Source organism: Castanea sativa, chromosome 1, assembly GCF_040712315.1.
Source record: "Castanea sativa cultivar Marrone di Chiusa Pesio chromosome 1, ASM4071231v1".
NCBI lineage: Eukaryota > Viridiplantae > Streptophyta > Magnoliopsida > Fagales > Fagaceae > Castanea > Castanea sativa.
This window is the reverse complement of record NC_134013.1, coordinates 26,516,801-26,588,889: the sequence shown is the minus strand read 5'-3', so window position 1 is coordinate 26,588,889 and position 72,089 is coordinate 26,516,801. Positions and strand designations below refer to the sequence as shown.

At 34.7% G+C, this 72,089-nt stretch overlaps 3 protein-coding genes across 3 annotated transcripts; all 3 read right to left on the bottom strand.

Annotated features, from left to right (window-relative positions):
• Positions 1-12,824: 12,824 nt before the first annotated feature.
• On the bottom strand, positions 12,825-15,481 carry LOC142621741 (heavy metal-associated isoprenylated plant protein 30-like). Its single transcript, XM_075795093.1, has 3 exons — positions 15,184-15,481; positions 13,895-13,970; positions 12,825-13,379 (listed from the first exon to the last, which is right to left on the bottom strand). The coding sequence occupies exons 1-3, from the start codon at positions 15,331-15,333 to the stop codon at positions 13,057-13,059; spliced, it is 549 nt and encodes a 182-aa protein (XP_075651208.1). The 5' UTR covers positions 15,334-15,481; the 3' UTR covers positions 12,825-13,056.
• Positions 15,482-30,377: 14,896 nt separating this feature from the next.
• Positions 30,378-32,792, bottom strand: LOC142622281 (uncharacterized). The gene is made up of 6 exons (XM_075795726.1): positions 32,730-32,792; positions 32,037-32,166; positions 31,724-31,893; positions 31,199-31,490; positions 30,779-30,945; positions 30,378-30,660 (listed from the first exon to the last, which is right to left on the bottom strand). The coding sequence occupies exons 1-6, from the start codon at positions 32,761-32,763 to the stop codon at positions 30,503-30,505; spliced, it is 951 nt and encodes a 316-aa protein (XP_075651841.1). The 5' UTR covers positions 32,764-32,792; the 3' UTR covers positions 30,378-30,502.
• Positions 32,793-40,682: 7,890 nt separating this feature from the next.
• On the bottom strand, positions 40,683-45,246 carry LOC142615839 (uncharacterized). Its single transcript, XM_075788967.1, has 6 exons — positions 45,181-45,246; positions 43,962-44,091; positions 43,658-43,827; positions 42,529-42,820; positions 41,205-41,371; positions 40,683-40,987 (listed from the first exon to the last, which is right to left on the bottom strand). The coding sequence occupies exons 1-6, from the start codon at positions 45,209-45,211 to the stop codon at positions 40,830-40,832; spliced, it is 948 nt and encodes a 315-aa protein (XP_075645082.1). The 5' UTR covers positions 45,212-45,246; the 3' UTR covers positions 40,683-40,829.
• Between the last annotated feature and the right edge of the window lie 26,843 nt (positions 45,247-72,089).

Here is a 72,089-nt window from a genome sequence, read left to right as displayed (position 1 = left end):
TTAGTTAGGCCCAATCCAAATACCAACCTGACTACTCAAATTTTTTTTTTTAAACAATTACTCGAGTTGCAACTTAAAAGGATCCGAGTTTTGCAAATTTTTTTTTTTTTGGTTGTTGATGGGAATCGAGTTTTGTAGCTTGAGAATGAATGCTGCCACACATTTCTCAAGGATTTTTATATTAAGGATTATCCATTAGTTCTTGAGTCTTGGCTCTATATATGTGATGCACTTGTGCACCTATAAACTTATCAAATTTTGACACCTTTTTTCTTAGGTTGCGTTTATTAATTAGCAAGGTATAACAAGTTTTTATTTTTATTTTTTTTATAAATTTTTTCATTCTTTATAGGTGTTTGGAGCAACGTAACATTCTGGTCAAACTAAAGGATGCTTTTGAGAATACAAAAAAAAATGTTGTAAAATAATTTAGTTTCAAACAAAATAGATCAAAACCACCATTGCAACAACCCATCGACCAACCCCATCCTAGGTAACTGATCATTGACCTACCCCAACCCTTGAAAACTAACCCATCCTCATCCCACTATCATTACTCATCAAACCCAAGCACGTCCTATATCTTTCTCAAAACCCCACTTCTCTCTCCCAATTGGATCTTTTACTATGCCATTGTCAATTTGTGATTAGATTATAATACTTATACATGAAACCACCATTGATGTACATCAATGAAAAAAAAAAAAAAAACTTCTACTATGCCTATTACAATAAAGCTTACAAGTTTTAACCTCTTTGATTAGGTCTTCCTCTCTCATTGATTTGCAACAAAAATTTACTAGGAATTATTTTTTGAAAGAAAAAAATCGTTTATTTCGTAATTTATTTCTTAAGTCTTGACCATGTGATTTTTTATTCCCTTTTCAAGTCCATTGTTTATTTTCTATCACTCTTGGGTTGAATTAATCATTGTTGATTAAAAAAAAATGATCTGACTAATACTTATATGGCCGACCTGCACCATAGTTATCAATAACGTGTTGCTTGGGTACGTACTTATTGCTAGTTATTAGTGTATAAGTTGGAATGAATTGAAGTTTCAGATTTTTGTTGGCAAACCATGAACTTGGATTTGTTTGAGTATGGATCAAGCATAAGCCTATAACACGTATGCTTTTATTGTAAAATACAGTATAGATTAAAGGGAAGGAAAAAAAAAATACTTAATTTGAGGTAATGCAAAGAGCTTGGTAGCTCAATAATATTATCTGGTGTTTTTAATAGAAACTTCCAAGATTTGAACCCCATCCTTTGTTTAAAATATATCAATGTTTTTATAAGAAAATATATCAAAAAATTAATTTGAGGTGAGAAGTGATGAAAGCAGTGGTGGAGCCAGGAATTTATCTTTGGGAGGTTATATATAATTTTTTTTTTTTTTTTTGTGTGTATGAAATCTAAAATAGTAATGTATATTATTTCATAATTCAATATGCGCTATAAATAACAATTAAATACATGCTAATTTTTTTTGAAGTGCTAAATACATGTTAATATAGTAGTATATACTATATATTTTAATCAAACTAATCAAGTACATTTATAAATTATAATGCCATATGGTATATAATATATTGATTATTATAATAACAAATAATATATTATATGGAAAATAAAAAAAAGAAAGCAAATGAAAAGTAAAGTAAAGAAATCAAAAGAAAGCAAATGAAAAGTAAAGTAATACAGGTGCATTGTACAGGGTTGAGGGGCCTACGGAAGTTTCAAACTTATCTTTTACTCTTTCTTATCTAGTCTAGTCACACAGAACTTTACTTTTATATTGTAGACACAAAACTAGGGAAGTAGTGGGAAAAGGAAAGAAGAAGAAGAAGAAGAAGAAGAAGAAGAAGGCAAATGCCAAAAGAGACAGAGAGAGCAAGAGAGAGCGTCACTTGTGAGAACATTGTAAGAAAAATTTTGTGCAATTGTGTGGGGACTTGGAGGTGCGGTGAATCAACAAAGCTACTGACTTTTCAATTTTTCTATTGCAGTGGTACAAGTAAGCCCTAGATGTGTTGGGATGAAAATAAGAATTTTTTTTACCTTTTATTTTTTGAGGTAATTGTTAAAATACCTATGTGTTCATTTTAAAGATGTTGAATGTTTAATTATTGTAATTTTTTTACATATATATTTATGGGTTGTATTTTATTTTACAATATTTTTACAATATATTGATGTTACCAACCTTTTATTAGTTTTCATCTAAACCCACCATTAATATCACTTTTTCCATTTACCAATAATCACTCACTATATCGGCAATTTGTAATATTTTTTGTAAAATTGTTTGTATCTCTAACATTATTATTCTATTTAAATGAAGGTTTTGTTTATTTTTATATTTTCTTAAATATATATATGTATATCATCGGGTATGAGGGGCCAAAATGATAAGGTTCTTTTAAAAATTTTCAAATCATTTAGGATAATTCCAAAAAAAAAAAAAATTCCTTAATTTTTTTGAAAATTTTGGGGGGGGGGGGGGGAAGGTCCCCTCGATCCTATTGATGATCCGCCACTGTGATGAAGGCAATTGATGATAATGCCTCCACTACCCTATATGTAAGTCTAGAAATCTGACACATTCATATTGAGTATTTGATCATACAAATTAAAAAAAAAAATTGGAATTTACATTTACATATTTCAGAAGGAAACATCAAATAGCACAAGTTGTAGTTACAAATTGAAATTGGGAAAACCTTCTTCTTCTTCTTTTTTATTTATTTTATGAATGAAACTAAAAAAGAAAATGATAATTTATTTGTTTTCCTTGATGTATCGCAGCCCATTAACTAATCAACCAATTGTGGGGGGTAAAAGCTATTGAATAAATGTTTGGGTTTTGGGCCTGATCGGTTGGTACCAGTCTGTTTTGATCAGGGCCTCTAGGCCCACAAGTTAATCCGCACTATAGTAGCCTGAGGAGGAGTGTCTCCTCAGACAGATCTAGCAATGACCTTGGGACTTGCTAAATGGGTTAGAGGCAGAATTCTGGAAGAACTGATGCGTAAGAGGGTGATCCAAACACCCTTTAGAAGCAGAGACATGTGAGAAATATCTAAGGAAAAAGCTGCTACCATCACATTCAAGGCCCTGCATCTACCTCCCTGGCCGCATTAATGGGGAAATGACCTCTGAATAGTAGGATTCAACCTCCCTGCTATTATTTGAAGACTTCAAGAAGGTGGTGGATGGGACAAGTATCCAAGGGAAAGATTTGTATGACACGTGGATGAACCAGTGAAAAAAAAGTATATAAGGAAACGAGAGAGGAAAGAGAAGGGGGATCTACACTTTCTGCTGAGAAAAATAGGAGCTAAAAATTGTAAACTTTGGCATAGAAAGAGAATATCTATACAAATCGTTCTCGACTTACGTCCGAGGAGGTCTCTTTGTCATATTTGTTTACCATTTACATAGATTGTGGCATTCTAGCCTGTTAATCGAACTTCCAACATCCCAAACCTAGGTTTCAAATCCATACTCTACAAATTTCATTGTATAAGGCTCATTGGGCCTGAGCCTAACACTTGTTTTTAGGTCCGGGTACAATTGTGCACTTACACCAATATTGTATTAATATCTTCTTTTCATATTTTGTGGATGCTGCACGCACCCAATGAGTTGATTCCCCAGGGCTCTCTAGATTTGAATTCTGATGAGTGTTGAGTGATGGAGACAAGGAAAATAAATGCAAAGCATCGCATATATATGTATATGGTGATTGTTGTGACATCGAGCAGGGGAATGCCTGATCCCATATTTTATGCTTAACTATATATTGCTAGCCATGAAAGGAAATATAATAATGCTAAAGATACTACTATTTTTCTGTTTAGAGCTTACAAATTAACGAATTACTAATTACTAAACGAATTTAAATATTTATTTATTAGGTATATGTCACTAATTACATTCATAGATAAATTAGTTTGTAAATTTTATATAATATAAAAATAGTAGTATTGCCAATGAGATTGGTTCAGTTGGTAAGGCTCATACACTTCATCTAATCCACCTAGATTTGAGTCATGTTGCCAACAATTCTTCATTGGTGGGCATTCATAAGGGTTGGCATGCAAATCTTAACCTAAGTGCATTGCCCGAGGGTTGGCATAGCTTAACTAACCTTTCATTTTTTGTTAAACTATATATATATATATATATATATATATATATATATATATATATATATATGAAAGTTCACTTGGTGTGTAAAACACTAGTAAATGTTTAGACCCCAAATTTCAAAAAAACCAACACGAGCTTATATTCAAATAATGTATGTGCGGAATAATAAATATAAGCTATACCCAAACAAGTGAACTACTCTAAGCCATAATTTAATCACAACATAGTAGTAATTAAAAGCAAAGAGTATGGGTTAAGGAGATGTAAACATAAGATAACACCGGCACGTGTTATCGAAGAGAAAACCGAAGAACTCAACGACAAACCTATTTGCCACACTCCAAGCAGTAGAGTGATCTACTAGAAAATCAGTTGGGATACACGAATAGCAATAGACCCTACAAGCCTAATCTACCTGATGCACCTAAGCCCTCCAAGCTTCTTGCTCCAACAAGGTTAAGTCTAACCGTATCTTCTCTAACTTTCCGGATCCCGCAATAAGTCCATTGCATCAATCAAATGAATTGATCCTTTCTGAACTACTTGTCTACTTCCCAAGCACCAAATAATTCTGCCACTGATATGGGTATGGTGAGATAAGGATTTAGCTAAAGATCCTCTCAATGATATGTCAATGGAGAGGGTGAGAGTAGAGGAATTTGGAGAATCAAATGTGTAAGATTGTGGATGAGTCAATCTTTTTTTTCTCTAGGGTTTCATTCTCAAAATTCTCTTTAGAAGCTCTCTACATTTTGTGGGTATAAGGGTATTTATAGAATGGTATTTATAGTAGGGTATGTGAGGAATGTGAAAAGTTGTTTTTTTGCAAAACAGGGGGTTCTGGCTACTCACTTGTGACAATCAACATGAGGGCACCCTTGAAGTGATATAGATATGCTTGATATGCAGTGCATGATCTGAAACGAGTGTTGTCATAAACTCCAATTGAAGATCGAGTCTTCTTTGACTTAAGGGAGTAGCTACTGAGATCAATTACCGATTCTTTTCCCTTCCTGCTACCTCCTTTAATAGCTGACTTTTTGAAGGGAGACATCTTCAAGCAAAGATCATGTAATAACAAAGAGCAAGATGAAAAACAAATGGAAACAAGCTTGATTAGCAATGAGTTAGTACCAAAACATAGACTTTGAATTAAAACCTTAAAATGAAATTTAAAGAGCAATTCAAAAGAAAATTGATATGTGAAGATGCTAAACATCACATCATGATAGAATCATTGGCATTATTCACTCAACATGTCAAAGGGTGTGTGTGTGTGCATCATATGCAAAAGTGTGCATCTAGGGCATGAAAACATGCAAGGGGAAATTTATGAAACACATAATCGATTGATGTTTCAAACAAAGAGAAACATGATTATCCCCACAATCTTTGTACTCATTAGAGTCCAAAAATACACACAAAAACATCTAAGAGACATTTTATCATGAATATGGTATGCATAACACAACACAAATCATAGCATAATGCATGAATATGAAGAGCAAACATGTAAAACAAGCATTATATTATGAAACCCAACAAAACCCATATATCAAACTCAACAAAAACACCAAAAGCCCATATTCAACAATCATATCTCAACATCTCAATATAAACAACAAATCTAAGAAAACTAGGGCTTAAACTTGAAATAGAGTGAAAATAAGTGAAAACCCATACATTTTCTTGAAGATTGAGTGAGGATTGAAGAAGAAAATGGAAGTTTTGTGAGTGAAAATGCCGGTTTTAGGAGAGGGGAAGGCAAAGAAGACAAAGGGTTATGCACGTGATGCGAGGGAAACTTATAAGTTTTTGAAAACTATCTGAGATTTAACCCTATTTGGGCAAAACACATGTTTTTCGTGACTCATACGACCTGCAAGCAAGTCGCCAAAAACCTTTGTACAAAATTTTAAAAATTATGTCTAAGTCTTTTTCGCGACTAAGACATCCACTTGCCAGTGAGTCACGAACCTCTTTAATTAACCTCGCGATTGGACTTCCACTCGCGAAGTAGTCACGAAAATGAGTCGTGAAAATGATAAAAAAAACCCAGAACTTTTAAAAAATTTTCTCAGTGTTTTTCACAACTGGAGATCTCACTTGCTAGGGAGTCACAAAACCTTTTGAGTAAGCTCGCAACTGGCACAACTTACGAGTGAGTCGCCAAAAAGCAGAGTTGAAATTTTTTTGGATTTTTGAAATTTTTCAAAGCAAAAACACTTTCTAAAAAAAAACTAAAATACTCAAAAATATTTTTGTGCTTGATCAACATATGATTGAGTATGTGCAACACATTTAATCAAGTACAATCACACAAATGAATAAGACATTCATTGAACATAGACATGTGTGATGTGTGTGGGTATCTAAAGTGAGATAGTCCTTAGTCTAACATGAAGATTCAATGATCAATTCAACCAAGGCATATCCAATTAGTACTAAGTAAAGTGACCAATCTCAATTATAGAAATAACCATATATGACCTCCCACATAAACTTGATTACATAACTTTGAAAATTTTCATTTTGGCTTCTTTCAATTCATTACATTTCATTTTGAGATCGATGTCTGAAATTTTTGATATTTCAATTTGAGGCTTTTTGGGCATCATACATTTTCAAAATAAGCCGCTTTTCCTTTTTCCTAGTCAAATACTAGTATATGCGACGACTGTTGCAGCTTATTATCTCTTTTCAAAATTTGACATTGGTTGAGCTATAAAACAAAAAAAACATAAAAGAGTGAGAAAATATATAGGCATAAGTCTATGCATGTCTCAAGATCTACAAAACTATTGACTAATCATTTATAATAAGTTTGAAGATCTATTTACAACAATCACATAGATGTCAAGATTTTTCCTACAATGATATAAGTGCATAGAGAACAAGCTAAGCTCGTAAATGCACAAAGCCATTTGTATGGATGTACAAGGCTAAACATGTGTGTAACAAAATACAATAATGCAGATCGAACTTTTTAGATTTTCTACTTTTTATGTGTTTTTGGATTTTTGACACAAAGCAAGTAAAGATTGATCAAAAAGAAGAAAAAAACATTCAAAGCTTTTTAAATAACAAAAACAACAAAAACATGCTAGAATGAAAATATAAGCAAACAACCAACAATGTCACAACATATCGAAAGAATTGATGCATGGACATGTTCAAATACTTATGCATGAGTACCCTTCTTCACCCACACGACACATGCGTTTGGGGTGATATCCTTAGAGGATTGGGTACTTGACTTGTGATTCTCAAACTTTAGGGTGAAGTTTGCCAAACACAAAGTGATGGTGTCTATCATCTTCATCACCTCACCAATACCGGGATCTACTTCTTGGCCTTTAGATTGCTTGGGGTTCCAATTCCTCTTTCCTTGCTTTCTTTGCCTTTGAGGACCCGCATTCTTCAAGGCTTAAAGCTTGTGGCAATTTGACCTAGTATGTCCTCGAATTCCACAGTGGTGGCAAAAGTGTTGAGTTTGAGGACCTCTTTAGAGACTTCCCTTTTGCCTTGGGTTTGGCCACAAATGGATTTAGAGGCTTTGTCAAAACCTTTTGAGCAATCACATTTGACTTTTTCTCAACCTTCACATTCTCAACAGGTGGTGTTGTTACCATTGATTCCTTGGCTTTAACAAACTTCATCTCCTTAGACACATTAGTGCTCGAGCTACTTTCTCCGGTGTATCCCAAACCACTTCTATCAGAAAGGGCTTTTGATATGCAAGCACCTCATCAAGTTTCTTTGAAGCAACTCGCTTCACTTTGGCATTAGCTTGAATAACCTCAAGCTCAAGAAACTTGATCCTAGAATAGACATTTAGCTCTTCATTCAGCGCTTGAAGTTCACATTTTGTCTCTTTATACCTCACAAGTAGCTCTTGTAATCTTATTCAGCTTTCTTCATTTTCTAATGGCTGCCTTAGCCACTCTAGCATACTCTCCGGCTAAAGAAGAGAATTATAGGATTCTTGCAATCCCTTTGCTCCTTCATAGCTGCATTCTTCATCTTCATCATCGGATTCCTCTCTAACCCCCCATTGACTCCACTTCAGTGTGCTCACCGAGCTCTTCCACTAGAGTGCTCAAATCTTTTGAAGAGTCCACGGGTGCAATAGTCATAAATGCGTTGTAGTTTCCTTCTCCGTCACAACTTTCTTCCGAATCTGAATTGGAGCTATCTGAGTCACTAAGGATAGTAGCAAAGACTTTATCATTTGTCTTCAAATAAGTGGGGCATTCTTTTTTCACATGGCCATGCCCTTTGCACTCCTAGCACGTGACTGCTTGAGATGAAGAAGATTCTTTGGAGTCCTTCTTGAAGTCCCTCTTATCCATTTTGAAATTTGAGAATTTACCTTTCTCAAAAGTCTTCCCATCCTTCTTGAATTTTTAGAGCTTACGAAAGTTCTTTGCAAGGTACGCTACCTCCTTTTCAACCCCATCGTCATCTAAGGAATCTTGAGCTTCGACTCTCTCATTGATTGTCTTAAAAGTAGGAGATTTGCTCTTCCTTTGTGATGGTAGAGATGGCTCATAAGTTTGAAGAGAACCGATGAGTTTTTGAATCTTTATCTCATTAAGGTCTTTGTTCTCTTCAATTGCAGTGACCTTGGCACGAAAACTCTCCGGCAATGATCGTAGGATCTTCCTAACAACCTTGGAGTCCTCCTTCTTTTCACCCAAGTTGAATTTGCTAATCACCACTTCATTCAACTTCCCATATAAGGAGTCAAACGATTCATCTTCGCTCATCTTTAGTTCTTCAAAGCGAGTGGTGAGCATTTGTAGCTTGGTGCCTTCATAAGTGGTCTCCAAGATTTGCCATGCTTCCTTGGCAATTGTCACATGGGAGATCCTGTGGAATTTATTGGGTGAGACACCACAAAATATAGCATTTAAAGTTTTACTATTAACATTGGCCGTTGCAAGGGCTGTCTTATCCCAAGTAGATTTAGCAACCTCCGGCCTAGTCTAATCATTCTCAACAGCATCCCATACGCTTTCATCAATAGAGCACAAGAATGCACGCATACGCACTTTCCAAAAGGCGTAATTACTTCCATCAAAAAAGGGAGATGCATTTAGGGATTGAGACCTATCCATCCTAGGGTCAAGGATCACACTTAGGATATAGAAATTTGACAAAGTGTACCCGCTCTGATACTAATTGAAAGTTCACTTGGTGTGTGAAACACTAGTGAATGTTTAGACCCTCAATTTCAAAATAACCAACACAAGCTTATATTCAAACAATGTATGTGTGGAATAATAAATATAAGCTATACCCAAACAAGTAAACTACTCTAAGCCATAATTTAATCACAACACAGTAGTAATTAAAAGCAAAGAGTAAGGGTTAGAGAGATGTAAACACAAGATAACACCGGCACGTGTTATCGAAGAGGAAACCGAAGAACTCGGCGAAAAACCTCTCCGCCGCCCTCTAAGCAGTAAAGTGATCCACTATAAAATCAGTTGGGATACATGAATAGGAATAGAACCTCCAAGCCTGATGTAACACCCCATAATTTTATTACTTATTTAATTCTTATACGTAAATTAAAAAGGAGGCCCACAATTAAATGGATTTAATTGATTTGGGCCTAAGATATTAAAAATAATATGAAGCCCAAGTGAGGTGGCATAAGTAAATATATGAGCCTTGATAAGCTTTAAAAAAAAAAGGGGAAAACCCTATCCTTTATCTGAGTTATACCGTGTGTGTGTGTGTGTGTGTGTGTCTATATATATATATATATATATATATATATATATATATATATATATATATATATATATATATAAATAGGAGACCTCCTCTCTTTTAGCGGCACCAAGCAATCTTCTTGTTTTTAGTCTTTTCTACGGCTGTGTGTGGGAGAATCAAGTCAGCCCTTCTCATTACTTGGATTCTTTTATTTATGTGATACCTAGCAAGTGTCTATATAGCTTAAGGGCTATTGACATCTCACACACCTAGGATAGAGAATGTTTATGTATATTAGTCTATGTGCTGCATAGATTACAGGTGGTTAGGCGTGGACTTAGGGAATTAGTTTGTCACCATGCTAATGAGAAAAAGCTGCTTAGGGTTTACAATATGATTGTACTATCTATCTAAGTTCACAATCTGTCATTCACGCACTTGCCAATGTTCAAAAACTTGTCTAAATCCTAGTCCAGTGGCATCAAGGGAATACTAGACAATTGGATTGATAAATTAAGGTATATATTAGGTTGATCACATGTCTATCTTCCTGCCATATTAAAGTTTCATGCATAGCTAGGATTATATTACTGGAAAAAGGCTGCATTATGTTATTAGATACCTACCTCTACACTTAGTGACACTAATTATCATCTCTAAGCCACTGCTGTATGCAGCAACTTTTTAAGCCCAAAAATCTGATTATGCAGCAATATTTTTTTAAGCCAAAATCTGATTAGGTAGAGCGAAAAAGATATGATTATGCAGTAGTAATTGCAAGCCCAAAATCAAACATGATTGAAGAGTATTTCAAGGAAACTAAACACCTCCGTAGGCTTTAATGTTGATAGACTAAACTATTTAAATGTGAAAACAGATTGTTAAGTGGGAAAATTTTGTATTGATGGACCTATTTTTGGTGTTGCTAGGTCCCAATTCTACTATGACTCAAAGGTGGTTGCTTTCTTTTATTTTTGCAACTAAGAGGTAAGTGGTATTTACTAATTTTGGGGTTTTTCCCAAAACAGTGTTGATTATTAAACTATTTTTTTTTCAAAGAAATATGTTGATGTTCTATATATCAATTGATACTTTATAAAAAACATTTGATGTGCACATCGATTATTTGTTTTATGAAAAACTTGTGGGACAACCTAAACTTATTTAAACTTGTATGTGTGAATATATCTTTATATTTTTGAGAATTATGAGTGAATTATTTTTGTGAGCATATTGATATGTTTTGAAAACCTATGGGAAGTCGTGATTAAAAATTCAGTATTGTATTTAGTCCTTAGCAAGGGACAATCATACTGCAGCTAGTCCTTAATAAGGAATAGTCCTAGAAAAGGGGACAGTGCACATTTGATAGCTCCTTAGCAAGGGAGTATACTATTGAGAATCCAAAAAGGAAACTATTTAGTAAGGGAGTGCACCTTTAGGTTTCAAAGGAACCAACCTTAAGAAAAGGGATGTAAAAGAGGTTCTAGTCCTAAAAGGGGACAACACAACCCTGTCAATGGGGCGTAAACGTTGACCACAAGAAAAACTTAGGAAATTATTTATATGATGGTATTGGTATATGTATTATGATGGTTCACAATATAAAGATATTTTTTTATATGAAATATTTGATGATAAAATATTGATGAGTTACAAGTTATGAATTTGTTGTAAGAATTATTTATTTGAAACGTTTGTTCCCACACCCCAATGTTAGTGAATCCCACTCATTGAGTTATCTCGCCCCCGTTTTATTTCTCCTTACAAATGCATTAGAGGAATTATTAGAGTAGAGATTTTTGGAAGATAACAGTTACGAATTCTATTGTAGAGCTGGGGATTTTATTATTATTTTTATAGCATTAAACATTGTATTGGAGAATTATTTTGAGGATGTGTTGTCTTTGGTGGATTAGAGTTCTAACATTTGTGATGAGATTTTTAGATTGTTGGTTTCTTTTATTTAATATTTTTTTTTATGGATTATTTAGATTGAGTAGACTTTAATTATTTATGATTTTGGGGTGTTACACCTAATCTACCCGATGCACCTAAGCCCTCCAAACTTATTGCTCCAACAAGGTTATGCCTAACCGTGTCTTCTCTAACTTTCTGAATCCTGCAATAAGCTCATTGCATTAAGCAAATGAATTGGCCCACTTTGAAATGCTTCCCAAGCACCAAATAACATTCTCACTGATATGGGTATAGTGAGATAAAGATTTGGCTAAAGATTCTCTCAAGGATATGTCAATGGAGATGATGAGAGTAGAGGAATTTAGAGAATCAAATGTGTAAGATTTTGGATGAGTCAATCTTGTTTTTCTCTAGGGTTTCTCTCTCAAAATTCTCTTTAGAAGCTCTCTACATTTCGTTGGTTTAAGGGTATTTATAGTAGGGTATGTGAGGAATGTGAAAAGTTATTTTTCTGCAAAACAGTGGATTCTGACAACTCACTCGCGACTGGAACAAGTCGCGATTTCCAGACGCCAAATAACAGAATGGTTAGATTGTACCTTTTGTTTTGTAGTGCTCTAACTATCGTAACCCTTCAACTTCCGGCATGCTTCACACGTGTGGCACTTCTAGCGAATCACCAGTCGCAAGTCACTCTCGAGATCCAGTCGCGAGAATCCTCTTGATTGCACACACACACTTGAATTCTTCACGCTCTCTCACACACAACCCTTACATGATTCCCACCTAAATACAGAGTATCTAATTGCTGATTTATAAGCAAATTTGGCACGGAATAAAACCAACACATGGCTGAATAAATTCAACCTTACAATATATATATATATATATATTTATTTATTTATTTGTAGAGAGAGAGAGAGTAGTACTTTTAGCATTTTCCAAGAAACAATACTAATCGCACGGTAGAAAGCAAATCCTCCTAGTTACGAAAACAACAATTGCATGAAAAAAATTACTTGGAAATTGGAACTGTTCCATTGAATATATTCCCCACTCCTACATACAATCAGCATAAATGCAACAAGGCGCTTTGCATACTGTACAGTACCACGAAAGAGATTGATGGATCTTTTTTTTTTCATCTAGACCATACAAATTATGCCCCTCTTATAAAATATGATACATAAATATTACACATTATGATGATGATAGCACTTTGGTACATGCATGCTTCATATATATAAATTTCAATTACATTAGGCAGCACGCATTGACGTTATCATCGTTAAACATGTTGCTGACCTTGTCATCTCCTCGATGACTTATGGGAATGTTGCCATGCCTGTCCCCAATATTGTAGCCATGCCTGTAATAGTTGTAACTCTCTTTGAACTCATGAGTTGTGTCTTTGAAATAGTTATTGGTGGACGTGAAGTACAAAGGTATTTCAGGGTAAGGCCAGAATTCAGCTCTCTTTCCAGCCCTCCTCACTGCCTTCAGCACCTTGTTCCGATCAACGTACCCGACTACGGTTACCTTTTCCATCTCTAGGTTCACCTCCACTGAATCAACCCCTGACAAACCATATATACATGCATGTAATACAAATTTTATATATCACTAATTAACAAACATTTGAAATTCCAAAATTATGTAGCTCAGCTCTATGTGTGTTGGGCAAAAGGGTTATGGTATAGAGTTAATTGCACCTCAAGAGAGTTGATTAATTCCTCTGAATCCAACATTGCTCGCATAAAATCATGACTTGATACCCTAGACTAAGCAATGACTATGTTGCTCGTGTCTCACAACTTGTGAGTCTCAGGCATTATGAGACCCAAAAGTTCCAAGACGTCAGTTGTATATAATTTATGTATGAGATAATTATTGTTATTTCATGGACAATAACAAGGACAGTAGCTAAACATACATAGATATAGTATGTTATTGCAATAGTCCCAAGATAAGGTGTCTCATGAAGCAATTCTATGAGACCATCCTTTTACACGTGTAATCTACGCAAATATATGGAACCTATATGTACAAGTTGTGAAAGGGAAAGTAAAGTTAAAAACTAAAAGGCATGTACCTCTAAGTTTGTGAATGGCATTTTTGACTACTCTTTCGCAGCCCGTACAGCACATCCTTACTTTGAGCTCCACGGTCTGTAAAGCAAACACGGTTTTAACACCAAGGAAAAAAAGATAATCATACATTACGTACCCCACCAAAAAGAAAAGGTAAACACAATTTGCAGATGCTGCTTCCAGAAGTATGCACAGTTTCTTTCCTTTCTTCTTATTCTATTGTCCCCTTTGTTCTTTTAAAAACCCTTTATACTTTGGGCAGTTATGTGTAGACAACAAATTAAAGGGATTAAGAAAAGCTATATAAGTTTCATATTAATCTAATTGTCGTAGATTCTTTTTTTCACTAAGGCTGGGAAGATCGTCTTTTCAACGATTTTAATTAAAACCAAAGCACATTACAAGACATTATTGTGATTCTTTAAGGGGATTAACATGAATGAAAGTGAGACATGGAAGGAGAACCTACAATAATTTATCAAAAGATGTAGGGCTTTAAGTTAGTTCAAGAGATCGGATTCGTTCTCCTCTAAAATTCTGACTAGATTTGAAGAATTCATTGACATGTAATTTAAGTGACATCTTTTACAAAGTTTGTACATCCATTTATAAGTTAAAAAGACAGTGAAAACAGTAAAGAATTCATTGACATGTATAAATTTAAGTGATACGTATCTTTTACAAAATTTGTACATCCCGATCTAAATTCTAAAAGTTAAAAGACAGCATCAACTGTAAAGATTTCATTAACATGTAAATTCAAGTGAAATCTTTTACAAAGTTTGCACATCCCTTTAAAAGTTAAAAGATAGTAACAACGTTGAAGAATTCAACATATATAGGTAACCTAGTTGCATCACCCAATACAATAACTTTTCCTACTTGAATTGGATTTTGTTTTTGTTTTTGTTTGTTTCTTCTTTTTGGCTTCTTGTTTATATTCTAATCTTTTCTCTTTGTAGCCCATGGACAAAACAAGGACAAATGAATACGTCGCATATTCTAACTGATGACATGATCTTTTGATTAAATGAAAGATTGAAACATGATTTGTATTGCCAAACCCATATAGTAAGAAGATCAAGCTATTATGAGAGAAAGAAGAACAACAAAAAGAAGAATTAATATTTTACTTGCTTTTCGTCTGGTATGAGAAACATAAAGTCATGTCATGCAAATTGCTATGGTGGCTGAAACTACTCATCATGTCATGGTAAGTTGAAAATAACATCATGGCAAAAGCTGAAGCCAACGAGATACCTCAGAAAACAAAAGAGTTAAGAAAGCGAACCTGCAAAGAAAGGGGTCGACCCTTAGGCATGTTGATGTTGTAGTCGAAGTTGTTGAAGGTCTTGATTTTGTGGGTGTCTCGATAGTGAAAGCAACAGTATTTAATGGCAGATATGATGGTGCCAATTGCTCTCTTTAGTACGGTAGCCATGGCATATATAGGTTCCTTAGAAATTAGGAAAGAAAGAAAGGAAAACTTAAGACAAGCCCAGCCCTAGAAGATATTCTCAATGTGGCCTTAGTATCGCTTCCTTAAGGCTTAATCTCTATCAAAAAGATTCCAAAGTTGTATACTATTCCATGCAAGCTATTTCTTGTGATAAAATTCAGTGGACTTGGAGATAAAGTCTCCCAAAATTATTAGACCCTTTAGGCAGGGAATGGTATCAATATCCTGATCACATTAATGCTTCAGATGTGCGTCAAGCTAACTTGGTTGTATTGCTGGTACTTGGGTTCCAGGGAATATCAGCTATATGGATGGGCTTAATGAAGGAAAAGCTGGATTTTTATGCTAAGGGAACATATATTCTCTAAAAATCTTCTTTTTCCACCATCTTTGAATTGCTTATAACTACATAACATATGCATCATCTATCTAGATAAAGCATAACAAAGTTATATTCCCACATTGCTATTTGTTAGCCCTTCTTTTTATTTTTTATTTCTATTTCTATGGGGAGTTGCTAGCCCTTCTAGTTTATAATATGTTGTTCCAATTTTTTTTTACAAACCTTGGAAAAAGAGAATCTTTGGATGATATACCTTTAACAGTTTAAAGCATGATTGAGAATTTAATACTCTAAAGTGAGTAGGACCAATAGGTACATTTTTCAGTGAGAACAATCGAGTGCTTACCAATAAGGGCATTATTCTTATAGCAACTACACTACTGTCATTACACACCACCTGAAAATATTAGTAGAAAATCTTGTATTCTGTTTATAGAAATTGAACCAAGTCAGTTTTGCATTTAATTTTAAAGATAAGCTATAGTGCTAAATCACCGATCAATTCTTTTGTGTTTCAAGGCAATTCTTTCCAAACCCAGATTCCTTTCAGCGCTTAGGCATGTTGATTAAGACTATGTTTGAGATAGTGGAGAGGGGAGGTGGATGTTTGGGAGTTGGGACTATTTTATATATATTGGCATCAATTAATTAAGTAATCCAAGCTATGCGAATGAGATTTTAGTTCAAATTAAACTTCCACCTCTTTTAATAACGAGACCAATATCTATATAATAATAATAATAATAATAATAATAATAATAATAATAATAATAATAATAATAATAATAATAATAATAATAATAGACCAAAACTAAAGTCAGTTACCCCCAAATAAAAGTAACATTTTTAATAAGACAAAATTTGATTACAAACTTTTTTGTAGGCTAAGTGACCGTTTGGATTGGGTTGATTTTCCTACGGGTTTGCGTCTTGCATTTCCTTCTTCTTTTTTTGAAGCGCGTTTCAGCGCTGAAAGGCACTTTCAGTGGGTCCCGTGTACTATACACGAGACCCACAAACTTTTTTTTTCATTAAAACTTTCATTAAAAATAAGTTCCACGAAAATACTAAAGAGATGGCAACATCCTTTTCCCCATAGTGAAATGCGGTGATAGGTGCTCTCATGCTCTCGCGCATGTAGTGGCAATGTGGAGTCTTGCACTTAGCTTGCAGGAGTAGCGTGACCTTCCCTCTGTGGTGAGGCCAGTCTTGGTAACCCCTTTGTGAACGTGAGTGTGATATATGGATGGCGGAAGAGTTAGAAGAACTATGGAAAAAACTAACATTCACAGAAGTTGAAGATGAAGGTATTGAACTGGGAAGCAATAGTACGAGGGCTGTGAAGGAGATTGGGAAAAACTGAATGGTCATGAAGGTACTCACTCAACGCATAATCATTTTGGAGGCCCTAAGAAAGAATATGAGAATGTTATGGAAGCCAAGCAAAGGAATGCAAATATCCGAAATTGAAGAGGACTTAATCCTGGTGGAGTTCGGTGATGGGAAGGATAAGAAAAAAGTAATGGAGATGTGTCCGTGGAGTTATGAAAAGCAGCTGATCCTAATACAGGATTTTGAGGGTGAGTTGGTCCCATAGGAGATAAAACTAAAATGGGTCCCCTTTTAGGTGCAAATCTTTAATCTCCCCATAGAATGCATGACAAGAGAGTTTGGCCTTAAGATTGGATCGAAGATCGGTGTGGTCATAGATGTAGATGTCCCGGAGAAAGGTGTGCAGTGGGAAAAATTCCTAAGAGTTAGAATACATCTTGATGCCACAAAAAAGCTTATCAGAGGGAAAAAGGTTTCGATTGAAGGAGGGGAGAGCAGATGGGTTTTCTTCAAGTACAAACGTTTGCCCAATTTTTACTACCAGTGTGGAATGCTAGATCATGGAGAAAAAGATTGCCCAGAAAACAAGGAGGGGGAAAATCATGGGGATAAAGGGTGGAAGCAATACGGCTCGTGGCTAAGAGGAGAGCCAGGAAGGAACTCAGGGAGAGATTTTGGAAAAATGGGTGAAGGAAACACGCCGGAGAAAAGAAACAACCACAGGGAACCCGCGGCGGAGACACCGATAGGTGTACAACTCTGGCTGAAGGAGAGATTGGTGGTAGGTAGGCAGCACCATGAGTGTGCAGACCCTCTGTCAGAAGGCTGGTACAAGCAGCGGACAAGGTGAACCTGGAAAGGAGGGTCAGAAGGAAGAGTCCCATCAGAGGGTGGAGATATTTCATGAAAATGGTAAGGTCAAATCCCCAAAGGAAAAGGTTGAGGATAATCTAATCCAAAATGGGAAGGATTCTCTGACGAGCACGCTGCACATAAAAGATATGGAAGAACGTATGCAATGGGAGAATGTGCCAGATTATGTGGTTGGGGTTAAGTCTGAAGAAGTAAGACAACACACGCAAGAAATAAAAAGTATGGGCTCGGTGGATAAAGAGAACTTGGATTGGACTGAGATTGACTTCAGCCGAATGTCAATAATCTATGACCAAGGCAAAGGATGGACCACAGAGACTTTGGCCCAAAAAGTGGGCATTGGAAGCGCCTAGCGAGACAAGTGAAGGGACACGACCCTAAGGCAGACTCTGACCCGGCAAGCCAAAAAAGAAAAGGTAACATTCCTCTGATTGAACTAGACCCAAATGTGAACAGCAAAAAAAGGGCGAAGGGCAAGGCAAAAGCAGAGAATAACCTTGATAAGGGAAAGAAGATGGTTGGCGATGTGGCGGTGGCTGCAAGGCAGCACCGCCTAGCCCAATGACAGTCCTAGCCTGGAACTGTCGAGGATTGGGGGTTTCGCCGGCAGTTCATACTTTCACCAAAGAGGTGAAAAAGAAAAAAATACCGTGGTGGTATTCTTAGTAGAAATAAAGGCAAACACAAATTGGATGAAAGGATTTTAAAATAATTTGGGTTTCACACAGGGGATCATTGTTCCTAGTGATCCTTGGAGTGGCTAGTTGGCACTTTTGTGGCGGGAAGGAATGGATATCAGGTTCAAGATCTGCTCTCATTCCCACATTGATGTGGTTGTTCATGGCATTGGCAATGGAGGCCCTTGGAGAGTAACTGGTTTTTACGGACACCCTGATACCGGCAAAAGGTACACATCTTGGCAATTACTTGAAATTCTTAACGCACAATGTGAAATTTTGTAGCTGGTTTGTGGTGTTTTTAATGAAATTGTACACCCCGATGAGAAGTTGGGTTGGAGGGATAGAGATGCTGAACAAATGAAAGCCTTTAGAGAAGTGCTGAGCAAGTGTGGCCTAATAGATTTGGGTTTTGTGGGACCGAAATTTACCTGGTGTAATGGCAGATTTGGCGATCAACGAACTTTAATCTGTTTGGACAGAATGATTGCTAATGAAGCTTGGTCTTTGGTCTTTCTGGAAGCAAAGGTTCACCATGTATCCATGTCTTCCTCGGATCATTGCCTCCTAGCCCTGTTTCTGAATAAGGACCACCAACAAAGAAGAGGGAAGAAATGGTTCTTCTTCGAAGCAATGTGGACTCAAGAGGAAGAGTGCAAGGAGATTGTTGAATTAGCATGGGACCCTTACAAGGATGATTTGGTTCTGTCCATACAGAAAAGAATAGAAAGATGTCAGACGGAACTTCAGTGCTGGAACCAAAATAATTTTGGTAATATCTACAAAAGTCTAAAGCAGAAACAGAACCACCTCCAACTTCTTGAGTCCCTTAACCTGCTCTACGAAACGGCATAGGAAATTCAGGCACTAAAAAAGGAGATCAATGAGCTTCATACTAGGGAAGAGATTATGTGGAATCAGAGATCACAGATTATGTGGTTGCAACATGGTGACAAAAAATCCAAGTTTTTCCATGCTACAGCTAGCCAAAGACTACGGAAGAATAGAATTGAGGGTTTGATGGATGAGATGGGCGCTTGGAATGAAGATCAGGAGACAACATAGAGGATAATCTTGGAGTACTTTAAGTCCATTTACAGCTCTGACCAACCGGCTAGGTTTGATGAAAGTCTTAATGCCATGGAAGAGAGGGTGACACCTGATATGAATGAAGAGCTCCAAAAGGAATTTAAGGCAGAAGAGGTCTGGTATGCCCTCAAACAAATGCATCCAACCAAGGCACCGGGCCCAGATGGTATGTCCCTTGTCTTTTACCAAAAATACTGGGATATTGTTGGACCGTTTGTTACGAATTGTGTGCTGCAGACCCTCAACACAGGTGTGATGCCGAAGGATATCAACAAAACCTACATTTGCCTGATCCCTAAGACAAAAAACCCCTAAAAGATAACGGAATTCCGCCCTATCAGCCTATGCAATGTGATTTATAAAATCATTTCTAAGGTCCTTGCGAACAGGCTTAAGAAAGTCCTCCATGGTGTCATAAATGAAGCTCAAAGTGCGTTTGTTCCGGGACGAATGATAACGGACAATGTCATTGTAGCATTCGAGTCCATGCACTCCATAAACCAGAGAAAGGGGGGGGGGGAAGGAAGGGTTAATGGCAATAAAATTAGACATGAGCAAGGCATACGACAGAGTTGAGTGGGCATATCTTGAGTCAATAATGAAGAAAATGGGATTCGGGGATAGGTGGATATCTCTCATTATGATATGCGTAAGCTCTGTGACTTTCTCGGTTCTAATCAATGGGGAGCCGAAAGGAATGATCACTCCTTCAAGGGGACTCCGTCAGGGGGACCCAATTTCCCCATATTTGTTCTTGTTGTGTGGAGAAGGTTTGCCAACAATGCTCAAAAAGAAAGAGAGAGAGGGGCTGATTAGAGGGGTGGCGGCTGCAAGACATGCTCTAAGAATTTCTCATATGTTTTTTGCGGATGACAGCATTATTTTCTGTAGAGCCACAGTGGAAGAATGTGAACAAGTGGCCAAGGTGATGGAAGTGTACAAAGAGGAATCAGGGAAAAAATTAAATAGAGATAAAAAAAACACTATTCTTCAGCCGAAACACGAAAGAAGAAATTAGGGAGTTTGTAAAAGGAACCTTTGGAGCCCAAATCATACAACACCATGAAAAGTATTTGGGTTTACCCCCACTGATTGGAAGAGCAAAAAAAAAAAAAAAAGCTTTTAACTGCATAAAAGACCAAGTTGGGAGGAAGGTAGTGGGTTGGAAAGGGAAGCTCCTGTCTAATGCTAGAAGGGAAGTGTTAATCAAAGCCATGGCACAGGCCACTCCAACATACACCATGAATGTTTTCAAGCTCCCGGACTCACTGTGCTCAGAACTTAACTCGATGATGGGAGGTTTTTGGTGGGGTCAACGGGGGAGGGAAAAGAAGGTAGCATGGGTATCTTGGAAAAAATTGTGCAAACCAAAGGCTGAGGGCGGCATGGGATTCAAGGACCTAAAAGCCTTTAATTTAGCCCTTCTCGTCAAGCAAGGATGGAGGCTACAACAAAATCCCCACTCACTGGTTCATAGAGTTTTAAAGGCTAAATACTTCCCGGACTCATCATTCATGGAAGCCCAACTGGAGAGTAAACCATCATACATATGGAGGAGCATCATGACAGCAAAAAATATTATCAAGGAGGGGTCTTGGTGGGTTGTTGGTGATGGAAGAAGTATTGAGATATGGAATGCGAGTTGGCTGCCATCCTCTGTTTCAGGTAAGGTAATAACCCCAAAAGCTGCTATGGGGTTTGGTGAAAAAGTAGCATCTCTTATTAGCCACGAGAAAGGGGAGTGGCGAACCATGCTGATCAAGAACATTTTCCTTTCCCACGAAGCAGAAACTATACTGAGCATCCCCTTCAGTCGCTTGAACCTAGTGGACTCCTTGGTATGGGCCAAAACACCAAATGGTTGTTTCACAGTAAAGAGTGCATACAGAGAAGTAGTTAAATGCCTTGCTGAAGCAAAATGTGGAGAGGAAGTCCCTGAGTGCTTGGACAAGTCCAGGATGAAAACAATATGGAGGACCATATGGGGCCTCCAATGCCCAAACAAAATAGAGCATTTCTTATGGAGAGCAAGTAGAAATATTCTCCCTACTAAGGAGTGTCTAGTGCATAGGAAGATCATAATGGATGATTGCTGTGACTTTTGCAGAGAGAGCGAAACCTCTGGCCATATTCTTTGGAGCTGTACAGTAGCAAGAGAAACGTGGAGGGGTATGGGTTTTAATACTGATAACTCAGTTCCTCCTCCAAAGGACTTCCTGGATGCATTGTGGATACTGCTAGAATCCCAAGGAGACAAAGATTGGGAGTTTTTTGCTATTGTGGCTTAGTGTTTGTGGAACAGCAGGAATACAGTTAGGCATGGGGGAGGGGGGGGGGGGTTCGTAAACAAAGCAAAATTATCGCGGAAGAAGCAAGAAGGTATAGGGAGGAATTTCGATCTGCTTTGCCATCCAATGGTCTCCTCGGCCTATGATCAAGCACAAACACTGGACCCCTCTGCCACAGGGGTGGTATAAAGTGAATGTGGATGCTGCTGTCTTCAAGGAACAAGGTACCTGTGGAATCGCTGTGGTCATCAGGAATAACCATGGGCAGATCATGGGGGCAATGAGCAAAAAGCTGGAGTTTCCGTTGCGGGCATTAGAAGTAGAAGCCAAAGCTACTGAAGGATATCATAGTGGAAGGAGACGCCCAACTGGTGATACATGCTTTAAAGGGAGTTACGGCACCTGCCATTCCAATCCTAAAAATAATTGAAGGTTCCAGGAGATACTTGGAGTCGTTTTGCTCTTAGAAGGCAGTCCACACGAACAGGAAAAACAATATGGCTGCTCACCTACTCGCTAGAGATGCTAAGAATGTAAAAGAATGTGTAATTTGGGTTGAGGATTCCCCACCCTGTATTGTGAATCAGATCATGAATGATGTAATTGCATTGGACGTTAGTCCTTATCAATGAAAGCTCTGGTACAAGTTTGGCAATAAAAAAAAAAAGGTCCCATGACACTATTCATACATTTAAAAATTATTTTGTTACAATATTTTCAGTTTTCAGTAAAATTAGCAGTTTTCAAACGGATCCTAAGGCTACAACTTTCATTAAAAAAAATTTACATAATTATATGTTTTGAAAATCTAACCATTAAATTATATGTTGTTTATATGCTTAAAGCCCATTTCAAATTTCATATCAATCGGATATTATTTACTATTCAATCCATAAACTTTTTTTTTTTTATAATTTTATATTATAAAAATTTAAAATTTAAACATATGATTGATGATATACTCATTCATCTTTAATCTTTTTGAAATTTTGTAAGCACGGAAAATATACTAAGAAAATGTAATCCAATGGTGAATTTGTCAAAATTCACATTCACTAAAAAAATATAAAGTTGTAGTTTTAAGCTACAACTAAGTTTGTTGCCAAACTTTGTTCTTTGTAATATATTTGAAATATTGTTTATTGAAAAAAGAAAAAAGGAAAAAAAAAAAAAGGAACTACTTTTGCGCTTAATCTTTTACCTAACCATATATTTTCTAAGATCTTGTAAATCACAAAAGAGAGCTCCGAAAAAAATATTCATCTACTAATTCATTATTTTAAATTTTATAAATGATGCCGATTTGTGCACTGGAAGATATTATTGATTTAATTTTTAATGTTATCTGAATAATTACCTAAAAATGACATGTCATGATGATAATGCAAATGCATCTTTTTCAAAGGAATATGTGATTACCAGATTATTAATTTGCATACTTAGATTCTTCCACGCCAAATTGATAATTTTTCACTACATAGGTAGGCCTGCTCCTGTACTATTCAATTCTGTTTATTATGAATAGTATAGTATACAATGTTTATTGTCAATGCCATGAACAACATTTTAGCGACAACCCGTATAAAAGAACAAATTTCTTTACATGATTTATCAGCGATACCATCTCGCTCTTGTTTTTGTAAAAAGCTCCATAGCCAATTGGAAAGGCTGCACTCTGAATGACTAAAATGCTAGAGGTTTTCATTTCACAAGGCTAATTTTACAATATTTTTTACAACAAATTTTTGATAACAAAATATTAAAAACAAGTAAAAAAAAAGATATAATAAAGTTCCACCTAATATTCATTGTAAAAGTATTATGGCGTAGTGTTATACTTTCACATAAGGTGCAAACCTGATGTCAATTCGGTAAGAGAATTGTGACATTTGTTCCATCGATTCTACCGTATACTTAAAAATCAGCCAATTATCTTATAAGATATGTTTTTTTAACAAAGAAGAACTTGTATTTCATTATTAAAGGGGAAGCCCTACAATAGAATAAATTAGGTGGGTGGAGGAGGGAATTGAATCATTAATATACAGTACGTCTTTTATATTTAATATAACTAGGCTAGTCATCAATGGACAAACTGCAGTTCTTATTGCCAAGAGAGAGAGAGATTTAAGAGCAATCTCATATCCCATTTTGTAAATTGTTTACCTAAATTAAAAAGTCTTTTTTTTAATCATATTTTAGCTATATACAGTCTTTTCAAAAAACAACTCACATAATATTCTATCATGTTAGGAGAGAATATTAATGCCTAGGAGAGACTCTAATTGAGTAGCTAAAATAATATAGAACAATGCTTGACCCAATAACTTAATTCTATGAGTTTGGATCCAACTATGTTGTATTAACTATTCACTCTTTTCATTATAATTCAATATAGGACTTAACTCCCACATGTATTCTCATCATATTATTTTATTGATTACTTCCAAAAAAATTATTCTTTCTTTCCTTCAAATCACTAGAAACCAAAAACCATGAGCAGTAGAAGAGGGCATACCTGTGTGGCCCAAGGAAGGACATGGACTTTTGGCATCGACGTTCACTGTTGACTGCCTCAAAGTTCATGCCCAAATCCTTGGCCTAGGCCCTCCATCTCAAGGATCCCTTTTCCCTCCACTTTGAAATGCTCAGCCTTTTGAGAGAGAGGGAGAGAGAGGGAGAGAGAGAGAGAGAGAGGTGGGAGAACATGGCTGCTCTTAGGGCTCACTTAGGACCGCTTTTGTGCATTGATAAGGCAAACGCACATACAATGTGTTAACACGAGAAAAAATAAATAGCTTTATGCAATTGGCGCAAATCAATTGAATGAACAGATGAGTTGGTTACACACTTGTAAATTTAACTACGAAGACAACTCACAAGTTGAACTCTTGTACTAGCTAGAATTGAAGAGAGGTATACCTTTGGGATCATGTCAAAATTGATATATTGGAATTGGAAGTGAGAGGGACAGGCAGAATGTTGAGGTAGGAAGTATAAGCAAAATAATGTGATCCAGCCTAACAACCGACCCACACATCTAAGAGAAATGAAGGGATACGTACATATTTACTATATTGAATTGTGTGTTACAACACACTTAATTAGAGGTATATAAAAAGACTAACCCTGGTGAGTAATACAAAAACTACAATATAATAGTAGAAGTAATATAGTACATTGATCTTGGATTAATATTTCTAACACGCCCTCTCAAACTGAAGGTGGAAGTTTGAGTATACTTTAATGGAAAGAAACTGTGACCACATAAGAGTGCAATCAGGACCAAATCAAATATAGAATGGACTAGTTTTGGCATGAAGTGGAACACGAGATAGCTATTGGCAATAGTAAACAATAACGACAATCAGTGACGGATGGAGGTCAAAGTATGATTACTATGGCTGGAGGTCGGTTGCACCAATGACTAGATAATGGCAATCATAGTATAGCTACTCCAGTGCTATAAAACATTGACAGAGGAATAGTGGCTCAATAATGGCATAAACGAGATAAATGTTGGTGGTGACCGCAGTTAGTGACAAACAGGGGTTAGAGGACAACGGTTGAGCATAACATTGTAGGAGTCGGAAGACATCGGTTGAGGACAACATTTGGCGAGGCGAATGAATAAGTTGGCGGCACTAGGGTAACTATACACTAGCCCGGCACTCGAATAGACATAGCTCATCTAATATTTTGTTATAATTGTTGGGTTGAAATTGACACCAATTAATTACCCAAATTGATTATTTATGCTAATTATGCAACAGTTCAATTAATTTTTTTTATAGGCACATCCATATGACCAAAAACTAAGTACAACAAAAAATAAATTTGAACACAAGCAATATGATCATGATAGGGAAAACTTTGATAAGAAAAACCTCAATAGATGGTTTAAAGATCATCACCAACTTAAGCATTCACTATGATAATTGAAATTACAATTACAACGAATACATATACACTCAATCCCAATATAACTACCTACAGTAAAATTTACTAACACCTTTTGAATCCTGCTCCAATCCAATTGGATTACTCTTTCATGTGATTCTTTTTGGTGCACAAATATCCAATCCAAGTTTTACTTCACACAATCATATCTTTTGATTGTTGAAAGTGTTGGTGTAGATGTCTTCGCTGGAAAACTTGATCTCCAATGAACCAAAAAGCAACTCAATTCAAAACCCTCGGTGCACAAGGTCACAACTGCTTTTCCAAGTGTACAGTGCTCTTCCTTGAGGTGATGTGGAATGGAGGTATATGTTGACTACCCCCCCCCCCCCATTTTTTTTTTTGTAAAAATTGTTTTATAATATATTAGTGTGTGTATATATATTAGTGTGTGTGTATATATATATATATATGTGTGTGTGTGTGTGTGTATATATTTTTAAAAGTTTACTTATATGTGTTTAGTATTACAATCAATATGTTTGATGTTTGGGACCCAAATTAAGTTAAAAGTTTGAGAATTTAGATTTTAAGTGATGTTGTGCTACATTTAAGTGCTTTTTATTTTTTCCTGTGTGTTTGTTTGTCTTAATTTTAAACTTAACAACACTAATTTGTTTTTTTAGTAAGAAGAATATTGGACATATAATGATGATAAATATGATTTTAAAATTTTGTGGTTAATACTATTCCTTTATAGAATAGTTGTATTTCTATTTATCTTTTCAATCTTTATTGCAATTATAAACCAAGCATTTTTAGTAATGAACATTGTCAAAGCTAGTTTTTGCAATATAATAAAAGATGATTTTATAATGGAGTATTTGATTTTGTTCATTAAAAGAGAAATCATTGTAACATTTAGTCCAGAATCAATCATAGATGATTGTTGCAACTTAAAAGAATGTTGAATTACATTTAGATATATCACAAATGATTGAGTAGAAATGTATTAAGAAATTATCATTTCATATCTTTTTTTTTTTTAACATTTTTTTTAATATTGAATATGTACTAGTTATGATTTTCAATATATTAATTTAGCTTTAAATTTTACTATATTTCTGATTATACAATATTAATTTTTTTCCATACATTTTATTTTAGAGGTCAAATCTTAGTGTGATAGTAAGTAACTTCCATTCAAAGCAATGGATGGTAGGTTTTAACCCAACATCAGCCTCTAAAAAACTTAAAGGTTAGGCTAAAAATAACCATCACCTCTGTTAAACCCCACAAAATTTAGAGTTTTGTGTATTGAGTACAATTTTGACCCCCCTAAAGCAATAGTCCTGGCTCTGTCCTTGAAAATATGGTATTTAAATTTTTGGGAATCCTAGTGCATGAATCCCAAGTCATCATGGGTCATAATAGAAAATTCTGCAATCTCATGGCTCAATCAATCAAGTGGTGTCGAGGTTTAATGAATCTCAATTGGTAGGGGAGCATCGAGTCTTGTATCAAGGTAGTAGTTCTTCCACTTTCTTAAGTAGATTCTTGAGCAGTTCTCTTTTATCTTTAGGGTATGTTTGTTTGGAGGGATTTTAGGGAGGATGACAAATTGAGGAAAGAAAAGTGAAGAGATCGATGGCATTTTAAGTGATTGTTTGGTTGAAAGGGGGGAGGGAAAAAAAGTGGTGGGGCTAGGGTATTTTATCCTCGAGCCAACCAAAATGTTTTCTTTCTAAAATAGGAAGAGAACCTAGGGGGAGAAAAGCTTATTTGAGTTGACCAAAATGCCCATGTGCACTTGCAGATGGGCACCATTCTAGCATTTTTTTTTTCTTTCTCTCTCTTGGGTAGGGGGTGCAAAAAATCGACGAACCGAAAAAACCGCTTGAAACCGACTGAACCATTGTAAAGTTTTCAGTTCGGTTCGGTTTTGGTTTGGTTTCAATTTTACTATATAAAAAACAGAAATTTTTGGTTCGGTTTTTGGTGGCAGATTTGAATGCACCGAACTGACTGAACCGAACCGAAATATATTATTATATTATATTTTTTTATTAAATATATATAAAATAATATAAATTTATAAATATGGGCTTGGCCTTGCCAAAATTACTCAAGCCCACTGCTTTTTTTTTTTTTTTAAAGAAGCCCACTACCCATTTTTTTTAAAGAACCCCACTGCCCATTAGATAATCTAGATTAACTAACTAAACTTAAACTAATTAACTTAAACTAATTAAATTAAACAGAAACTAATAAAATAAAAACCCTACCCATACCCTACTTACCCCACTTTCACTTACACGCCTCCATCTCCCTCATCTAAGTCTCCCTCACACCTCCATCTCCCTAATCTCCCTCATCTCCCTCACGCCTCCATCTCCCTCACGCCTCATTCCTCCATTGCCCTCATCTCCCTCACGCCTCCATCTCCTCCATCTCCCTCACGCCTCTGTTGCCGCCTCCACATGCCGGCCTTCACACGCCGGCCTCCCCACGTAGCTTGATCTTTTCATTCTCACGGTGACCTTCTCTAGCCTTTTTTTAATTTTTGGATAACCCTTTCTCTTTTTTGTATTTTGGGTTTTGTTTAATACTAAATCAATGCTATTTTTTGTAAATCTGATGTTGAGCTGTTATTTTCTTATGGAAAAAATGTGATGTTGAGTTGTTTTTTTCTTTTTGTGATTGTGAATCTGTGAAGTTGACTGCAACCGAACATCGGCCGAAAAACCGACCGAAACCGAAACAAACCGAAACCGACGGTGTTTCAACTATTTCGGTCGGTTTCGGATGACAACTTTGGAAACCGAAAATTTCGGTTTCGGTTGGCCAGTTAAAAAAAAAACCGGCCGAAACCGAACCGAAACACCCCTACTCTTGGGTGTCGTTCTTGCCACTTGCTTTTTTTTCCCCTTCTTCTTTAGCTTTGTTCTTTTTTTTTTTTTTTTTGGCTTTTCTTGTACTTCTCAATAGTGTTTTTTTTTTTTGGGTGTTCATCCTCCTTTGGCTAGTGCTTTTTTTTAAAAATTTATTTTTAATATTTGAAGTGTCCATACACAATTTTTTTTAATTTTAAAAATGTGTTACTTTTTTGTTTTATTTAATGGGGACATAATTATAAATTTAGACTGCATTTGTTTCAGCAGTAAAAAGTTTCCGGAAAAAGTTTTACACCACTAGGAGTGTTTGGGTTGTCCTGGAAAATTCAGTCAAACTGAAAATGATTTCCGTTGACTATAAATCATGCCCCAAAACCCTGTAAAATATTTTACACTTGTATTTTACCTTCAATTGATTTCCACCCTAGGAAAATAGAAGAGAGAGAGAGAGAAACAACAAGAGCTCCGATTGCACATCCAAGCACCGACGAGAGCTCCGATTGCACATCCAAGCACTAGTGAGAGCTCCGATCGCACATCCAAGCATCGGCAAGATCGTCGCACTCCAGCACCACCTAGATTGTCACCACCCAAAACCGATCTCATTCTCGACCCAAAGCTCATCGGCGCCGCCGTTCTCGCCATCGTTCTCGACCGCCAATCTATCTCTCTTTCCCTCAATCTGTCACTCTTTCTCCCTCAATCTGTCACCGATCTACCCTTTTTCTCTCTACCCATATCGAGCAAACCACCGCAAGACGAGCGACCCACTGTCCGATCTTGCCTCTACCTCGCGATCTTGCCTCTGCCGCGTCGAGATCAAACCCAGTCACATCTCTCTCTCTTCCTTCTTCTCTCAATTTGACTGGATTTGATGAATTTTTTTTGTTGGGTTTTGTTTCTTTTGTGTTTATCTATTGAGAAATGATATTATATATTTGTTTGGAAGCTGAGAAAATGTGATATCATATATTTTTTATGGTATTTTCAAGAACACAGCCAAACACTAAAAAATATTTTCCAAAGTATTTTTTAAAATACCACTGAACACCTAAAAATATTTTCTTTTCCGAAAAATATTTTCACCTGAAAATATTTTACACTTGGAAAACATTTTACATCCAACCAAACACAGCCTTATTCTAATTTCATTTTCCATCCTTTTATTTTTCTTCTTAACAAAACAAATAAGTTTTTTATCTCTCCACATTTCCATCCTCCTAACCAAATACAAATGAGAGAAAACTAAAATTTTTTTATTCTCCTACTTTTCCACACCTCCAACCAAACTGACCTTTAGAATCTGTTTGGTTGGAGTGAAAATAGGAAGGATGAAAAATGAAGAAGAAAAAAATATGAGAGAAAATGATCATGTGTGCATTTGGTTGGAAGAATGGAAAATGGAGGAGAAAGCAGTTCTCTCTTTAGGCCCACATTTTGTGAAGAGTGAGTTTTCTCTCCAAATCAGGAAGAAAATGAGGGAAAATCTGGTTTAAGATGGGAAAGTACCAATTTTCCCCTCACATTGGTTTCTTTTTCTTCTTCCTCTTGGGCGGGTAATTTTCCAACTAAGACGTATGTGAGAGAAATATAAGAAAGAAAATATGAAATTATATAGTACACCAAGAACTGATATTTTAAACAACCAATAAATAGGTTGATGCACATAGTGCCTGCAACCCTATCCTTTATAAGTCAAAGAATTCCTTTAATGAAGATACAATTCAAATTTACACATGATTTTGTACAACAAACTCAGGACAGTGCATTAACCACTGCAAGAACAGTGACCTCTGCTTCCACCAAGCAAGTGTCCTTCACCAGATAACCCATGTTCGTCAAATTCATATAACCGATTGAGATGAATCTCGACCAACCCAGCTCCGGGCTTGAGGCACTGAACCAGCGGCTAACTGCAAGATTAAAAGAAAGATCATAGCTAATTTATGGTTGTGGCCCTATCACATCCTCATAAAAAAAGAAAATTATATAAACCAAACAATTGATAAAATGACAAAAGCTGACATTTACCTTTGCCATAATGATGCTTGCTATGCATTTGGTCTAGCATACGCAATGTGAATTCCGCAAATATTTTCAAACCAGGAGGAAGGCTTGTTGGATCAGCCAGAGCCAAATACAGAGAAATATGGCTGCCCATTCCAATGCCTTTTCCACTGGGATAGATACATATCTTCCTGCAAAAACCAGCATTTGAATTATAATTCCTCCCTCATCTCTCCAGATACAAGAAAGTATCTCATGTATATGATGTATACATCTGATAAATGCATCCCCTCACATAGTTAGGTAGGCTCACAATGTGTGAATATGACTCAACAAAGACTTACACGCTATAAGAGAAAAAGAAGCACATATTGAATGTATGAGATAATGATTTTTTCCCGTGCACACACATTAAAAAAAACCAAGAAGGCTAATCATAAATACCATTTCTGATCTCCAGCATTGAATGGCTTTGAGTCATAACTTTCTGCGTTCAACTTAGAGTAGTTCTCAATTTTCCAAACATACTTGTTTGCAATGGCGTCCTTTATTAGAGATACACATTCTCCTTTGCCCGTGCTTCTTTCCTTACAGACAAAGACCTCAGCCCCAAACACACACGTGTCATCAACAAGAAATCCATTACTAACATCATTAAAAGCTTTAAGAGAAATGGCTTTATCCAATCCCCATTCAAGCTTCATTCCACGGAAGCGCCTTTCCTTTTTTGTGGTATCTATAGGCAATACAATGTGACAAAAATACAATTGGCAAATAGCAAATACTTTAAATTTGCATGTGTTTAGGCGTTGAGAGTTTTTGGTGATTAAGGAAAACAAATTTACAAAATGAATAAAAATTTTGTCATTTAATGTAGGAAAAATAAACTTAAAATTTGATACGCTACAATAATTTCAATAATATTATAGTAAACAAAAGTGCATAGGTTAAGAGTAAAGACTGGAATACCTTGAATAATCAGGTAGTTATCCCTGGTCTGATCAAGCAAGAAAAACCGAAAAACTGCATGCACTTCCCAACCAGGAGGGAGCGAATCTGTGGCTTCAATTGCCAAGTAGACAGAGACATGCTCATTTGCATTCTTAATCTTGTTTCCATTTGGGTAGATAGCCAATTTCCTGTAAGCACATCTTTAATTGATTGATACATTCAAACGATTACATGTAAATAATGATAATGAAAGCTCGTGCCCCTATCAAAACTCAAAAGCTAGAGCTATGGCTTGCTTTAGATTTAATTTGCAAGGAAAAAGAAAATGTACCACTTGTAACCTCCAGATTCAAATGCCCCCGTTTCATATCTTTCTATTGAATTCTTTGCAAGTAATGACAATGATTGTATTTTGACTGTGTAATGAGTTGGTGGTGCATCTGAAATAGATCTTGAAATGTCTGCAAATCGTGTTCACAAACATAGGAGGTAAAATGAGATGATCATAACATTGGGTTATTTGGACATTTTAAGGAATATGAAAAAGCCTCTTGTGTCTGTGCATGTGCATTACAACATTCAAATTTTATTGTGAATAAGAAGACATCACCTAATTACCACCATGGCAAGTTAGCACATCAAGTTATAACAAAAAATCCTCAAGAATGTTTTTAAGAAGAGTATAAAAGAATTAAACTCCACGATCATTTTTCGAATCCAATGAAAATCACAGTAGAGTACTGATTCAATCCAATGACATCAAATTGTCTCAGAAATGAACTATGAAATATTATGAAACATGTATTTTACTTGGAATCTCATAAATGAGCCAATTTAACTCCCCCAGTTTGCATTATTTTGTTGTGTTCTTAATTGATACGGTGGCAATTGGATAAAGGAGCTAAGTAATAGCATAGAGTATTTTAACTAGTAAAAAAATCTCATTTATGCAAATAATGCTTTCAAGATATGTACATATATAGACACACAAACACAGAAGAATAGAAAGATATATATAGTATACCATCTTGGTTATCGAAGATAAGATTGGCCATCATAGTGAAATTGACCAGAAAGCTGTGTAGATTCCCGTAACAATCAATAAGATTGGATTGTTTTCTTATAGTGGCAGAGAGAGAAGCTATTATTCCTAACTGAAAAAGTTTCCAAGGAATAAGCATTCATTCTCTGCTTGTAGGTGTGAACTTTCAGTTTTTAAACTAAAGAACGTACATAACATAACATAGGAGCACGCATTCTATATATTTAATATATAATGCAGATTATATATATATATATATATATATATATATATTTCGAGCTGTCCATTTTCCCCACGTCATATACAGCCAAACGCTTGTCGTTCACCATCTTAACAACTACATGTCGTTTACCTTATTATATGCTATGATTAGTATCATTTTTTTTTTTAAGTGAAAGACTTGGATGTTTATTTCTTTTTAGTCGAAACCTCATGCTTCACATCATCAGTTTAGAGTAAAATTTAGGATAAAATGCAAATTGCACCATTTGAATTTGGCTTAAATTCATTTCATATCTTTAACTTTACTTTCGTTCAATTAAGCCATTTAAGTTTCAATTTAGGTTTTCTGTCCAATTTCATTATAAAATTTTTCTATTAAAAATAAAATAAAATAATATAATAAAAAACATTTAAAAAAAAACAATTTCTCACATGAAAAAAATCTATAAAATTAATTTTTAAAAAATTTTGAAAAAAAAATTTATTTTTTTAACAGCAAATTTTTAACTGACACTACAACAAACTTTAGTTCTTTCGACTCTCTTTTATTGAGGGTTTACTAAAATATGTTGTTACAATCAATACATACAAGTGTACTTGTAAATATTACTAAACTTTATCTCAGAGGTTATTAGGTCCCTCAAAATAAGTTATAACACCCTTGAAATAAATGTAAAAAAAAAGAGCGGGCACAAAACTTTACATTTTTCAACCCACAACCCTCGATAAAATATGAGAAAATTTTCAGCCCTTGAAAAAAGCCCACGAAAAAATTTAAAAAGAAGCCACAGCACTCATTAAAATATTTGTTCACTCTCTCACAAAAACTGAGAAACCATAGAGCCCAAAGAGCTCGACGATCATGGAAGCTTGACGATCATGAAAATCGCACAGCTCCGATTAGGTACGAATTGATCATGGAAGTCACAAACCCTAATTTTGTCTTTGATTTTTTTGTTTTTTTGGTTTACCCACACTTTTTCATCGATTTCCCCCATGATTTTAGTTTCACATTTCTCAGAAAACTGAGAAATGGAAGTCACTCTTTCTCTCATTCTCTCAACAATGGTGTTCAAGGTTTCTCGCATCGAGACCAAGCCAATCGATGGCCAAAAGCCTGGTACCTCTGGTCTCTGCAAGAAGGTTCAATTTTCCTTTCTTTCTATTCAATTCGATTCGATTCGATTCTTTCACTGTTGCGCTTTAATGTTCGTTGCTTTTTATTTGATCTATTGCGTTTCACCGAATCAATCACTTTATCGAAATTAAACCATGCAAATTCGATCTCTATTTGATTGAATTGATCAATTTTGATGCAGAATTAGATTATTCGAAAACTTGTTTTTTTTCATTCAAATTCTCATCGAATCAGATTTTAGTATAATTGCACTACTTGCTTGGATCAGTGAGGCTTGTGAAAATCAATATGAATTCGCTGCCTTTTCGTATTCTGACTGTGTTGATGAATGAATATTGATTCTCTATTTCACTTTGGATTCAAGAACTATTAGTTTATCAACTGCTGAGTTACTATGCGATTGTTGATATATGTGTTAATTTATATTGTTTGTTGTTTTATTGTGTGGAAAATGCTTGGGCACTCTCTTTGTCTTTGTTTGTAGTATTTGGATCTAATGCGTATTTGTTTAATAATTAATTTGCTTTAGATCTAGCTTTTTAATTTTTAATTATCAGAGGTTTGGCTTCAAGGCTCTTGGCATTGTTTTGGAGTATCATGTTCTTTGCGCAAGGCCTAGTTAAGCTGAAAATGTGTGTGAATTTTATGAATTATGAAGGTTCAAATTAGTGGGATGATATTTGTTATGGAATATCATGATCCTTGCATTGTCATATGTCCATTTGGGCAATTTGTTTTTGGGTGTCATGGGGTGATGTTGAGCCTTCTTTGATTGATTTTCAGAGATTAGTACAGCAACAGCTGACACAATACCCTACATCAGAGGAGTTGAGTATTGGGAAAATTAAGTTCAAAGCATTTGATTTGGGAGGGCATCTGATTGCTCACAGTACGGAAGGACTACTATGCCAAGGTAAGCCATTTGCAAAAGGCCAAGCTCGGCTAGTTTTGTAGCTATGTATTGTGTTATCTGTGCAAAGTTTTCTTGCGGCGGCCAGTCTCTTTCATCCGGATCCACATTCGTCCCGGTGTTATTGTAAAGCCGATCGATATTTGTATGTTTGTGGAGCTATCTATGCTTACACATTATTCTTTCGTTTCTCATTGTTCTTTAAATTTGAGATAAGCGGGGAAAAACCTGCATTCTATAGTTATGTATTGCTTTTTGTACCATATGCTTTTTATATTTTATAAATTACTTGACTTCCTACTCTTCATTGGCATTAACTCTTTATGCTTGCTTCCTCAGTACTTGCAAGTACCTTTACATTCTCCACTTTAGTCGTGTCACATTCTAATCCCCCTAGATTCATTCTAGGCTAATGTAAAAAAATATCAGCTCTGTTATGCTTTGTCTTTTATTTCTTTTAACAGATTTGTTTTCTGTTCTGACTTGTAGTCTCCCTTTTTTTAATTACTAAAAGGCTTTTTCTATTCTGCCCTTCTCCCTAAGTTCTAGTTATGTCAACTAGAAAAAATCATATGATAGAAAGGACTTTATGGGGTTGATTTGATAGATGGTGTTTCATCTTCATGAATTGGCTAAAGAAGGCACAAAGCTGGCATACCTCATGAGAAACCAACCCAACTATCCAAAACATAGACTAATATTCAAATTTTACTCAAAGAAGCAGTTTTCCTTCAGTTATGAGTTGGAATGCTAATAGAATTTCTTATCAACCATTATCTCTGATGAAAACGTGCCAAAAACATGGTAGCACTAGTATTTGGATTTGGATTTCTAATAATAGGGAGCATTAAATATGTGGCTATACATCTACTTAGAATCCCCTTGATCCTCCATTATTTGATATTTACTTATACTATTTTTGGGTTGTTCTTGTTGTCTAGTTTTTGACAATTCTTAGCAATTACTTCTTGAAAAGTTTCTGCTCAGCTTGCCAATGAGTTTCTGATTTGCTACATTAACACTTTCTAAATGACCAAATAAATTTTTCACAAAAAAAAAAAAAAAAAAAATTCTAGTCATTGAAAAAGTGGGCTGGTAGACTGTTTCTGGTTCCTCTTTTGATTGCCATGTACTTGCATTTATCATATCCTTAGAGCTTAAGATCATCAATTTGGTCTTTTTGCACTAGGCTTTTTGGAGTTCATCATTGTGCAGTCTCATATGTTATGAGTCGCATTTTTTATACATTATTTCTATAAATGTCAGGAAAGGAAAGAACCCACGTGAAAGTAGTAGATGCTTTTACCGTTAAAAAGATTAGATTATGGTTATGGCTGGACAGAGTTGAAAGTCCAACTAGCTTGTGCACGCACGCTATAATATGAACAGAACACAACACAACTGCCAGCCCAAAAATTAATAATATGTTGAGGAGATGATTGAAATAAATAGGGAAATGAATAGTTCACTTCCTGGGTATACTCTTACAATGGTTAATATTTCCTTTACAATTATGACATCTAATGCAGGTCATCTCAATTTAAGATCTGCTTTCTTAACTGCAAGACTTACTGTATTCTCTCATGTATTTATCTGCTATGCAATATGTTAGGATAGTTTACAAATTGTTGTATTTATTCAAAGGATTGAAATTTGTGGAACTAAGAATGTTTAACTGATGATGCAGATAATTTTTGGGAATAGATGGAGACATCTTTAAGGAGAGAGAGACTTTTGGGAACATGTTGGAGGAATTGATATTGCCTTGGCTCCATCCAGTTTTGGCCAAGCAAACACACGGGTAGATGGACTTTCTAATCAAGCAAACCCCTCTTCTTATTTAATTGTGCATGTATATTCTTTCTTTTAGATCAAATATTGGACAGCAATGGACGTGGATCATCAATTACTTGAAAAGATAGGATTTATGGGCTGAAGGCATAAAGAACATGAGTATTGGGATTTAGATCCTGCCTTTTTGTTTGGGATGCCCAAGTTTTTGTACTTTTATGTTTTGTTGCATCATTTAGGTTTATTTTCAGTTTTTTAATTTAGATAACTAGAACTTGATAGCAAGACATGCATAATTTTATCTTATGTTGACACAAGTAATAATAATATTCAGTCCAATGCTAATTATTTTCAGGCTTTTGATATCTTGCTCCGGAAGTTAAAGAAGTATGTTCCTTTTGGTGCATCTCGTCTTGATTTGTATGCGAGCTGGTGTAATTGGATTATCATTAACGGCTACTAGAAAATGCGGTGCAAGAACCAAGATAATTATAAATGCGCTCGGGGCCTAGAGTCTTACTCTTTATTTTCAAAATTTGTAACTCATTGTTATTATTGTTTTTCAGTGTCCGTCAAATGCATTGAGATTAATAAGGAATCAAAGTTATCTTTTGAGAAGAGCGGTGACCGCCTACCAAAAATTGTAGATAGCGACATCGAGTTGGCATCATGCAGATGCTTCAAAGGTTGGCATTTAACCCATAATTTAAGGAATTTATGATAATTCCACATGTGATTAATACTTATTGCAATAATTTTTTTTTCAACATGAAATTCTTTTATTTTACAACATAAAGCTAAATCATTGTCTGAAAGGTTTGAACACTTTGTAGTTGCCTAGATAAATTGAAGACCACATGTCATTAATGGTCCCTATAAAGGCTGTTAAAATCATAGAACTTGGCAAGTTATTAAATATGTTGAAATTTGGTCAATTTTACACAAGTACTATTGTTGCATGATCTATCTCAATAGTATTTTTTCTGCAAACCGAATGCCAAAACTGTAGTGTTACTACAACTGTGGTTTGGAGTAGGAATGGGTGTCTCTAGTATAGGATGCCATGATTACTATGCTTGTTTTAAGATCTATGTTGTGGCCCTTTATTAGTTTATATAGGTGTAAGCTTATTTATTGGATGATTTGGTATCTCGCTAGTTTTGGTTCCACTGAAGTCTGTTCCTGCTTTTAGGTTATTCTTCATGTGTTTCTTCTGGTGTTCCATACATGTTTCAATTTCATAATCTTTATCATTCTCTCTTTTTCATAAACTTAAAGGCACCAATAATGGCTGAAATGTTCAATTGCACTAGCTGATAACTTCTTGCTTTGGAGATGATGATGATGAAGAATAAAATGTATCAAAACTTTTAACTCTTGGACAGATTTGGTCTTTGTACAGTGTGGTTGTTGATATCTTTTCTCTTAAACAATAATTGACATATCACTTTTAAGACCATTGATATCACTTTTGCTATATATCAATACCATAGCATATCATCTCAACAATTGTAAATTTTTGTGTGTATATATTTTGTGCATGATTTTGATTTTTTTTATAAATAAAATAAAATAAAATCTTATTTTGAGGGTCAAGAGACCCTCTTAAATAACCTTATTTATCAAGGGTTGTAAATGTAAATTTTTTAAACCTTGATAAAAGGTTATTTAAGGGTCTCTTGACCCTCAAAATAAGATTAGAGCACTTATTTTGAGGGCCATGAAGGCCTTCAAAATTTCCTTTTCGACAGTATAAGTTTCGAAGGTTATCAAGGGTTAATAGAACTCTTAAAATAATATTTCTCAAGGTTTTTAAATAATTTTTTCAAGGGTTTTGACCCTTGAAAAAAGTCAAATTTGTTGTAGTGTGAATTAGATGAAATGCCTAAATAGAAGAAATTTGAAACTTATGGGACAAATTGAACAAAAGTAAAGTTTGAGGCCTTAAACAAATTTCAATTAAACTTTGAAAGTACAATTTGCATTTTATCCTAAGATTTATAATATTATTTGGAATCTAAAGATATAAGTTGCTTGTGGCTTATCTCAAAAAAAAAAAAAAGTTGCTTGTGGCTAGGGGTGGCAATTCGTGTTCGCGTGTCGGGTTCGTGTCGTGTCGTGTCAAGTCATGAGTATTCGACTACATAGGTCAACACTAACCCGACATGTTTATTAAACGGGTTAAGATTCCTCAACCCTAACACGACCCATTTATTAAACGGGTCAGTCGTGTCGACCTGTTTATCAGATTTTATCAAAATAAAAAATAAAAAATAATGAAAAAACAAACAAATAAATATTTTTAATATAAAATTCAGAACTAACGAGTAACTGCATCACAAATAATCATTTAAAATTAAAGCATATCCCAATATCACAAATAATCAATCACAATATGTCAAAGAAAATAAATCACAACAACTAATAAGTTTATATACCTAGAGTTTGAAGGGTATATTGGTAAAATATCATTTAATTAAACGGGTCAGACGGGTCAAACGGGTTCTATGTGTTCAACACTAACCCAACCTATTTACTAAACGGGTTAGTCGTGTCAACCCGAATATGACACGAACCCATTAAGCCTCAACCCATAACCTGCTAATTTCGTGTCGTGTCGTGTCGGGTTCGCGGATCGTGTCAAATTTTGCCACCCCTACTTGTGGCTTACCCTATAAGATTTGATTTCGCTTTACTCATGTTACTAGTGTAACTAAAATTATTTGTACTTTGGGAGTGAATCTTATGTTTTCTTGGTACAAGAATTATACTTACTATCAGCCTCAAAATTTATAGCTATAAATTAGAAAACTTACACTAACATTTAAGTACACAAAGAAAAAATAATTTTCTCTTTGCTTTAAGCGGCACACTATCGGTTGCTATCCCCGTCCAACTTTTCTTCTTCTCATGCACTGCACTCACTTAGTTTTCTTTTCTTCACTTTGCAACATTAATCAAAACCTTACGAATTCTCCTTGATTTTTGTTCTTAGAAAAAATGTTATTGACAAAACCCAAACTTTATTATCTCTCCTTGCACTACCTCCCAAGCAAAAATACTTTTTTTTCCTCTCTTGGTTTCATGCTCAATTCTATGACTTTTTCCTCTCCCCAGAGGGAAGAAGCCTTGTACTAAAGCCAACATATTCTTTACAACATTATATATTTATAAGATTTCAATTCCTCTTTTCTTAGTGAACAAGTTAGAATGTGCAATACAAATATTGCATTATAATAGTATGAGTATGATAAGTAACCACACATTGAATTTGAAAATTGATATCTATAACAGTACTATACCTGAGAGCATGCTGTGGCCAGTCTGTGCCTTGCAAGTTTTAAACTTAAGAATAGTTAGTTTGTTCATATTTTTTATCACAAAGTAGAAAGTATTACGCTTATGTATATTTTATCTAAGATCATCACACTTCTAAATATTTGAGAATAATTAATATTTGGATGGGTGACGACCTCCTGGGAGGTCCTCATGTTGCATTGCACCCCCTTTTTGTTTCTAAAAAGAAAAATATGATTCCTATCTCAGGTTTTGTTGATTCTCTTAATTTTCTTATCCCGTTCAAGAATTGTTGACTTATCTTATGAATACTTCTTCCGTAAACATTGAAGCGTTCTAAATATTAAGAAATGAGATTATTTATGCCTGTTTGCATATTGCATTATTCCAAATTACTTAAATCGGGCAGATAATGGTGGTGGCTAGATATACTTTTCCACTACTGCTGTCTTTCACCCTTGCATGTTCCCTCTTTTTCTCTTTTTATTACTTATGAGTTTTGGTAAGTTAAAAGAAGAAGAGATGGCATTTGAATTAGAGCTTATTGGCAACTCTGTCGTGTCATATAGTCACAAAATTAATGTATAAATTAAAAACCATTTATTGTAATTTTCCACGCAGAATGAATGTGCCGGAAATTTAGGAATTGGGTTAATGCACATAGTGCCTGCAACCCTATCATTCATATATACATAATATGATTTCAAATTTATATCTGATAAACTCAGGATGTTGCATTAACCACTGCAAGGATAGTGATCTCTGCTTCCACGAACATCCTGTCCTTCACCACTAAACCCAAGTTGGTCAGATTGGAAGAACCGATTGAGATGAATCGGTTCCAACCATGCTCATGGCTTGAGGCACTAAACCATCTGCTAACTGCAAAGAATAAAAGAAGGATCTTAGCTAATTTTCAGAACCCCATTCTCATTTATGGTTGTGCGTGTGGTTCTATACCACATCTTAAGTTAACACTATATATTTTGTTTCAAAACTTGACAATTAATACCCCCTGATGTCTTATCAAAGTTTGATTCTATAGCATCACATTCTCAAAGAAAAAACACAAACAAACAAACCAGAAGCTGACAATTACGTTTAGCATATTGATGCCTGTCTTTTACTAGGTCCAGCATGCGCAACGTGAAGTCCGCAAAAATTTTCATACCAGGAAGAAGGCTTTTTGGATCAGCCAGAGCCAAATACAGAGAATTATAGATACCCATTCCGATGCCTTCTCCATTGGGACAGATACGAATCTTCCTGCAACAATCAGCATAAATGGTGTATTATCAACATATAGCCTGTGTAGGGACGGATCCAGGATTTTAAGCTAGCGGAGGCTTGAGTATAAAGAAAAAAAAAAATCCAAATAGATATCCATATAATATTAAAAAATTATAAATACACAAAAATGTTGGTTTTTTTATTTATTTATTTTTTATACAAGATAGAATTTTACTCTAACCTAATCTAAGTGTATATGTGTGTGAAACTCCCTCTTGGAAACTTGAATCCTAGTCCTTGTCCCTCACACCTCACAAACATTTATACTTGTAGAGTGACCACTGCACCAAAGGTGAGCGGTGATCAAAATCATTGTTTCTAAATACATTAAAATGCAATCATCTACCAACAAACACGAAAACAATAATTTTTTTTTAATACTACTCTGTCTAGTATATGTGTGTATATATATATATATATATGGTGAAATAAGAGAATTCATAGTGGTAGTACTAAAAATTGTAGCTTTTAATACATTAAAAAACTACTTTATCTATTTTATCACCTCACTTTTATTTATAATATACCTAATATTAAATGTTCTATTTTTTTATCACTTCATTTAAAATAATATAAACAACTCATTAAAATAATAAGGAAGAGAGAGAATTTGAGTTATTTAATTGAAAGAACTATAATTTTTAATAACTTGCTATAGTCGTCAAGTACTTATACCAGTTTACTTTAGTTGCAAAAAAAATTTCTTTAGCTTCTTCAATAATACATGATTTTTTTTTTGGTAGTAAAATAGATTTTTTTTGCTAAAATATAATCACCATTGTGAATATTTTTATTGTTTTTGTTAAGTATTTGTAATTTGGGTTGACTAGTTGTTATTTGGATTAGATTAACTAGACAAATTAGAAAGAAGGGCCGAACTACAAAAATGAAATACAAAATAACTAAAAAAACCAAAAATTTTGGACCGGGGTCCGGACCCCTTGGCCCCCAGCCGCCTGGGTCCGTCCCTGCTGCCTGTGGTATCTCATGCATATATATAGCACTTCTCCCACAGGACATAAGTACATGAATAATATATGTCTATGTATAAGATATTCATTGCACACACAGAGACAAACACTTAAGGGGTAGGGAAAAGCCAAGAAAGCTGATCATAATTCATAAATAAGTACCATTTATGATTTCCAACATTGAATGGCGCTGAGTAATGAGATTCTCCCGTCAACTTAGAGTAGTTTTCGAACATAGTGAGACACTTTTTTGTGATGGAATCCTTTATTAGTGTTAGACACTCTTCTTTGTCCATGCTTCTTTGCTTACTAACAAAGACCTCAGCTCCAAACACACACGTGTCATCTACAAGATATCCATTGCTGGCATCATTAAAAGTTTTGAGAGGAATGACTTTATCATAGCCCCACTCAAGCTTTATTCCACGAAAGAGACTTTCCTTTTTTTTGGTATCTATAGGTAACACAATGTGGCAAAAATAATTAGCAGAGAGTAAATGCTTTGCATATGCATAAGACAGACGTTTGAGATTATATTGTGATCAAGGAAAACAAATTTACAAAAAGAATAAATAATTTGTCATTTAATGTTGACGAAAAAACTGAAAATTTTATACACTTCGATAATATCATTAAACTGAGACATTGAAGATGTGTTAACTAGACAAGAATACATAAACAATGCTTCATTAGCTTCCAGGAAAAAAGTTAAAGTTGAGGTTTGATTTAGAGAGTCAACCACATAAAACCATGAATATAAAAAAAGGGTTGCATGGGCTAAAAGTAAACATTTATTCAAGCTAAGAGAGAGAAAAACAGTAGATGAAGACAAACATAATTAAAAAATATATATTAGATATGTCAATTAAGAAAAGAGAGGTGCTACGTCCACAACATTTTTACAACATTTTTACAACAAATCATAGGTGGTTAGTTGTTATTGGTTCAAATTTGAACCTAACACTAAGATTACTTTTTCGCCCCAACAATAACAACCAGTAACATCCTGCCACTTAGGATTTGTTGTAAAAATGTTGTGAAAATGTTGTGGACATATCATTTCTCTTAAGAAAATGACAAAAAATATTACTTTAGATAGAATAAAATAAAGGAAAATAATACAAGTGATAGCTAGTTTGTTGAGTATTTATAGCCAACCTCAAAATATTTTGAACCGAGTCTTTGTTATTGTTTGTTGTTATAAAGTCATGTCAATAATTATGAAAAAAAAAAAGTTATTAAAAAAATGGTTACGTCCTCAGACTTACTGAGTATGCAAAGAGTGGAATACCTTCAATAGTCAGGTAGTTGTCCCTGATCTGATCATGCAAGAAAAACCGGAAAATTGCATGCACTTCCCAACCGGGAGGGCGTAAATCTGCTGCTTCAATTGCCAAGTAGAGAGACATGTGCTCGTCTACGTTGTTGTTCTTGTTTCCATTGGGGTAGATAACCAATTTCCTGTAAGAAAATCCTTAATTGGTTGATGCATTTTGACGATTACATGAAGATAGTGATAATGAAAGGCCGTGCCCATATAAAAAGGTAGCTCTGGCTTGCTACAGATTAAATTAACAGAGAAAAAGAGAATGTACCACTTGTAACCTCCAGATTCAAATTCCCCCGTTTCATATCTTTCCATTAAATTCTTTGTAAGTAATGAAAATGATTTTATTTTGACTGTGTAATGCATTCTTGGTGCATCTGAAGTAGATCTCGAAATGTCTGCAAATTGTGATCACAAACATAGGAGGTAAGAGCTCAAATATATATATATATATATATATATATATATATATATATATATATATATATATATATATATAATATTGCCAATCATATAAAATGAGATGATCATATGATAGGGTTGTTTGGACATCTTAAGGAATATGGAAAAGCCTCTTTTGTTTTGTGCATGTGCATTACAACATTCAAACTTTGTTGTGAAATAAGAAGACATCTCCTTTTATCATCATGGCAAATTAGTACATCGATCAGGTTTTTTATAAATGTTTCTTTAAGATAAGTATATAAAAAATTGAACTCCTCAATCTCTTTTAAAATCCAATGAAAATCACAGTATTCTGATTCAGTCCAAGGAAATCAAAATGTCTCATAAATGAACTACAAATATATATATATATATATATATATATATATATATATATATATATATATATATATTATTTGCAATCTCATAAAGGAGCTAATCATTTAACTCTTTTGCATTATTCTCTTTTGGTCATTTTTTGCTTAATATATATTCTGTTTCTTAATATTACTTTGTTACAAAGCCTCTTTTGCAATATATTTAGTTATGTCACCCATTTTTTAAACTTAATTTTCTGAAAGTTGAGTTTCAGCATAGAGCTCAATTTTGCTAAAGTCGAGTCCTATGCAATTCAATAAAACAGAGAACTCGAGTTTGAGAAAATCAAGTACTAAGTTTGCCATATTTCACTAAATTGTATAAAACTCGACTATATAGAAATCGAGTTCTACTTTGAACTCGATTTTGAGAAAGTTAAGTTAGAAAAAATGCTAAATAATTGAATAAGTTGTAATAGAGATTTTTTAACAAAATAATTTTCAAAAAATGAATATTTAGCTCTAAAAAGAAAAAGAAAAAAAAAAAAAGCCACCTTTGGTTTTGTGTTCTAAATGGATATGGTGGCAATTGTATACAGGGGCTAAGTAGCATAAAGGAGTGGTAAAACTAGCCAAAGGATTTCATTTATGTAAATAATGCTTTAATATGTAAAAAACTAAAAACACACATACAAACTAAAAAGAACATAAAGATATATAGTATACCATCTGGGATATCGAAGAAAATATTGGCCATGATAAAGAAATTGACCAGGGAGCCGTGTGGACGCCGTTCACAACAATAAGTTTGTGTTTTTCCTGCTTATAAAGGCAGAGAGAGAAGCTGTGTTTTTCCTAGCTGAAAAGTGTTCCAAGGATATCTGTTGATCACTGTTATCCTTTCCTTGAAGGATTTCATTTTGTCGAAGGAATAAGCATCCATTCTCTACTTGTTGGTGTTTTCCTTAAATTTTAAACTATAGAACGTACAAAGCCAGGACCACGCATTCTAATTAGCAAACATAAAACTCTTTCCAATCTCCTTTGACACAGTCACACAAGGCTATATATACAGCCAAACGCTTATCGTTCATTGTCTTAACCACAAACATGTCGTTTATATATCTTGATTGTTCATTTATATGCTATTAGATGTCATACATTGAATATATATATATATATATATATATTAAGAGTAAAATGTTTGACTATTTGGTTACCACTTTTTATTGCACTGCATGGCTATATAAATTTATGCTACTTATACATTTAAAAATATCGAATAGTTATGTCTTTTCATTTTGCCCGTTAATTTTCAATATCTATTCACCGTTTTACATAATTAAGATGTATATGTTAGAACAAAAAACTGTCATTGAGAAGAAAAGTGTCATCAGTAAGGTGTAGGGAAGAGAATGAAAAATGTGAGGAAAAAAAAAGCATCCGTAAGGTGTTTAAAGAAATTTTTTAGTATTATTGTTGCTACCATTGGTTTGGCTTGAATCCTAGACCTTTTTACTATTTAACAAAAAAAATCGATTTACAAAAAAATCAACTGCCCAATATTTATTGGGAATTTAGAGGAGTAATATAATGAAATAACAAAATGATCCAGTAGCCAAATAGAAATTTTGATTGACTTGGAGACACAATTAAATGTTATCTTTAAACAATATTTGTCCTCACACCACCAGAGTTGCTAAAGGGTTACTATAAATTTGTCCCTATGATACATCTAAGTTTATTAGGCTCTGCAAATAGCAATTTTTAAAAAGGCCTACACATTTATAGTGTTTCAAAAAAAAAAAAGATAAAAAAGAAGAAGTTACCAAATGAATATAAACCACTATTTTCGGTTAATAGACATATTTTCATTCAATAGACCCCTTTTTCAGGTAATAGACACCTTTAATATATATCTAAAATGAAGGGTTATGGCATTTCATTAAGCATCTTTTAGTGTGTGTGTGTGTGTGTGTGTGTATTACAACATATCTTGTATATACCTATATATACAATACAAACTAAACTAGAGACACAACATTCTATCTTTTATTCTTTCGCACAAAAATAATAATAAATAAAACAACATTGCTTTCTTATTTATGCACTCTTCTCTTCCTCTCTCTTAAATTTATTTCCTGTGCACAACTTTCAAATAATTTCTCCATAAAAGTTTTCTCCTATTTTCCGTAACACAAGCACTAAAGCAAGTTTCAAGGTCAGATACATTTTCTCAAATGACTTCACCATTTTGCATAGCCTCATACAACCCTATAATTACCACTAAAGTAGAAGTTGAATGTATGGGATGTTGGGGATGTGGTGGATAGAGTTTCAGCTCTCTTGTGGGAATTTCATGATGTGCAACAACTGCATCCGAGGAGGAGTGTGCCTAGGGAGGTTGTTAAATGGTCTCCACCAACTGAGGGTTTGTATAAAGTTAATTTCGATGGGGCCATCTTTGAAGACCAAGCTTTTGCAAGGTTAGGAATGGTGAACAGGGACTATGCGGGTTTGATTATTGGTGCGCTTAGTTAGAGGATTAGGCTCCCAAGCTCGGTGGTGTTGGTGGAGGCTCTAGCTGCTCGTAGGGCTGTCTCGTTTGCTAGGGAGATCTGTATTCTTCGGGCTGTGATGGAAGGTGATTCTCTACAAGTTATTAAGGCCATCAACACTTCTAAATCCTCTAAGGCTCCCTATGGGCTTATTATTGATGAGATTAAATTGTTGTCTTCTTCTATGTCTTGCTGTAATTTTATTTATGTTAAGCGTGGGGGGTAATAAGTTAGCTCATGCCCTCGCGCGTCGAGCAGTTTTATTAGCAAATATTGATGTGTGGCTGGAAGACCTACCGCGTGATTTGGATAATGTTTTTCAATTTGATTTACCTTAATAAAATTTCCTTACCGGTTTCTCAAAAAAAAAAAAAAAAAAAAGTAGAAGTTGAAGAAGACAAAATAACTAATAAAAAAAATTTCAATTGATTCTAATTTTTGAAGTATGGAACAACTCCCTTCAAAGTAATTTCCAAATTATACCCATCGTAAATCTAAATTGACAAGGCTAGAACTATTTTAACTTTCTCAATTACTCTCTATTTACAAACTCCATGTACTGATAATGTGTATACTATGTTTCTTTTTTCTTTTCTTTTTTTTGAAATGAAACTCAAACTTTCGTTAATAACTGAGATTGAAATACAACAATGCAGTAAGCAAGAAGCTCCTCTAGCATTTTGATCTATCTAACATTAGCAGCCTATGGAGAAAAGGGGGCTCAGTCCCAACCCAATTCTAAGTCATCTCAGATTTTCTGGCATGCTGAGCTCAGGAACAGCCCAACATAATTTGGGGCCAAAGGCAAAACATTTATACGGGGCCTTTAATATGTAAATATAAATTAAATAAATTATTTAATACTAATCAAATTATGGTTAATTTGATACAGTAAATGTAAGCGCATAATTGCGCTTGGACCCAAAGACAAACGTGGGCTCAGGCCCAATGAGCCTTAAACAATAAAATTTGTAGAGTGTGGATTTGAAATTTAGTTTAGGGATGTTGGAAGCTTGATAAATAGGCGAAAGTGTTACAATATTTGCAAATAATAAACAAATGTGACAAAGGAACCTTCTCGGACGTAAGCCGATGACGATTTATGTATTATTTCTCTTTCTCTTTCAAAGATTACAGTTCTAGTTCCTCTTTCGTTAACTGCCCCCCTTTTATTTACTCTCTTCTCTTCTTAAATACTTCTTCTTCCCCCTTTGTCCACGTGTCACACAAATCTTCTCCTCCCCCTTCCACCACCTTCCTAAAGTCCTTAAATAATAGTAGGAAGGTAGAATTCTACTGTTTAGGGGTCACTTCCTCATTAATGCGGCCATAGAGGTAGGTGCAAGATCTTTAATGTGGAGGTAGCAGCCTTTTTCTGAGATATTTCTCTCACACCGTTGTATCTAGAAGGTACTTGGATCCCCCTCTTAACCAACAGTTTTATCAGAACTTTGCCTTGATCTTTTTGGCAAATCTCAGGGTCATCGTGGGTCTGTTCGAGGAGAGATTCGTCCTCGGACGAATCCTCGGACTTTCGCTCTGTGGGCCGACTTGTAATTCTAAAGGCCTTTGGTCAATAGCGAACTGGCACCCGTCAACAAAGCCCAAGGCCCAAATAACTATTCAGGTTTCTTTTACTCCCCACAGTAAATACATAAATAATACCAACTAGACTAATGTTAATTTCATATAGAGAATCATAATTGAACTATAAATATTAATAAAAAGAAATAAAAATATATTGCGATAAAAAAAGATACTTTATTTTGGATATAAGACAATGCATAGTTAAATAAAGTTGTAATCTAATTTTTTATTTTATATTTTGATTTTAAGAGAGAGAGAGAGATATATATTATTTTGTGTGTGGTTTTGTAGGATATTAGTTTACAAAAATTAAAGTCTCAAACTATTAGGTGAGATTAATCTATAATTGATGATTTAACACATTTGCAACATCTTTTTGAAATATTTTAGGGTTTCAATTGAGTTAAGGTTCTACTGGTCTCGTACTTTGAGAGTCTTAAAAGAAATGAAAAAGAAAAATGCACTAATTAAAAGCACTATAAAATTTTCAAAATATAATGTGACATTGTCTCTCATTGATGAACTTTATCAATTTAAATAATGAATATTTATATCATTTTTTGTGATTAATAACATGGTAATTTGTAAGTCAATAGTAAAATTTGTAGTATTTTTAACATCACTAATAAAAAAAATGTACAACCTTTAGAAAAAATATATATAATTTTATAAAAATTTGGGCCTTTAACTATGAAAAATGAGGCTTTTTTTTTCTAAGGAAATTTTTTTTTTTTGGTGGAGCCTTAGGCCTAGGCCTAACTTGCCTTGGCCTTGGGCCAGCCTTGGCTGAGCTAGCTCGTGTGCTGCGTTGTTGTAGTCCCTTTTCAGGTGGAGGATTTTCCAACTTCCAAACTGATTAAGCAAGTTAAGAGTACCTTGGATAATAGGGCCCAAAGTTCCATGACAAGTACCTGAGTTCACCTCTTGGACAGCAATGAGGGAGTCCGATTCAATAATTATTTGTGGGAGCTTTTAAGTCGCCAGCCAAAAGAACCCCAGACTCAATTGCAAGGACTTCAGTTGTCACGACATCATAGGAAGCATTTAGTAAGACACTTCTTGCAGCAACCAGCATACCTCTACAATCGCGAATCACAACCCCAACACTAGAAAGTCTATCATCATCAGCCGTAGCTCCATCATCAACCCCGACACTAAAATGCACTGTATACTATGTTTCTTGATGTTGCCAAATTTAGAAGTTTCAATGGCAAATCTCAAAAAAGTGAGTCCAATAAGAGAGAGGAAAGGAACATGGCGTTAAAACTCTAAAAAAAAATTGTAAAAACCAAAGGTTCACTGTAAAAAGAGAGAGGGTGAGAAGAAGAAGAATAATTGCAACGTTTCATACTGAAGAAGAATTTAATATCAATCCACCTTTGCATTATATTATTAATAATAATATCTCCATTTGAGGAGACATCATATACAGTGCATTTTTTTTCCTTTCATAAATAGTGGATGATAGCACTACAGAAGATGTCTATCACGGAATTAGAGTAAGGAATCCTAAAAAAAAATAGGGCTTCCAATTTAGTTAGTGATTCTAATGAGATTAGAGTTCTTAACAAGTGACCTTGCATTTCATTAAAGAATGTATGAAGTTAAGCTATTGATTATAAATAGTTTTTTTCCCAAAAAATAAAAAACGCACAGATTCACAATATGGAAAACTAGCATAATGACAAAAAAAATCTCCATAGTAAATATTATGAAGTCATTATCATATATTTTGCATCTCCAAATTAATTTATAGTTTACTACGCTATCTGTCCATGTTCATTCTTGAGAAAAGAATGAAGAAACTCAATTTTTTTGGTCTTTGGTTCCGTGCTAGAATCAAAGAATTGTGGTTTAAAATGGGATATTGAGCTTTGGTAGTACGTCGGTAACTTACTTCCTATCAAGTTACTTTATATGAGATATTGTTTTAGCTACGTGATTATGACTTACTTATCTCATAGGACCCATGTGGCATATCTAAATATGATCTTTGGTTATATAGTTTCTTACCAAAATAAGTTTAACTATTTACCAGCCCGAAAAAAGTTAAAAGATAAGTTTAAAGTTGAACATAGAGTTTGGACTAATATGTTCCTCTCTCTTCTCTTATTCCACTAACAATATATATATAGACACACATGCACGTGGTCGCTATAAAAACTTAGAAGCCAACATAATAACAAAATAATTTAATATCCTAATTACTGTTTTGTTATATATTTAAGAATTAATACATCAATTTATAAAATTAGAAAATTTGTAGTATTCTTAACATTACTTTATATCTAAAAATAGAATTTGCATGCCGCTTACTTCTATTGCCTTTTATTTTACTTTTTACAAATGCTACCACTACAACAAATTAGACTTTTTTCAAGGGTCAAAACCCCTAAAAAAAGTATTAAAAAACCTTGAAAGAAGTTATTTTAAGAGTCCAACCGACTCTTGATAACCTTTGAAACATATACCGTCGAAAATGAAATTTTGAGAGCCTTTGTGCCCCTCAAAACAAGCGCTCTAATCTTATTTTGAGGGTCAAGAGACCCTTAAATAACCTTTTACCAAGGTTTAAAAGATTTATATTTACAACCCTTGATAAATAAGGTTATTTAAGGGGTCTCTTGACCCTTAAAATAAGATTTTATTTTATTCATAAAAAAAAACCACAATCATGCACTATATATATATATATATATATATATATATATATATATATATATATATATATATATATATACATTCATGTTGAAACTACCATATTGAAAAAGCATAAATCATAGTAAAAGATAATAGAACAACGGGAAGAGAAGTTAGACATGGTAGCAAGTGGTGGCGGATTGATGTCAACCATAAACCTGGCAATTGATTAAGAAAGCTTAAAACAAGAAATTAAATGACTGCACAAGAACCCAAATACACAAAGTGAAAAATATCAACAATCCTATATGATCAAACAATCATTAGGGGAGAGAAGCATCTATAAAATCCCCTAGGAAAATTTCAATATACCATAGCTTTAACAGACACACAGGTCTAGGCCTATCACTTATCAGTATAGCAGAATCAAAAACAACACAAATTCCTCAATGATTCTTATAAAGGTATCTGAAAGTCCACTATGCAGCAACAATGGAGAACCATAAGAAATCATCACTGGGAACTGGCAATCCTCTTTAGACGGATCATCATCAGTCACAATAGCCAAACCAGAAAAATCACAAGAATAATATGATCAGCTACAAGCATAACAGATGTTGTAATGCTGCTTGTTGAGCCGAAACAGAGGAAAAAATTGAAATTGAACCAACCGAAGCTCTAGATGTTGCCAATGGAACAGAGAAAGCAATTGAACCTGATGAAGAAAATTATAAAACCTAGATTATTCAGCCCCAAAAGTTTTACTTTTATGTTTCAAAATACCAGAATGACAAAAGAATAAAGCATTCCATATATCTATTGGACTAAAGTGGCAATGTCAAAACTCTCCGTTGGTTCTTTTATAGGTGCTAAAGGTTTCACAAAAGGTAGAAAAAAGAAAATAAATAACAGTGAATTAGTGTGCATACCTGAAAGGCAGATACAATATCGTAAGTATGGCCTTGAAAATGACCAGGCTGCAAAAGGGGAAAAAAATAAATCAAAAGAAAATACTTTATTAGCAACTTAAAAAAATCTTCTACTCTCTAACCAGCTACAATATGAATACGGGAATTCAAAAAAAGAAAAAGAAAGAAGTCAGATTTTTACAAAAAACTTTAAAAATTATGTGATTAAGTCATTAAGCATATGATAGATGATCATTATTTCTCAATCATTAATAGAGTAATGCAGAAACAAATATATCTGGCACAATTCCAATAAATCATTTATCTTTTTTTTTTTTTTTTAATTTGTAGAGTTCCTTTCAAAGTCCAAAGAAATAATTTCAAAGCAGCATCACCAAATAAGTTACAACTTCAAGACATAACTCATTCATGTGGACTGTGGATGATGAAGAAAATTTATCAACACTGGTTAAGACAAGTGAAGGGACATGATCGGTGAAGTTGAACCTGATTGGGGGAAAAAGGTACTCACCACTATATTCGACAATTCCATCAAATTAGCACTTATCCTATCATCCAATAGAGGAAGCAATAAACATAGATAACCAGAGTTTTAAAAAAACCTTTGGACAATGTAGAACAGGTTATAGCTAATTCTCATCAATAATCTTAACAAAAGCTAGATAGATATTGTGCATCGAAATTATAGCTAATTCTCATCAATAATTCTCATCAATAATTCTCATCAATAATCTTAACAAAAGCAAGAAAATTTGGAACTTTACAAGCATGTGCATCGACATCTCATAGAGGAAAATTGTATACGTAAACAACTCAACAAGTCATTCCAAATTTATCCAATAGTACTAAAACAGTCACTAGTTTGAGTTAATCTTCATGCCTTAGTGATCACTACTAGATTGGGCTGATTGTGAGGTGATATAACTGAACATCTGCATCATCATATTGTCATAATGTGCTCTTTGTTCAGCCATTTGACTAGCTTGTTGTTCCTCAAAATGTCTTCTTTGTTCTTCCATTTGAATAGCTTGTTGTTCGAGCATGCTTTTGAGGTGCTTTACTTCTCCTTTCAACTCTGTATCAGCCTTTATTCGTTTGTGTTCAGATTTTGTTTTCTGAGAAATGTGAAACGAAATCATAGGGAAATCGATGAAAAATGTGGGTAAACCAAAAAAACAAAAAAATCAAAGACGAAATTAGGGTTTGTGATTCGTACCTAATCGGAGCTGAGAAACGGTGATCGTCTAAATCGACAGAGAGATGAAGAGTCACAAAACTTAGATGAACTCGTACCTAATCAGAGCTATGCGATTACGTACCAAATCGATGATCGTCGAGCTCTATGAGATCTCCATGATCGACGAGCTATGAGATTTCCATGCTCTGTGAGATTTCTATGCTCTGAGAGTGATAAGAGCTCTGTGTGTTTGTTAGTTACGTTGGGCTATAGTTTTAAATTTCGTTGTGGGCTTTTTGCAAGGGATGAAAATTTTGTTGTGGGCTTTTTTCAAGGGCTAAAAAATTTGTAATATTTTACCAAGGGTTGTTGGCTGAAACAATTGGCGGTTTTTTTTTTTTCACATTTATTTCATCGGTGCTTTAACTTATTTTGAGGGACCAAATAACATTTGAAATAAAGTTTAGTAATAAAGCCCTCCGCATTTTTATTTATAGGTTGTATCGACAGATTTTAGTAAACCCTCGATAAAAAAGGGTTGAAATAACTACACTCTGTTGTAGTGAACTAGTGTAGCTAAAATTATATGTATTAGCAAGTGAATTCTAGAATGTATTTGGTCAAGTTGTTTTTTGTTTTCAATTTTTAGAATTGTGGGCCCTTCTATTGTGATAGTTTTTGGGAAAGAATTTTCAGTTTTTTGCTTTTAAAAAAACTGAATCCAATCATCACTATGTCAAAACAAAAGGCTAGAAACAAGTTTTAGGTGTTTTTTGAAAATTGAGAACCAAATTTAGTGGCAATCATGTAAATAAACTAAAAGGTTGTAGGGCTCAGACCATGTGTTGTCTCATTCAAACTCAACAAACAATAATCCCTTATTAGGTTTCACTCATCTGACACTAAACCTAGTCTTCTTTTCTTTCATCAAAGCTGGCCATTGGTGAGCTCTCTCTCTCAAATCTTAGTCCCCTTCTCTATCTTCGACATTGGCCTTCGTAAGTGCTCTCTCTCTCTAAGACCTATAGTGGCACTTTTAAAGTGCCGCAATAAGTCTAACTCAAAGAAAAAAAATATTGAAATACTTATAGCAGCGCTTAACAACCGCCACAATAGACCCTAGTCTTCCTAAGAGCTATAGTGGTGCTTTTAAAGCACCGCAATAGATCTAATTTGGAAGAAAAAAAAATGTGAAGGACCTATAGTGGCACTCGACAAACCACTACAATAGGTCCTTAAACGCTGCTATAGCCTACCCTTGCATTTATTCTCTCTCTCTCTCTCTCTCTCTCTCTCTCTCTCTCTCTCTCTCTCTCTGCGTTATACCCCTAACCTCTAGCTGAGGCTGACTGCTGATCTCATTGTCGACCCCTCTTAACACCGCCAACCTCCAGCTTATCTTCCACCCACTCCCACAAGCCCATCAATCTTTCTCTCTCTCTCTCTCTCTCTCTCTCTCTCTCTCTCTCTCTCTCTTCACCCACGACCTCCTTGACGAAGCTAGCCTCCACCTCTCCACCTCCCTCTAAAACCCCACCCCCAACCTACCAATGGGGACAGAAGGAAAAAGAAAATTGCTTTAATAATTTTAAGTACAAGCAAAACACAACAAAGGTGCAAGCTCTTCATAGCAAGCCTGAATTTATTAATTTATTTTAGTTTTTGAGGTTAATTTTTTATAATTGAATTCACACAAAAGGAAGTTGATACTTTTAAGCAATTGTATTTCTCTCTCTTCTCTCTAGATCTTGTCAAAATTTTGAAAATACTTGTAAAGCTCTGAAATTCCACTCTAAAGTATCAAAAAAAAAAAGAATGTGAAGGACCTATAGCAACACTCGACAACCGCCGTAATAGGTCCTTAAACGCCGCTATAGCATGCCCTCGCATTTAATCTCTCTCTCTCTCTCTCTCTCTCTCTCTCTCTCTGCGCTATACCCCTAACCTCTAGCCGACGCTGACTGCTAATCTCATCGCCGACCCCTCTTGACACCGCCAACCTCCAGCTCATCTTCCACCCACTTCCACAAACCCATCTCTCTCTCTCTCTCTTCACCCACGACCTCCTTGACGAAGCTAGCCTCCACCTCTCCACCTCCCTCTAGAACCCCACCCCCAACCTACCAATGGGGACAAAAGGAAAAAGAAAATTGCTTTAATAATTTTAAGTACAAGAAAAACATAACAAAGGTGCAAGCTCTTCATAGCAAGCCTGGATTTATTAATTTATTTTAGTTTTTGAGGTTAATTTTTTATAATTGAATTCGCACAAAAGGAAGTTGATACTTTTAAGCAATTGTATTTCTCTCTCCTCTCTAGATCTTGTCAGAATTTTGAAAATACTTGTAAAGCTCTGAAATTCCTCTAAAGTATCAAATTTTAATGCCAATTCTCCTAGAAAACTAAAGGTTAAAAGAGAAACATTAAATCTTTATTTGCTTAAACTTTAAATTTTTTATGTTTTTTTTTTTTTTGATGGGTCTGTTTGATTTGTTAACAAAAGTTAATGTTTGTGATTTTTTAATGCAAATTTTGATTTTTAGATATACATAAGGCCAACAAGGCTTAGAAATTGAATTTTTTTAGTTCTCTTTATAAATTTTGTTCTTTGCTATAAGCTTTGTTTGATTTGCTAGTAATTGATGGAAAAAAAGTGTCAAAATTTTGAATAGTATGATTTCATTGATATGGGTCTTTAGAAGTAATGGGTTGCCACTCTACTGAACCAGTGATACTGTTAGGCTTAGTGTTGATTTATTAAAAGTTTGTAAAACTAAGAGAACATGCAAGATTGAATTAAGATTGTATATTCCTTTTCTTTCTGAGTTTAGTATAAAGCTCCAATTCAGGGCCATTAGAATTTCCTAGCTTTAAAAATTTTGGAGTTTTCTATAGTAAAATTAAGTAAGAAATAGTTTTAAGTAAATGTTATGTGAGATTTTTTGTTAATTCAGTTTATAAGCTGTAGTTTGATGCAAGATATTCCCAGGACTAGGAATAGTTTTTAATGATACTATCTGTTTATAATGGTTCCTTTCCCATTTTGAAGCTTTAGATTTTTGCATATCGAAAATCAAAATAACTTAAAACTTTGGAATTCAAAATCACATCATTTGATATCTCTATTCTTTCTCTGCAACCAAACAGATGGTAAAGTTGGATTGTTGCTAAATAATTTGTTCTGTCTCAAGTACAGTTTTTGGGTATGGAAATTCTCTCATACATATAGTGGTTCACCTTGCTTAAATCATTTGATATCGCAATAGACTATTTTATAAATAGAAAATGGCCTATAGTGTCTTTTTAAAGCACTACTACAAGCAATTAAAATAAGTGTGTGTTTGGCATGGCTTAAAAGGCCAACTTATTTGCAATTTCATTAGTTTATTTTTACTATTATTTATGAATCCTACAGCATATTTTGGTACTATTTATGGGCCTCACTGTACTTTTTGATACTATTCATGAGTCTTACTGTATTATTCAGCTAACTTTTACCTTTATCTACAATACTTTCATCAAAAAGTGTAAAGTTATAATTTACAACTATTTTATGTTGGCTTTAATTTCATGCTAAATTTGATTGTAAATTTCTTCAATCATTTCTCTGTATTTATGTGGGTTTTTAACTTTAAGAGATGAGTGTGAGAGAGTGTAAAGACTCAAGCTTAAAACAATGAAGAAGTGGATTTCACGAGTGCCTCGTGAGAAGCTATCCTACAAAAGAGCCACGTATATAGCACATGACTAGAAGGTGAAGAGTCATGCCAGCCTGAAGGATTTCGCGAATGTCTCGCGAGTAAGGCCTTCCCGCAAAATACTTGCGAAACATTCTATTTGGCAAAAAGGTCATGTTTTGTTTTACCAAGTCTTTACCCACACTATATATACCTTCATTACCCACATATTGTAATGAGTGCTTTTCAGAGAGAAAACCGTAGAAAATACACTTGAGACCTAGAGATTGTTATACCCCCAATCATCTATACATTTCTTTGTTGTTTTCCTTTACTCCTACCTCTCCATCTCTAAATCCATGAAAGGTTGATAGCCCAAACACTTACCACACACACTCTAAGTGTCAAGTGAGATTTTGGCGTTGCTGAGAAGCATTGGAATGAGTCATTCATTGGCAAATGCACTCGGGCTGAATTGTGGGTTCTAGGTAAACTAGAAAAGACAAGGTTCCGAGAAGTAGTTGGTAGCAAGAGTTTGGAGGGCTCGAGTACATTAGATAGACTAAGCTAGGAGGGTCTTTTGTGATTCGTGTACTCCAACTTATTCCCTAGTGGATCGATTTACCGCTTAGAGGGCGGCAAAGAGGTTTTTCACCGAGTTCTTTGCTTTCCTCTTCGATAACACATTTCGGTGTTATCTTGTGTTTGCATCTCTCTTCCCTACTCTTTAAGCTTATCTTTTATTGTTGATATTTGATGAATATGGCTTAGGGTAGTTGTATTGGTTGTTTACGCTCATTTACTCTTATTCCGCACTTAGCTTAAGTTAGAGTAAAAACAATCTTACCGTAATTTTTATTTGAGGGTCTAAACAAGCTCGTGTATTTTCACACAAATCCAAGCTTTCAATTGGTATCAGAGTAGGTACACTTATCGGATTTCATTATCCTATTGTGATCCTAGACTCCAAGTGAGATGGATAGATCCCAATCTCTTAATGCTCTTCCAATCTATGATGGGAGCAATTATGCATTTTGGAAAGTACATATGCGTACTTTTCTTTGTGCTATTGATGAGACGGAATGGGATTTCGTTGAGAATGGGTATGTAAGATCCACTACTGCCAAATCCAAATGGGATAAGGTTGCTCTTGCTTTGACAAATGCCAATAGCAAAGCAATAAACTCTATTTTTTTGTGTTTCTACTGATGAATTCCACAGGATTTTGCATGTGAAGACTGCCAATGAGGCGTAGACCATTCTTGAGACAACCTACAAAGGTACCAAGAAGGTCAAGGACACCAAATTTCAAATTCTCACTACTCGGTTTGAAGAAATTAAGATGAGCGACGATGAGTCATTTGATTCCTTCTATGGCAGACTCAACGAGATAGTGATTGCCAAGCTCAATCTGTTAGGATATATGCCCTTAAATCCTATTGTATGATACTATGTATTACATTATGTATGACTTAATGTTGTAATTAATAAAATTGTTTTATTATAATCTAAAATAATGGTAATATGAATGTTGGACATTATCATATAGTCCATCAGATGCATAGTATGTGATTTATGTGATAAGTCACAAACAATATAAATCACAAGTTCTTTGCAAACTCAGAATTATAGTTCATAGTCGGTAATGAAATTGGGCATTTCATCTACGAAGACTATAACATATCAACTAAGATGATTTGTCTTGATCATGGAAGTGGAGACTTCTAGTTGGCATGTAGATATGTTTTAAGAGTTAAGACATATTGAACTGGACCGCTATGAAATTTATTATTCTCCTAACAACTGGCAAATGAATAATAAATCTCACGACTTCTATTTATATGAACTCTTAATCCTGAGATGATAATGGATCTGATCATGAAATGTAGATTGCTTTGATATATCAAGAGTGAGGTCTAAATACATGATCAAAACCTCAGTATGTTGGGCAGCCACATTTAGTGTTGATAGAACATATATTCTCAAGATAGAATTCATAATTTCTTAACAGAGATATAAAATATTCATTTGAGATAAGTTTAATAGATTTGGTTATTCAGAGTGTTAGACCTAACCACTTTAGTAAGGAGTTACTAAAGTATATATTTATGAAATTGGATTTCACAGATATATGATAAATAACTTAAAAAGATCAAATCGGGTATTCAAGGATTAAGATGTAGTTATTCATAAAGTGGTAGTCTACATTAATGACTTTGTATTACTACGAATATTTTATGAAGGGGTTGCATGTACAATAAAATCTTGTGATATAACTTATAAATAAGGCCAAGAGTGCAACTATATCTATATAGTGGTATTAAATATAGTTAATAGTAACTTTGAACTTGTCAAGAGTTGACAGAAAAGCCCAATGCCCATTAGAGCTAGTATCTTATTGGTCCCTTTTGGTCCCACTCCAAGCCACACACTAAAACCCAATTGGAAAGTCCCAAAAGGCTAGCCCAATTAGATAATCAGTTAAACACAAAGGGAGAAACATACAAAATTTTGAGTGTGAGTGACATCATAGTAAAAATAATGTGTATGTGAGTGTGAGATACTCTCTTATTGTCCTTTTGAAAACTAATTAAGAGACCGCACTTTTTGGGCGTAAAATGGAATTAGAGTGAAGATTAAAAGCGTTTCTGAGTACTTTTAATCATATATTTTTTAATTTGACCGCACCAAGGTACGCTCTCTTGTTCTTAAATTATGAAATTTGCATAGTACATGTTAACAATTGCAAATGAAGTAGATCCATTAATTTTTCGCTGCATAGTTTTGTATACAATATAAACATGTATTTAACCAACAATTAGTATTAGAGCGGTTTTCAATTTCAAAACTGTATAACATGTATTGTGAGTTTTGGAATTAGAGTTAATAGTTTCATGATGTTAGAAGATTATATATTTAGTTTCGGCATGGTTTTTATAACTATGGTTTGATGAAAACTGATATTGATGTTATAATGTTGTTTAAATTTGAATTTAAGTATATTAAATTGAACTTTAAGGCTATAACATCATTGGAATTTAGTTTTGATATCAAATTTTATTTATCATGTTCATATGATGGTTGTTTTTTATGAAAAGCCATTAAAAACTATCAACATCTTCTCTTTAAAAACTAAAAACACGCATTTTTCGCAGGCTACCTTTTTACGAAGTTACTCATGAAAAATGCCTCTAAAGCACAAAACCTTTCGCGGATAAGCATGAATTATATTTTAACTCCTGATAAGCATGAATTATATTTTAACTCCTGATAAGCATGAATTATACAATTCTAAATTAGATAATAACTCTCGTGTAAAATCATTAAAGAAAAAGTTTCCTTCTACAAGTGATGCATATCTTTGGCACTTGAATTTGGGTCATATTAATTCAAACAGAATTCAAAGACTTATCAAAGATGGACTCTTAGGGCCCATGAAATTTGATGGTTTTCCAGTTTGTGAATCTTGTTTGGAGGGTAAAATGACCAAACGACCTTTTAATGCAAAAGGTAGAAGAGCCCAAGAGTTGCTAGAACTAGTACATTCAAATGTATGTGGTCCTATATCAATCTAAGCAAGAGATGGCTATGAGTATTTCATTACCTTCACTGATGATTACTCTATATTTGGTTATGTATACCTAATGAAACAGAAGTCAAAAGCTTTTGAAAAGTTCAAAGAGTTTGGGGCTAAAGCAACTAGGTAAACGCATAAAGGTCATTCGATTTGATCGAGGTGGCGAATACCTTCTTGGGGATTTCAAGGATTACTTGACTGAAAATGGGATTATATCCCAGTTGATTGCACCTGGAACTCCACAACAAAATGGTGTAGCAGAAAGAATGAATAGGACTCTTTTAGATATGGTTAGATCCATGTTGAGTTATTCGACTCTACCAATTTCCTTTTGGGGATATGCCTTAAGTTTTGCAATGCACTTTCTGAATTTAGTACCTTCGAAGTCTGTTCCTAAAACACCTGTAGAGTAGTAGACTAGGCGTAAGCCTAGTATGAGACATCTTCATATTTGGGGTTGTCCAAGACATGTATTGAAAGAAAAATCTGACAAGTTACAGTCTAAAACAGAAGTGGTATTCTTTGTAAGGTATCCAAAAGTAACTATTGGAGGTTTATTCTACAGTCACAAGGATAATAAAGTGTTTGTTAGTACAAATGTCAAATTCTTGGAAAATGACTATATGAATGATTATACTCCTAGAAGTAGAGTTGTTTTGGCTTAAATGAATGAACCTGTAGTTGAACAATCAATTGATGAAACTAGGGATGATGTGGCTGTATTAGATACACCACAAGATATTACTCATGAGATGACTAGTACACAGGTGTCTCGTCATAGTAGGAAAATTATTCGGCCTCCTATAAGATTTATAGTTTTGGGAGAAACTTATGAAGCTATCTCAGAAGAGGCTGATTCGGATCCCTACCCTTATGAGGAGGCAATGAATGATATAGATGCACATTATTGGATTCAAGCTATAAAATCTGAATTAGATTCTATGTATTCTAATCAAGTTTGAGATATTGTAAAGGCGCCTAATGGTGTTAAACCTGTTGGTTGCAAATGGGTCTACAAGAGGAAGAGATGGATAAATGAAAAAGTTGAAACCTTTAAAGTAAAACTAGTGGTAAAAGGGTATACACAAAAAGAAGATATTGATTATGACAAAAAAATTTTGTTAGTAGCCATGCTTAAATTTATCAGAATTCTCTTATTCATTGCTGCTCATTATAATTATGAGATTTGACAAATGGATGTCAAGACTGCGTTTCTTAATGGCAATCTTGAAGAAAAAATCTATATGATGCAACTAGAAGGTTTCATAGCAAAGAACCAAGAGCATATGGTATGCAAGTTGAAAATGTCCATTTATGGACTTAAGCAAACATCTAGGTCATGGAACATCAGATTTGATCAAGCAATCAAGTCATTTGGTTTTAAACAAAATCTTGATAAACCATGTGTGTACTAAAGACATCGAGACAAAGTAGTAATGTTCCTAGTGCTTTATGTTTATGTTGATGATATTCTACTCATTGAAAATGATGTAAGGGTAATGTCATCAATAAAGGTTTGGTTGTCAAGCCAATTTGATATGAAGGACTTCGGTGAAGGTAACTTTATTCTAGGGATTAAGGTTTGGCTAAATCGCAAGAATAAGATGTTAGGTTTATCATAAGCTGAATATATAGATAAGGTTCTAGAACGGTTTAACATGCAAAAATCCAAGAAATGATTACTTCCTTTTAAACATGGAGTTCCTCTATCTAATGACCAAAGGCCTACGACTCTTGAGGAAGAAAATATGATGAAATAAATTCCTTATGCTTCTGCAGTGGGAAGTCTCATGTATGCCATGCTATATACTAGGCCGGATATTTGTTATTCAGTTAACATGGTCAGTCGATATCAATCAAATCTAGGACCAAAACATTGACAAGCTGTAAAGCATATTCTCAAGGATTTACGAAGAACAGAAATTATATGCTTGTTTACCATAGTGAAGATTTGATTCCCATTGGCTATACAAATTCATATTTTCAATCAGATCTTGATTTCAAAAAGTCCATTTCAGGTTTTGTGTTCACCTTGGGAGGTGGAGCCATAAGTTGGAGGAGTGTTAAGCAATCTTATATTGCGGACTCCACCATGGAAGCTAAATATGTTGTTGCTTGTGAAGCGGCAAAGGAAGCTGTTTGGCTCAAGAAATTCCTTTATGATATTGATGTTGTGAGAATGGAGCAAGTTCTCATCACATTATTTTGCGACAATAGTGGAGCTGTTATACAATCCAAAGATCCAAAAAAATCATAAGAAAGGAAAACACATTGAGAGAAAGTACCACATTATTCGAGAGTTTATTGCTCCAGGAGATATAGTAGTAGCAAAGATTGATAGTGCAAGTAATCTAGCGAATCCCTTTACCAAAACCTTGTTCCAAAGGACTTTTGAGTCACATTTGGAGGGATTGAGAGTTAGATTAGTGCATAATAGTCTTTAGGACAAGTGGGAGATTGTTAGGATGTGTGCTCTTAAATCCTATTGTATGATACTATGTATGACATTATGTATGACTTAATGTTGTAATTAATAAAGTTGTTTTATTATAATATAAAATAATGGTAATATGAATATTGGAAATTATCATATAGTCCATGAGATGCGTCGTATGTGATTTATGTGAAAAGTCACAGAAGATATAAATCACAAGTTCTTTGCAAATTCAGAATTATAGTTCGTAGTCGATGATGAAATTGGGCATTTCATCTGCAAAGACTATAACATATCAACTAAGATGATTTGTCTTGATCATGAAAGTGGAGACTTCTAGTTGGTATGTTGATATGTTTTAAGAGTTAAGACATATTGAATTGGACCACTGTGAGATTTATTATTCTTCTAACGACTGTCAAATGAATAATAAATCTCACGACTTCTATTTACACGAACTTTTAATCCTGAAAGGATAATGGACTTGATCATGAAATGTAGGTTGCTTTGATATATCAGGAGTGAGGTATAAAGACACGATCAAAATCTCAGTATGTTGGGCAGCCACATTTAGTGTCTATGGAACATATATTTTTCAAGATGGAATTCATAGTCTCTTAACGAAGATACAAAATATTCCCTTGAGATAAGTTTAGTGGGTTTAGTTATTCAGAGTGTTAGGCTTAACCACTTTAGTAAGGAGTTACAAAAATATATATTTATGAAATTGGATTTCATAATTATTTGATGAATAACTTAAAAAGATTAAACTGAATACTCAATGATGAAGATGTAGTTATTCACAAAGTGACAGTCTACATTAATGACTTTGTATTATTACGAATATTTTATGAAGGGGATGCATGTATAATAAAGTCTTGCGATATAATTTATAAATAAGACCTAAAGTGCAACTATATTTATATAGTAGTATTAAATATAGTTAATGGTAACTTTGGACTTGTCAAGAGTTTACAGAAACGCCCAATATCCATTGGAACTAGTGTCTTATTGGTTCCTTTTGGTCCCACTCCAAGCCACACACTAAAGCCTAATTGGAAATGCCCAAAAGGCTAACCCAATTAGATAATCAGTTAAATATAAAGGAAGAAACATACAAAAGTGTGAGTGGCATCATTGTAAAAATGATGTGTATGTGAATGTGAGACACTCTCATATTCACCTTTTGAAAACTAATTGAGAGACCACACTTCTTGAGTGTAAAGTGGAATTGGAGTAAAGATTAAAAGCGTTCCCGAGTACTTCTGATCCTTTTTTTTTTTAATATCACCTCACCAAGATATGCTCTTTTGTTCTTGAATTCTAAAATTTACATAGTACATGTTAACAATTTCAAATGAAGTAGATCCGTTAATTTTCTACTACGTATATTTTGTATGCGATACAAACATGTATTTAACCAACACAATCTTAGGGAGAAGATTGAAGATCCTAACGTGGTGAGAAAGATTTTGAGATCCTTACCCGAAAGCATCCGAGCTAAGGTCACAGCCATTGAGGAGAATAAAGATTTGGATGAGATAGAGATTCAAGAACTCATTGGATCTCTCCAAACCTATAAGCTCAAACTGCCTTCTCACAAGTCCAGCAAATCATTTGCTCTCAAAACTATAAATGAGAAAGTGGATGATTCCTCCGATGAAGACGATGTAGAGAAGGAGATGGCATTTCTTGTAAAGAACTTCTGGAAATTTCTCAAAATGAAGAATAATGGGAAGTCATTTAACAAAGGAAAGTTCTCATCCTCCAAGAATGACAAGAGGGAGTTCAAGAAGAAAGATGAGAAGGATTCTCCAACCACTCAAGGACTCATGTGCTATGAATGCAATGGCCATGGACATCTCAAAAAGAAATGTCCAAACTATTTTAGAGAAAAGGGTAAAGTGTTTGCCACTACCCTTAGTGATTCTGAAAGCTCAAATTCCGATGCGGAAGGAGAATGTAATAGTGAGGGAAACTATTCAACCTTCATGGCAATCACCGCAATTGACTTTAGTGATAAATTGAGCAACTTAGTTAATGAGCTTGGTGTGCATTCGGAAGATGAAGAAAATTGAAGAATAGCATAAGTGAACACTTGTGCAACTTAAGGAGGCAAAGTGTGAAGTTGAAGGGCTAAAGGGAGAATTGATGGAAGCCTATTCAAAAATCAAGTTTCTTAAACTTGAAATTATTCAAGCAAATGTCAAAGTGGAGCGCATTCCACCAAGAAAATTGACAGCATGCTTTCTTCTAAAAAATCTTCACATGACAAGACCGATCTAGGCTATACCAATGAAGGAAGCTTTAGCAACGAACCCAAGAAGGAAGTAAGGTTCATATCGGCCAAAAATATAGAGAAACCCAAAGTGGAGAAGCCCGAGATTAAGACCCCTGCTGTTGCAAAGAGAACCATTAGTGCAAAACCAAAGGATAAAGGGAAGTCATTACCCAAAAATCAAAGGGGACCTCAAGTGAAGCATTTTTGTCATCATTGTGGCATGCGAGGGCACACAAGGCCAAATTGCTTCAAGCTTCAAGCACTCAAGAGGGTTGATTCTGTGTGTGGCCAAGAAAATTCAAGAAAAATGCCAAAGGGAGCACAAGCTAAAGGAGAAATGAGGGACAGCTCATTGGAGATGTTGAAGAACATTTCATTATGCCTTGCTAGCTTCACTAGAGGTTTGAAAGTTATGTCGATCGTACCCATCCATCTAATGATCTCACCCAAAACACTCGTAAAGTATGAGTTAAGAAGGGTACTTATGTATGATCACTCTCTATGCCCATGCATTAATACTTCCAATGTATTAGGGTTATAGGTTCATGCATCATGAGATATGCAATCTTATTGTGTCATTGCTTCCGATTTGTAGCATTCTTTTTTCAAGTTTTTTCTTGTTATTTATGTTGATCTTACTTTTCTTGTTCTGTTTTTGAGTGTGTTGAAAAATTCAAAAACCCATAAAAAGTGAAAAATCTCAAAAAGTTTGATTTCTTGTGTTGTGTAGATCACATGTGAGTTATTCCTAGTACCTCCAGACTAATGGCGTAGTACAATTATGAGCTTAGGTTGTTATGTATGCACATTTTCTGAGTATAAGTGACATCTAGAAATCTACGTTTTGATTGTTGTAAATAGATCTTCAAGCTTGTCATAAATGATTAGTCAATAGTCTTGTTTGATCTTGATACATGCGTAGGCTTGTGCTTATATATCTCCTCACATTTTCTTTTAACTTTTTGCTTATCTCGAAAAGAGATAATGAGCTGCAAAAGCCATCGCACACACTAGTATTTGACTAGGAAAAAGGGAAAGCAACTTGTTTTAAAATGTATGGTGCCAAACCCAATGGCTAATTTGTCAAAGCTCCATAAAAAAGTTTATGGCATTGCTTCTCAAAACTTTTAGTTGCTTTTTGATCAAAAGTATGAAAAATGGAAGCCAAATGAAAAACTTTCAATCAATTGTAACCACATTAGTGGGGGGTCATTTATGTTCATTTCTACAAGTGAAGATAGGTTACATGATTTCGTACTAGTTGTGTATGACTTGATTGAATTAATCATTGAAGCTTCATACTAGACTATAGACTAGTTCATACTTGATCCACACACACAACACACAAGTCTAATGTTTCAATGAATGCTTATTCCATTTGTGTGATTGTACGTGTTCAAATGTGATGTGTACACTCAATTGCTTGTTGATCAAACCCAAAAAGATTTTCGAGTGTTTTATATGTTTTCTAAAGTGTTTTTATACTTTTGTGTGTTTAGAGTTTTTGTCCAAAGTGTTTATTTCTTGTGTTTATCAAAAATTCATTCAGGGGCATTTTCGTGAGTATGTCACAAGTAACCTCTTCCCGCAAAAATGAGGATGGCAAAATTTAGAAAACATTGAAATTAATACAGAGAGTTTCGCGACTGTCTCGCGAGTAACATCTACTCGCGAATCAGTTTTGTGCTTCAGTGGCCATTTTTGCGAGTAATTTTGCGAGAAGCTTATCCACGAAAAGCGCATTTTTGCAATTTTTAAAGGCAAACAATGACAATTTTTCAAAATATTTTCTATTGCCTCCTCTGCGCCTCTCTTCACCCAAAAACACATTTTCTCTCAAGATCTAACCCAAAACACATTTTCTCTCAAAATCTAACCCAAAACACATTTCCTCTCATACAGAGAGTTTCACGACTATCTCATGAGTAACATCTACCCGCGAAACTGTTTTGTGCTTCAATGGCCATTTTCGCGAGTAATTTTGCGAGAAGCTTACCTGCGAAAAGCGCGTTTTTGCAGTTTTTAAAGGCAAACAGTGACAATTTTTCAAATTATTTTCTATTGCCTCCTTCGCGCCTCTCTTCACCCAAAAACACATTTTCTCTCAAAATCTAACCCAAAACTCAAGATCAATCACTCTTAAGACACTTCGAAGATATGTTTCAACATCTTCTTACTTGTGAATCCTTAAATTTAGCCTTAGATTCTAGACTTTCTAGGGTTGGGTTTGTTTTTGTAAAGGTTGGGGAAAAATTAATTTTCTACAAAATCTTTTGATTTTCTTGTTTGGGCTGAGTCCTATTTTGTTTGTTTGTGTTTGTGTTGGCCCCAAGTGGCATTTTAACATGTATTTAAGCAAGATTTCATCATGTTCAGACATTTTAACATGTACAAAATCTGTGGCCATTTTCACGAGTAATTTCGCGAGAAACTTACCCGCGAAAAGCGTGTTTTTGCAGTTTTTAAAGGCAAACTGTGACAATTTTTCAAATTATTTTCTATTGCCTCCTCTACACCTTTCTTCACCCAAAAACACATTTTCTCTCAAAATCTAACCTAAAACTCAAGATCAATTACTCCTAAGACACTTCTAAGATATGTTTCAACATCTTCTTACTTGTGAATCCTTAAATTTAGCCTTAGACTCTAGAATTTCTAGGGTTGGGTTTATTTTTGTAAAGGCTGGGAAAAACTAATTTTCTGCAAAATATTTTGATTTTCTTGTTTGGGCTGAGTCCTATTTTGTTTGTTTGTGTTTGTGTTGGCCCCAAGTGGCATTTTAACATGTATCTAGGAAAGATTTCATCATGTTCATGCATTGTTTTACATGTTAGTGGTTTGTATGCATACTATGTGTTTGATGAAATGCCTAAATGGCATTTTGTTGTTGTTTTGGACTCCAATGAGTACCAAACTTTGGGGATTACCATGTTTTTACATTCTCAACATGTTTTGAACATTGGTTGTGTGTTTTACACACTCTGTCCCAAGTGTGCTTGGGTATGCCTTGATCATGCATCACATGTGCATACCATATGCACACTTGCTACACACACTTGATCACTTGACATGTTTTGCACTTCAATCATGCTAGATAAGTTTTGTTACACGTTTAGCACTTAAAAACATAGTCTTGTGATATTAGGTTTTATGTTTTTATGTTCTTTTTAGGACTTTTGGTTTATGGACTAACTTGGAACTAATCAAGTCTGTTTCCTTGTTTTTGTTTTTGTCCTTGTTCCTTTGTGTTTGTGACTATTTTGTAGATGTCTCCTCTTAAGAAATCAGCCACAAAGAAGTCCTCAAAGCATACTCGCACTTCTTCGAATGCATTCCGAGATGCTGATGTAGACACGGCCTATAGTGACTACTACAAGAAGGCCCTGATCATCTTGGAAAGGACTGTAGATTTTGAGTCCCTAGAACACACTTTCATTCCTGAAGTGTTCAAAGAAAGGACGTGGAAAAAGCTGCTGAACCCAACTGGGAATGTCCATGCTAAAATCATACGGGAATTTTATGCCAATGCCATTGTGAAAGGGGATCGCATAAACTATTGGCTGCGAGGAAGAGAGTCTATGTCACAAGGAAGTCCATCCAAGAGATATTGGAGGTTAACCCAACGACTCCACACACATCCTTCTAGTATGATGAGAGAAAAGAAAAGTTTGCAGTAATTGTGGACATCCTTGATGATGAAATCAACAAGAAGGCATTGCACACCATTCAATTCACCCCCAAGATGAGAACATTAGCCTATATCATGATCTTCAACCTCTACCCGGTGAAGAATTTGACTGCCTTGTCAGCACCAAAGGCCATATTTCTGTTTGATCTCTTCACGCATAAGGAGATTGACATTTGCAATCACATCTACTTCCTCTTCACCAAATGCATCTCAAAGAGGAATTCGAGGATGATCTCACCATTTCCAAGTATAGTCATGGCTCTTATCACAAGGGCAAGGGTGAAGATTCCTGGTGGTCTTCTCTTGATGCAAAGGGATTATCCAATCGGTGCTCAAACTGTGAACCAAAGCAAAGCCCATATCCCCAGACCAATTGTTGGTGTCTCCCAAATCCCAAGAGACAATGTTGGTGAAGAAGGTGGAGACATAGAAGAAAAAATTGATCATTTCACATCAGCTCTGGAGGAAACTGCACAACCTTCTTCTCAAGCGTGTGCACAGGCACCCGATCATCGTGATCATCTCATTGCAAGGGTTGAACAAATGTATGGCATGCTAGACTCCCACATGCAACACTCCTCGACTCAACTCACCTACATACATGGCCAGATCATTGCACTCTCATCTCAAATTGATGACATGATGAAGGACTAGCTACAGCAGGATGATTCAGAGTTGGAATCCGAACAATTTTAGTCTTTTTGGCCATTCCGATCAAAAATAGGGGAGTTGCTTAGGGGGAAGTAGCATAGCTTGAGGGGGAGCATTGGTTCATTGGTTCATTAGTTTATCTAGTTTACAGTTTATTAGTATTTAGTTTATTTTAAGTTTTTATAACTTATGGATATTTACATTGCTTTCTTCTAAAACTTTCAAGTACTTTAGTTTAATTTTCTTTAGTATTGTTGTGTATATCTTGGTTTTTGTAACCGTTTTGATGCTTATTGCTTTCTATCGCTTTTAGCTTTAGTTTCTTTAATGCATCATGCTTGTTGGACATGCAATTGATTTTAGCATTGCTCTTAATTGCATTGCGTATCCGGATGATCATTTACTAGATAAATGTTCATTGTAGTCATTTCTTAATGACTATTCATGTTGATCAAGTTATGCTTCACAGCTTATATCTTGTATCTTGATCGCATTTTACTTGTTTCTATACATACCTTGTGTTCTACCTGTCATGAACTTAAATGAAAATTTGTTGTATGTGCAAGTGTTTCAGGATATAGGTGTATATGGTGCAAGTGCTTCACAGCTTCTAGAATTAGGTGTGAGTGAGTTTTGCCTATGTTTCCAAACTTAAGTTTAAGTATAGAGTCCGTTTAGGGGTTTTGTCGCCGAATAGCCAAAAGGGGAGATTGTAAAGTTGTAATTTACAACTATTTTATGTTGGCTTTAATTCTGTGCCAAATTTGATTGTAATTTCTTCAATCATTTCTTTGTATTTATGTGGGTTTTTAATTGTAAGGGATGAGTATGAAAGAGTGTGAAGACTCGAGCTTAAAACGATGAAGAAGTGGATTTCGCGAGTGCCTCGCAAGAAGCTATCCCACGAAAAAGCCACGTGTAGAGCACATGACTAGAAGGCAAAGAGTCATGCCAGCCTGGAGAATTTTGCGAGTGTTTTGCAGGTAAGGCCTTCCTGCAAAATACTTGCGAAACATTCTGTTTGGTTAAAATGTCATGTTTTGTTTTAAAAAGTCTTTACACACACTATATACCCTCATTACCCACATATTGTAAGGAGTGCTTTTCAAAGAGAAAACTCTAAAAAATACACTTGAGGGTTAGAGATTGTTATACTCACAATCATCTACAAATTTCCTTGTGGTTTTCCTTTACTCCTACATCTCCATCTTTAAATCCATGAGAGGTTGATAGCCCAAACACTTACCACACTCAATCTGAGTGTCAAGCGAGATTTTGGTACTGTTGGGAAGCATTAGAAGGAGTCATTCATTGGCGAATGCAATCGGGCTGAATTGCGAGATCTGGGAAGGCTAGAGAAGACAAGGTTCCGAGAAGCTAGTTGGTAGCAGGAGCTTGGAGGGCTCAAGTACATTGGGTAGACTAGGCTTGGAGGGTCTTTTGTTATTCGTGTATTCTAATTTATTCTCTAGTGGATCAATTTACCGCTTACAGGGCAGCGGAGAGGTTTTTTGCCGAGTTCTTCGGTTTCCTCTTCGATAACACATCTCGGTATTATCTTGTGTTTGCATCTATCTTTCCTAATCTTTAAGCTTATCTTTTAGTATTGATATTGGATGAATATGGCTTAGGGTAGTTGTATTGGTTGTTTGCGCTCATTTACTCTTATTCTGTACTTAGTTTAAGTGAGAGTAAAAGCAATCTAACTGTAGCTTTTATTTGGGGGTCTAAAGAAGCTCGTGTGTTTTCACACAAATCAGAGCTTTCAAAAAATTTTCAGTTTCAGCTAAATAAATTATTCCCAAACGGACACTAAATAAACAAATTGGCCTATAATAGCATTTTCAAAAGCGCCGCAATAAGTCTATAACCTATAGTGGCATTTTGAAATGCTGCTATAGCCAATTTATAAAAAATAAAATAAATTATGGGTTATGGACCTATAGCAACACTTTCCAAAATGCTACAATAGACCTGACTAGACTTATAGCGGCGTTTTCAGGATCTATAGCAACTTTTTGCAAGCGCAACTATAGCCCTCGTATTTTGTAGTGAATCTTATGTTTTCTTGGTCAGAAATTATACTTATCTATCCGCCTCTAAATTTATAGCTGATATAAATTAGAAAACTTTCATTTTAACCCTAAGAACACAACTTTTTCTTTTATTTTCTAGCAGCTCACTATTGGTTGCTATCTCTATCTAACTTTTCTTCTTCTCATGCACTAAATTCTCCAAGATTTGTGCACTTTAAAAAAATCTTATCGACAAAACCCAAACTTTATTTTCTCTCTACTTGCACTACCTCCCAAGTGAAATCCTTTTTTTCTCTCTCGCTTCGTTTCACGCTTAATTCTATGATTTTTCTCCTCTCTTCATTGGGGAGAAGGCTTGAACTAAAGCCATCAAATTCTTTACAACATTATCTTTTTATAA

Bases quoted from the DNA above. Each gene is read 5' to 3' on its own strand.
- LOC142621741 (XM_075795093.1), bottom strand. From the start codon at position 15,333: ATGGCTACCGTACTAAAGAGAGCAATTGGCACCATCATATCTGCCATT. The intron at 13,971-15,183 runs GTTCGCTTTCTT...TTTGCTTTACAG, and splicing joins GTCGACCCCTTTCTTTGCAG to ACCGTGGAGCTCAAAGTAAG. The intron at 13,380-13,894 runs GTACATGCCTTT...ATGGTTTGTCAG, and splicing joins TGCCATTCACAAACTTAGAG to GGGTTGATTCAGTGGAGGTG.
- LOC142622281 (XM_075795726.1), bottom strand. From the start codon at position 32,763: ATGATGGCCAATCTTATCTTCGATAACCAAGATG. The intron at 32,167-32,729 runs GTATACTATATA...CACGATTTGCAG, and splicing joins TATCTTCGATAACCAAGATG to ACATTTCAAGATCTATTTCA. The intron at 30,946-31,198 runs GTATTTATGATT...TGGTTTTTGCAG, and splicing joins AATGCTGGAGATCAGAAATG to GAAGATATGTATCTATCCCA.
- LOC142615839 (XM_075788967.1), bottom strand. From the start codon at position 45,211: ATGGCCAATATTTTCTTCGATATCCCAGATG. The intron at 44,092-45,180 runs GTATACTATATA...CACAATTTGCAG, and splicing joins TTTCTTCGATATCCCAGATG to ACATTTCGAGATCTACTTCA. The intron at 42,821-43,657 runs GTATTCCACTCT...TGTTACCTATAG, and splicing joins CAACTACCTGACTATTGAAG to ATACCAAAAAAAAGGAAAGT.